Below are 70,867 nucleotides of genomic sequence, written 5' to 3'. Positions count from 1 at the left end.
CTTCTACTCATTCCATTCTTTTCTTGATGCATAACAAGAAGAGGAGGTAGGTGAGGGGTATCAGGAAAGAAGATAAATTTGGTTTACAACTTTTACCCCTTATCCAGTGAGTTTCTGATCTTTTCTTCTCTGGTGGCTTTATTTCATTCATTGATAATATACATGGGCAATGGCAAGCTCTCTGGTACCCCATGCCATGCATCAAAATCTCAAAATACGATTTACCTGGTGTTCTGGTTTGCTAATGCGGCCTTTAAGCAAAATACCAGAAGTGGATTGGCTTTTATAAAGAGGGTTTATTTGGCTACAACAGTCTGAAGGCCATGAAAATGTCCAAATTAAGGCATTGATATGCGTATACCTGCACTGAAAGACAGCCAATGGCATATGGAAAAACCTCTGTTAGCTGGGAAGGCACGTGGCTGGCATCTACTGATCCCAGGTTGTGTTCCAGCTCCTCTCTCAGCTCTTGTGTGTTCTTCAGAATGTTGCTCGTGGGGTGTTTTGTCCTCTCTTAGCTTCTCTGGAGCAAACTCTGGGCTAGCGTCTCCAAATTTCAGCAGAAGTCTGCTTTCAGCAGTTGTCTCCAAAATGTCTCTCTCAGCTCCTCTCCAAAATGTACTTGTCAGCTTCTCTGAGCTCCTTCTGTCTATGAACTCTTCTGTAGGACTCCAGTGATTTAATTAAGACCCCACCCTGAATGGGTGAGGTAACACCTCCACAGAAATTGTCTAATCAAAGTCTTGCCCACAGTTGATTGAGTCGTATCTCCATGGAAACACTCAATCAGTAGGTTCCAACCTAATCAACACTAATACATCTGCCCCCACAAGATTGCATTAAGGAACATGGCGTTTTGGGTGACATAATACATCCAAACTGGCAAACCTGGGTATAGGAAAAACACACATGCCTCACCCTTCCTACCCTCATCCTTGTTCAGAAGGGAGACTGTAACTCTGGGTCTGGGGGTGTTTATGCTTAAGAGACAAAATTGTAACACAACTGGCTAGAAAAAGGAGAAACAAAAGGAAGCCATTATGCAAATGTCTAGCCATCCAAAGCCAGAAGAGCCCCTGAAAGACCTTGATAAATTTTTCTTATAAGTATCATCAGGCCTCTGTGTGATTATTCACATTATATCTCAACATAGGGAAACGATCAGCATTTTACCAAATTCACAAACATCAAACACACAAGACCTTCATCATAGCTCCAGAAAATCACAACTGGGCAGATTGGTGTAGACTTAAATTAATGACCACCAACTTCAACTGGGCCCTCAGCCCTGCCCCACTAGCTTCTATTCTAGTTACTAGTTTCCATGCTTTGTAATGACCCTTTCACATTTTGCCCACCTTCCTCACCCACTATTTTCCCTACCTTCAACCCCTTACCCCCTCTTTTCAGTGGACCAAAAATTCATTCTTCACAAAGAAATGTGAAGCTCTCAGAGATTTCCTTACCTTCAAGGCATCAAATCCCCAATTTACCTACCCCTACTCCTGCCTACTTCTCTCCTCATCCTTCTATCACAATGAAGGAAGCAGTAATCACTCAATCAGTGGCTTCATACACCCCACATCAGTGGCCTTCAGACTAGGGCCTGCATTCCTCTGCAGTGACATGAAGACTTTCTAGAAGGTAGGGGGTCATAGATCACTTTAAAAAAAAAAAGAAAAGCAGTTGTAGGTTTACAGAAAAAGCATGCAGAAAATACAGAGTTCCCATATACTTCTGCAACCCCCCATCCCCCAGTTTTCCCTAGTCTTACATATCGCATTAGTGTGGTACAATTGTTACAATCAATGAACCAATATTATTATATTATTAACTAAAGTCCATACTTTACATTAAGGTTCACCCTTTGTGTTGTTTATTCTATGGGTAACAGACAACACAAAATTTCCCATTTTAACTATTTTCGAATATAGAATTCAAGGGTGTTAGTTACATTCATTATGTTGTGCTACCATCAACACATTCTGTTACCAAAACTTTTCTGTCACCCCAGAAATTCTGTACCACTTAAGCCTTAACTCCCCATTCCCCACCCCCACCTTGCTCCATAACCTGTATTCTAATTTCTCACTCTGTGAATTTGCCTATTCTAATTATTTCACAGATAGCTTTAAGGGAATCAGTTTCCAGAGCTTCATTCTTCATATGCTCCCTCTCCTCCTACTGATCTGCCTAGAAGGGGTCTTAAGTCTGCCAGTTCTGCTTCCTGACCTCCAGTTTCCCAGTTGCTCCCTCCTCCTCATTTGGAATCCTACTCCGAATCCCTTGCTCTGATGTATGCAAGACAAATACAAGGACTACTTGAGGATGCCCTGCTTGAGGAAGGCCTCAAGAGAGAGAAAATCCTGGAGAGTTTCTTTCAGAAGTTTCAAAGGGGGCAGCCCTGTGGCTCAGTTCTGTGCATTCTTCATCTACAGGTCAGGCACAAAAGTGAGATGGCCAACATGGGATGCATATTAACCCCATATATTTGACTTGTAAACTGAAATCAGAGTTTTTCTAAGAGAATGTCACTCTGATTTGGCTGATGAGTTTGACAAACCGGACTAGCTTTGAATATAGGATATATGTTGAACAATTTCCAGAAGTTGAATGATCTGAATCTGCAGCTCCATAGTTTTAACAACAGTATATTTAAAACTTCCCCTTTGAGCCAAGACTGAGTAGCAGGGACCAGATTTATCCTCCTGCTTGAAACAGCCAACCAAACAAAATTATATGAAACAACAGTTTTCAAGACACTGGGCATTAGGCTGCAAAGTCCAGAAATCCCTGAGAGACAACAAACAAATGAAGTGAGCTCTGTGCTTGCCCCAGCTTTCTACCCAGGAGAGCCCTGTGGACTCCATGAGCTGAAGAGATAGCTGAGTGTCAGGGACAACCAAGGTGGCTTGAGTGCTCAGGGCAAAGCACTGGAGAACAGAAAGGAACACAGAGAGAATTCCGGAGATGCAAAGGACCCCTCAAGTATCCAGCAGAGTACTGCTCCACACATGAGTGTGAGGAAACTAATTGAGGCCAAGGAAAGGACTACTCAAAAGGATTGGAGGGAACAGTAGATTGTGTTCACACAGGGCTGGAAACAGTACCTGTTCCCATCAGCCAGACTAGTAAACCTCATAATTTACAGGGCATCAGTTAGAGTTTTGTCTCAGTAGTTGGGATTAATTGGCCCTAGACACTAATAAACTTAAATTAACTTAAAAAGTCTCTATTCCACCCAGCAGAGGAGAGATTCTCTGAAACGAAGCAACTCAATTAAAAAATGGGCAAGAGACTCAGATATTTCTCCAAAGAAAATATACAAATGGCCAAAAAAGCACATGAAAAGATACTCAGCATCATTGCCATTAGGGAAATGCAAATCAAAACCACAATGAAATACCATTTCACACCCACTAGAATGGCTACTATTTAAAAAATGGAAAAATAAGTGCTGGAGAGGATGTGGAGAAATACAGACACTTGTTCATTGTTGGAGGGAACGTAAAATGGTGCAGCTGCTGTGGAAGACAGTGGACGGTTTTCAGAAAGCTAAGTACAGAATTACCATATGACCTGGCAATCCCACTTCTAGGCCTGTACCCAAAAGAATTGAAAGCAGGGACTCAAACATATATTTGCACACTGATGTTCATAACAGCATTATTCGCAATTTCCAAAAGATGGAAGCAACCCATGTGTTCATCAACTGATTAATAGGAAAACAAGATATGTTATATACACACAATGGAATATTGTTCAGCTGAAAGAGGGAATGAAGTCCTAATGCATGTAACAACCTGAATGAACCCTGAGGACATTATGCTGAGTGAAATAAGCCAGACACAAAAGGACAAATACGGTATGATCTCACTAATATGAACTAAATATAATGAGCAAACTCATGGCATTAATATCTAGAATATAGGTTACCAGAAGAAGAATGAGGGTAAAAAATGGGGAACTGAAGCTTAATTTGTGCAGAATTTTTAAGTAAGTTTGACTGTAAATATTCTGAAATGGATAGTGGTGATGTTCATATATTGTCATCTGTGTAATTAACAGTGCCAAATCATACATGTGAGTGTGGTTGAAATGGGAAGTTTAGGGTTGTGTATATCACTAGAAGGAAAGCTAGAAAATGAAACAAGGGACTTTATAACATAGTGAACCCTGTTGTGGATGATGACGGTGGTTAAAAGTACAAATATAAGAATGTTCTTCCATGAACTAGAACAAATGTAAGTCACTATATTACAAGGTGTTAATAGGGTGGTATATGGGGGAAAATAACCTAATGCAAACTATGGACCATGCTAACAGTAATATCTTAATGTTCTTCCATCAAAGGTAACAAATGTACCACATTGATGCTAAGTGTCAATAAGAGAGCTATTAGGGATATGGGGTTTTTCATTTTTGGAGCTATGAAAGTGTTCTAAAATTTATTATAGTTATGAATGCATTGTACTTATGTGCAATGATTGTACACTTTGGATGGATTGTATGGTGGGTGAGTAAAACTGGTTTTTTTTAAAGTAGTATATATACATAGAATAGAATATTTTTCAGCCCTAAAAAGGAATGAAGTTCTGATATGTGTCAACATGGATGAACCTTGAAGAAATCATGTTGAGTGAAACAAGTCAGACACAAAAAGACACAAGTCATGTGGAGTGAAACAAGTCAGACACAAAAAGACACAAAAAGACACATCGTATGATCTCACTGATATGAAATAATTAGAATAAGCAAACTCATAGAGTCGGAATCTAAATTATAGGTTACCAGGGGCCAGGTTGGGGGTAGGGAATGGGGATAATGCTTAAATTTTACAGAGTCTCTATTTGAGCTGATTGTAAAGTTTTGTAAATGGATGGATGGTGGTGATGGTAGCACAACATTGTGACTGTAATAAACAGCACTGAATTATATATGTGAATGTGATTAAAGAGTGGAATTTTAGGTTGTATGTTACTAGAATAAAAAATTTTTTTAAAAAACATAGATCTGTACAACATAAATAGAGAACCCTATTGTAAATGATGGATTCTAGTTAATAGTACAATTATAAAAATCTCTTTTCATGAATTGTAAAAAATGTACCTCATTAATGCAAGGTGTTAATTAATAGTGTGGTTTGGGGGGAACTTTGTATTTTATGTATTTTAGGCATGATTTTTCTGTAAACTTACAACTTCTCTAATTTTAAAAAAAAAGGGTGAGCACATACACTGTTTTTAAAATTATATTGTAGGGAGGCGGGGCAAGATGGCAGACTGGTGAGCTGTATGTTTTAGTTACTCCTCCAGGAAAGTAGGTAAAAAGCCAGGAACTGCGTGGACTGGACACCACAGAGCAATCTGTCTTTGGGCATACTTCATACAACACTCATGAAAACGTGGAACTGCTGAGATCACCGAAATCTGTAAGTTTTTGCGGCCAGGGGACCCGCGCCCCTCCCTGCCAGGCTCAGTCCCGGGGGAGGAGGGGCTGTCAGCTCCAGGAAGGAGAAGGGAGAATTGCAGTGGCTGCTCTCATCGGAAACTCATTCTACTGATTCAAACTCCAACCATAGATAGACTGAGGCCAGACACCAGAGACTCTGAGAGCAGCCAGCCCAGCAGAGAGGAGACGGGCATAGAAGGAAAACAACACGAGAAGCTCCAAAGTAAAAGCAGAGGATTTTTGGAGTTCTGGTGAACACAGAAAGGGGAAGGGCGGAGATCAGGCCTTGAGGCGCATATGCAAATCCCGAAGCAAGGCTGATCTCTCTGCCCAGGGCACCTTTCCTTAATGGCCCTGGTTGCTTTGTCTATTAGCATTTCAATAACCCATTAGATCTCTGAGGAGGGCCGTTTTTTTTTTTTTTTTTTTTTTTTTTTTTTAAATCCTTTTTGCTTTTTCTAAAACAATTACTCTAAGAAGCTCAATACAGAAACCTTCAAAGAATTGAAATTTGGGCACGTCAAGTCAAGAGCAGAAATAAGAGAGCTCTGAGACAAAAGGCAATAATCCAGTGGCTGAGAAAATTCACTAAACAACACAACTTCCCAAGAAAAGGGGGGTGTCCGCTCACAGCCACCATCCTGGTGGACAGGAAACACTCCTGCCCATCGCCAGCCCCATAGCCCAGAGCTGCCCCAGACAACCCAGTGTGACGGAAGTGCTTCAAATAACAGGCACACACCACAAAACTGGGCGTGGACATTAGCCTTCCCTGCAACCTCAGCTGAATGTCCCAGAGCTGGGAAGGGGGAGCAGTGTGAATTAACAGAGCCCCATTCAGCCATCATTTGAGCAGACTGGGAGCCTCCCAACACAGCCCAGCAGCCCAGAACTGCCCTGGGGGGACGGCACTCACCTGTGACATAGCACAGTCATCCCTCAACAGAGGACCCGGGGTGCACAGCCTGGAAGAGGGGCCCACTTGCAAGTCTCAGGAGCCATACGCCAATACCAAAGACTTGTGGGTCAGTGGCAGAGACAAACTGTGGCAGGACTGAACTGAAGGATTAGACTATTGCAGTAGCTTTAAAACTCTAGGATCATCAGGGAGATTTGATTGTTAGGGCCACCCCCCCTCCCCGACTGCCCAGAAACACGCCCCACATACAGGGCAGGCAACACCAACTACACACGCAAGCTTGGGACACCAATTGGGCCCCACAAGACTCACTCCCCCACTCACCAAAAAGGCTAAGCAGGGGAGATCTGGCTTGTGGAGAACAGGTGGCTCGTGGACGCCACCTGCTGGTTAGTTAGAGAAAGTGTACTCCACGAAGCTGTAGATCTGATAAATTAGAGATAAGGACTTCAACTGGTCTACAAACCCTAAAAGAACCCTATCAAGGACAGCAAATGCCACGAGGCCAAAAACAACAGAAAATTATAAAGCATATGAAAAAACCAGACGATATGGATAACCCAAGCCCAAGCACCCAAATCAAAAGACCAGAAGAGACACACCTAGAGCAGCTACTCAAAGAACTAAAGATGAACAATGAGACCCTAGTACGGGATATGAAGGAAATCAAGAAGACCCTAGAAGAGCATAAAGAAGACATTGCAAGACTAAATAAAAAAATGGATGATCTTATGGAAATTAAAGAAACTGTTGACCAAATTAAAAAGATTCTGGACACTCATAGTACAAGACTAGAGGAAGTTGAACAACGAATCAGTGACCTGGAAGATGACAGAATGGAAAATGAAAGCATAAAAGAAAGAATGGGGAAAAAAATTGAAAAACTCGAAATGGACCTCAGGGATATGATAGATAATATGAAGCGTCCGAATATAAGACTCATTGGTGTCCCAGAAGGGGAAGAAAAGGGTAAAGGTCTAGGAAGAGTATTCAAAGAAATTGTTGGGGGAAAACTTCCCAAATCTTCTAAACAACATAAATACACAAATCATAAATGCTCAGCGAACTCCAAATAGAATAAATCCAAAAAAACCCACTCCGAGACATATACTGATCACACTGTCAAACATAGAAGAGAAGGAGCAAGTTCTGAAAGCAGCAAGAGAAAAGCAATTCACCACATACAAAGGAAACAGCATAAGACTAAGTAGTGACTACTCAGCAGCCACCATGGAGGCGAGAAGGCAATGGCACGATATATTTAAAATTCTGAGTGAGAGGAATTTCCAGCCAAGAATACTTTATCCAGCAAAGCTCTCCTTCAAATTTGAGGGAGAGCTTAAATTTTTCACAGACAAAGAAATGCTGAGAGAATTTGCTAACAAGAGACCTGCCCTACTGGAGATACTAAAGGGAGCCCTACAGACAGAGAAACAAAGACAGGACAGAGAGACTTGGAGAAAGGTTCAGTACTAAAGAGATTCGGTATGGGTACAATAAAGGATATTAATAGAGAGAGGGAAAAATATGGCAAACATAATCCAAAGGATAAGATGGCCGATTCAAGAAATGCCTTCACGGTTTTAACGTTGAATGTAAATGGATTAAACTCCCCAATTAAAAGATATAGATTCGCAGAATGGATCAAAAAAAATGAACCATCAATATGTTGCATACAAGAGACTCATCTTAGACACAGGGACACAAAGAAATTGAAAGTGAAAGGATGGAAAAAAATATTTCATGCAAGCTACAGCCAAAAGAAAGCAGGTGTAGCAATATTAATCTCAGATAAAATAGACTTCAAATGCAGGGATGTTTTGAGAGACAAAGAAGGCCACTACATACTAATAAAAGGGGCAATTCAGCAAGAAGAAATAACAATCGTAAATGTCTATGCACCCAATCAAGGTGCCACAAAATACATGAGAGAAACATTGGCAAAACTAAAGGAAGCAATTGATGTTTCCACAATAATTGTGGGAGACTTCAACACATCACTCTCTCCTATAGATAGATCAACCAGACAGAAGACCAATAAGGAAATTGAAAACCTAAACAATCTGATAAATGAATTAGATTTAACAGACATCTACAGGACATTACATCCCAAATCACCAGGATACACATACTTTTCTAGTGCTCACGGAACTTTCTCCAGAATAGATCATATGCTGGGACATAAAACAAGCCTCAATAAATTTAAAAAGATTGAAATCATTCAAAGCACATTCTCTGACCACAATGGAATACAATTAGAAGTCAATAACCATCAGAGACTTAGAAAATTCACAAATACCTGGAGGTTAAACAACACACTCCTAAACAATCAGTGGGTTAAAGAAGAAATAGCAAGAGAAATTGCTAAATATATAGAGACGAACGAAAATGAGAACACATCATACCAAAACCTATGGGATGCAGCAAAAGCAGTGCTAAGGGGGAAATTTATAGCACTAAATGCATATATTAAAAAGGAAGAAAGAGCCAAAATCAAAGAACTAATGGATCAACTGAAGAAGCTAGAAAATGAACAGCAAACCAATCCTAAACCAAGTAGAAGAAAAGAAATAACAAGGATTAAAGCAGAAATAAATGACATAGAGAACAAAAAAACAATAGAAAGGATAAATATCACCAAAAGTTGGTTCTTTGAGAAGATCAACAAGATTGACAAGCCCCTAGCTAGACTGACAAAATCAAAAAGAGAGAAGACCCATATAAACAAAATAATGAATGAAAAAGGTGACATAACTGCAGATCCTGAAGAAATTAAAAAAATTATAAGAGGATATTATGAACAACTGTATGGCAACAAACTGGATAATGTAGAAGAAATGGACAATTTCCTGGAAACATATGAACAACCTAGACTGACCAGAGAAGAAATAGAAGACCTCAACCAACCCATCACAAGCAAAGAGATCCAATCAGTCATCAAAAATCTTCCCACAAATAAATGCCCAGGGCCAGATGGCTTCACAGGGGAATTCTACCAAACTTTCCAGAAAGAACTGACACCAATCTTACTCAAACTCTTTCAAAACATTGAAAAAAATGGAACACTACCTAACTCATTTTATGAAGCTAACATCAATCTAATACCAAAACCAGGCAAAGATGCTACAAAAAAGGAAAACTACCGGCCAATCTCCCTAATGAATATAGATGCAAAAATCCTCAACAAAATACTTGCAAATCGAATCCAAAGACACATTAAAAAAATCATACACCATGACCAAGTGGGGTTCATTCCAGGCATGCAAGGATGGTTCAACATCAGAAAAACAATCAATGTATTACAACACATTAAAAACTCGAAAGGGAAAAATCAATTGATCATCTCAATAGATGCTGAAAAAGCATTTGACAAAATCCAACATCCCTTTTTGATAAAAACACTTCAAAAGGTAGGAATTGAAGGAAACTTCCTCAACATGATAAAGAGCATATATGAAAAACCCACAGCCAGCATAGTACTCAATGGTGAGAGACTGAAAGCCTTCCCTCTAGGATCAGGAACAAGACAAGGATGCCCGCTGTCACCACTGTTATTCAACATTGTGATGGAAGTGCTAGCCAGGGCAATCCGGCAAGACAAAGAAATAAAAGGCATCCAAATTGGAAAAGAAGAAGTAAAACTCTCATTGTTTGCAGATGATATGATCTTATATCTAGAAAACCCTGAGAAATCAACGATACACCTACTAGAGCTAATAAACAAATTTAGCAAAGTAGCGGGATACAAGATTAATGCACATAAGTCAGTAATGTTTCTATATGCTAGAAATGAACAAACTGAAGAGACACTCAAGAAAAAGATACCATTTTCAATAGCAACTAAAAAAATCAAGTACCTAGGAATCAACTTAACCAAAGATGTAAAAGACCTATACAAAGAAAACTACATAACTCTACTAAAAGAAATAGAAGGGGACCTGAAAAGATGGAAAAATATTCCATGTTCATGGATAGGAAGGCTAAATGTCATTAAGATGTCAATTCTACCCAAACTCATCTACAGATTCAATGCAATCCCAATCAAAATTCCAACAACCTACTTTGCAGACTTGGAAAAGCTAGTTATCAAATTTATTTGGAAAGGGAAGATGCCTCGAATTGCTAAAGACACTCTAAAAAAGAAAAACGAAGTGGGAGGACTTACACTCCCTGACTTTGAAGCTTATTATAAAGCCACAGTTGCCAAGACAGCATGGTACTGGCACAAAGATAGACATATAGATCAATGGAATCGAATTGAGAATTCAGAGATAGACCCTCAGATCTATGGCCGACTGATCTTTGATAAGGCCCCCAAAGTCACCGAACTGAGCCATAATGGTCTTTTCAACAAATGGGGCTGGGAGAGTTGGATATCCATATCCAAAAGAATGAAAGAGGACCCCCACCTCACCCCCTACACAAAAATTAACTCAAAATGGACCAAAGATCTCAATATAAAAGAAAGTACCATAAAACTCCTAGAAGATAATGTAGGAAAACATCTTCAAGACCTTGTATTAGGAGGCCACTTCCTAGACTTTACACCCAAAGCACAAGCAACAAAAGAGAAAATAGATAAATGGGAACTCCTCAAGCTTAGAAGTTTCTGCACCTCAAAGGAATTTCTCAAAAAGGTAAAGAGGCAGCCAACTCAATGGGAAAAAATTTTTGGAAACCATGTATCTGACAAAAGACTGATATCTTGCATATACAAAGAAATCCTACAACTCAATGACAATAGTACAGACAGCCCAATTATAAAATGGGCAAAAGATATGAAAAGACAGTTCTCTGAAGAGGAAATACAAATGACCAAGAAACACATGAAAAAATGTTCAGCTTCACTAGCTATTAGAGAGATGCAAATTAAGACCACAATGAGATACCATCTAACACCGGTTAGAATGGCTGCCATTAAACAAACAGGAAACTACAAATGCTGGAGGGGATGTGGAGAAATTGGAACTCTTATTCATTGTTGGTGGGACTGTATAATGGTTCAGCCACTCTGGAAGTCAGTCTGGCAGTTCCTTAGAAAACTAGATATAGAGCTACCATTCGATCCAGCGATTGCACTCCTCGGTATATACCCGGAAGATCGGAAAGCAGTGACACGAACAGATATCTGCACGCCAATGTTCATAGCAGCATTATTCACAATTGCCAAGAGATGGAAACAACCCAAATGTCCTTCAACAGATGAGTGGATAAATAAAATGTGGTATATACACACGATGGAATACTACGCGGCAGTAAGAAGGAACGATCTGGTGAAACATATGACAACATGGATGAACCTTGAAGACATAATGCTGAGCGAAATAAGCCAGGCACAAAAAGAGAAATATTATATGCTACCACTAATGTGAATTTTTGTGTGTGTGCTAATGAAGGTGTCAGGGATTGATTTAGGTGATGAATGTACAACTATGTAATGGTACTGTAAACAATCGAAAGTACAATTTGTTTTGTATGACTGCGTGGTATGTGAATATATCTCAATAAAATGATGATTTAAAAAAAAAAAAAAATTATATTGTAGGGGTACATGTACAAAAGAGTTTGAAGATGCTTCTCTAGATCCTCTTTCCCTCTTTTTCCAGGACTTTGCTCCTTTGTTCATCCCCTCTCCCTCCAGAAGCACAGTTTTCTTCCTCTCAGCTAGCTCATTCCCATCAGAACAGGTGTCCAACAATATCTCCATCTTCAAGACAACCCTTCCTTGACCCCCACAACCCACCTCCAATTATTGCCCAGTTGTTCTACTCTGTTCACAGACACTCTGTAGGGTCTACACCTATCTTCTCTACTTCATCTCTTACATAATCTTCAACCCATGTGTTCCGGTTTGCTAATGCTGCCATTATGCAAAATACCAGAAATGGATTGGCTTTTATAAAGGGGGTTTATTTGGTTACAAGTTACAATCTTAAGGCCATAAAATGTCCAAAATAAGGCATCAACAATAGGGAACCTTCACTGGAGAAAGACCATTGGCATCCAGAAAATCTCTGTTAGCTAGGAATGGCACGTGGTGGCTTCTGCTTGCTCCCAGGTTGTGTTTCAAAATGGCATTCTCCAAAATGTTGCTTTTGGGGCATTTTGTCCTCTCTTAGCTTCTCCAGAGCAAACTCTGGGTTAACATAAGTCTGTTTTCAATGACTGTCTTCAAAGTGTCTCTCTAAGCTGCAGCTGCGTCTGGGCCCGTGTGGCTCTTTTTAAAGTACTCCAGTGATCCAATAAAGACCCACCCTGAATGGGTGGGGCAACACCTCCATGGAAATTATCCAATCAAAGGTCTTGCCCACAGCTGATTGAGTCACATCTCCGTGGAAACACTCAAAGGATTCCAAACTAATCAACACTAATACGTCTGCCCCCACAAGATTGCATCAAAGAACATGGCATTTTGGGGGACATAATACATCCAAACTGGTACACCATGCTAATGTGGCTTTCATTCCAACCCCTCCACCAGAATTCCTCATGCTATACCATGACTACTGCGTTGCTAAATTAAATAGATGCCTTTTAACCTCATCTTGCTTGTCATTACCTCCTTCTTGAGTTCTGGGACACCACCTGTTTCAGTTTCCCTGGTGCTAAAACAAAGTACCATAGGATGGATTGGCTTAACAACAGGAATTTATTCACAAGGGGTTTCAGAGGCTAGAAGGCTTGCGTCCTCCCCAGGCCAGTATCTTCTGGCTGACTGGCAATTTTGGGGGTTCCTTGGCTTTTCTGTCATGTGGCAGCATCTTCTCCATTTTCCTACAGGTTCTGTTGAGTTCCAGCTTCTTGCTTCTCCTGTGGCTTTTCTTTCTGTGTCCAATTTCCTTTGCTTATCAGGACTGTATTGGATTAAGGCCCACCCTCATTCAGTCGGGGTACACCTTAACTAATAACATCTTCAAAAGTCCTATTTACAAATGGATTCACCCTCACAGGACCAGAGTTTGGGACCTGAATATGCCTTTTTTGGGGACATGATCCAATCCCCAATACTACCCTTTCTTTGTTTTCTTTGTTTTCTCAGATTTCTTGGCAGGCACCACCTTATCATTGCAACTTCTAAATGCTGGGTGTCCCTGTCCTTGATTCTAAGTATTTCATCCAATATCATGGTTTTAAATACATCTGTATACCAATGACTCCCAAGAGCATATGTCCAACTCAGGCTCTCTCTGGGCTCAAGACCGGTATTTACGATTGTCTACTTGACAGCTCTAATTGATTGTCTCAATGGCATTTCAAGTTTACCACATTCAAAACTGAACTATCTCCTCCCAACCCAACCTGTTGACTCCTGCTCCTGTGATTCCATCTCTACCCACACAATTACTCAAGCCTGGAAGACATCTCCCTCTCCTTCACCCCCTACTGTCTCCTACATCCAATCTATGAGCAAATTCTGAGATTCTACCTCCCAAAGTATCTTAAATGTGTCTGCTTCTCTCCATTGCCACTACTTACCACCCCCATCAAGACCCAGCCACCATCATCTCTCACGTGAATTATTGCAATAGCCTCCCAAATGCCTCCCAGGTTTCACTCTTGCTGCCTTTAGTCCATTCTCAAGGGAGTACCCAGAGTGAGCTTTTTAAAATATAAATTGGATGATACTCTCCTGCTGTAATGCTTCAATGGCTTCCCATTACTCTTAAGATAAAATCTAATCTCTTTACCAAGGCCTGCAATGCCTTCAAGGTTTGACTCTTTTTATCTCCAGCTTTATTCGTACCGCTCTCTTCCCATCTTCCTGTTTCTGCAAGAAAAAAAGCCCATTCCGGCCTTGCGGCTTACATCTCTTTCCCTCTGGTTAACTCCTACCCATCCTTCCTGAATTAAACATCAGAAAGGTTTTCCCTGGCCTGCCAATTTAAACTAGTTTCTCCTGCTATTCTCTCATAGCTCTTTGTACTTTTCCTTCATAGTTTTAGCACAGTTGGTAAGTATATATTTATGTGTGATTCTTTGTTTACTGTTTCCTGCACTAGGTTGTCATCTCAAGGAGACAGAGGCAAGATCGGTATTGATCTTTGTTGTCCTCCATCCTGCACTTTGTATAGTGTCTGGCACGTAGCAGGTGTTTAATGAATATTTATTGGATGAAATGTATGAGAGCATTAAGTGCTTGAAAACTCTGCCCTGTTCATTGAATCTCTGCTTAAAATTTGTATAAATGCTATTAAAGTTAGAACTGCCAGTAGGTGCCTTAAGTATTTCAGCCCACAGGTCCCCTTCTCCAAGCCCCACCCACCACAATTCAACCTGTTACGTGTTCTTTTCTGCCCATTCACATAATCTGTGTCCAGGCAATCGGGTGTCATGCAACACCCCTAACATCCACAGGCCAAATAAAGAGGATTGTGACAACCTTGATTCTGAACGTCCACATTTGCATCTCGAGCCCGGAATATGAGTTGGAATATGATAAACCTGTTGCTCCATTCCTGCCCGCAAAGTGCAGCCCGCCCGCTCCTGCAGGCTCTAACACCCACAGCTGGGAACCTCAGGTTTCCACCCCCAGCCGTACAACATGGCAACTCCTGAGGTCATCGCCCAGGCCGAGTCTTCCGTACAACATGGCTGCCTACGGAAGGCGAACCTCCACCCCGCCCAGCCACCGGAAGTTTCCATTTGAAACGGAGGCGGCAGACGCGGCTCGCGGCGCGGAGCGGCGCGGCGGTTGCTGCAGATTATCTTTTAAAGGAGACCGACGAGGACCGCGGGCTGGAACAGACGGCGTTTGGGTTCGACTCTTCGGGGGCTCGGGACTGGGCTGGATGTGGAGGGAGGACGGGCTGGGATGGAAATGGAAAATTTTCTCTTTCCCCATCCTTCCCCCGAGCCGGAGGAGTTCGGGTCGCGCCCTTCGCGTGTTCTCCGCCTGCTGGCCTTGGGTGGCGTCACATTAACCTTGCCCCCTCCAGGGTCCAGCCGCGCCGCCTCGTTACGATGACCGGCGTAGTGAAGACAGTGCACACTCTACAGCCCCCCTCTGTGCTGAGCGACGGCCTGCCTGCTGGTGGGTGGACCGGGCAATGTGGACCGGCCTGGCGTGGCGAGGCCGCGGAGTGGGGCGGGGATCAGATTAGTGGCCCGGAATAGGGGGCGCCGGGCAGAAGAGGGCATTCCGTGGGCTCTGGCAACCTGCTAGCTTCCTTTGAACCAGGCTGTCTAGGTTTGTGGTGGGAGTTAGGGGAAAGACCAACGGAGGGCCTTTAGACCTTCCTTGCAGCCCCCTCACACCCAAAAAGACAGCATTCCACCAATTAGATTAAAGATGTTGGTTCTACAATTATCCCTCTAAAATAGGGGATAACCAGTTATGGGTTTTATTTCCAGACCTGGGGCCACCTTGAGGATCTGGGTTTGTTGTCAGGGAGGAGACAGGTGTGTCATTTGGAAAGTGGGATACTTAGGGGGAAGGCACTAGGTTGTTTGCACCATGTCTTGTTCATGTTTATATCTGCACGATGTCTCATATAGGACCCCTCAATGAATGTTTTGTTGCATGAACTAGGAGAGAGGTCAGGCCTAGCACCGGAGTATTTTGAAAGCTTTAGGAGAAGAGACATGATTAAAAAGATCAATTTTAATTGCATTGCCATGTTCTGTCTTGCTCGTGGTTGAAAGTCATTGCATAGGATTTGCAGCTGTGGAGCTGCCTCATCTAGTGATTAAAGCACAGAATAAGCTTCAGACACCAGAAAACTATTGTGGTGGATTAGGAAGCAGCTATTTATGATCCTTTCCCAGATGACCCAGTGCAGGTGGTTGATGAGCAGTAGTACGATCTGTGAAGTAAATAGGTTTTTCTCCAAAGGTTTAAAGAATCATTCCGTTTGTTCCACCTTGCCTCAGAACCCCTCCATGTTAACCTTGGCATCAGCAGGATGAGGCTGCTCCACAGCTGCAAATCCTATGCAATAACTTTCAGCCACGAGCAAGACAGAACATGGCAATGCAATTAAAATTGATCTTTTCAATCATGTCTCTTTCTTCTCCTAAAGCTTTCAAAATACTCCGGGGCTAGGCCTGACTTCTCTCCTAGTTCGAGCAACGAAACATTCATTGAGAGTGTCCTATATGAGACATCATACAGATATAAACATGAACAAGACATGGTGCAAACAACCTAGTGCCCTCCCCCTAAGTATCCCACTTTCCAAATGACACCCCTGTCTCCTCCCTGACAACAAACCCAGATCCTCAAGGTGGCCCCAGGTCTGGAAATAAAACCCATAACTGGTTATCCCCAATGGAGGTCTCCGTATGCAATCTGCTGTCTTTCCTCTGGAGAGCACTGTGCCCGCTTCAGCAGCCAGTGACTGACTTCTCAAACCAAGGCCAAAGTTTCATTTCTTTGCTTTCCATCCCTGTCTGAGCTACACCGTCAGACATAACCTTGATAGTTTAAAATTCTAAGTTCTCTCCCAGTTTTTTTGTTTCAATGTTGAGCATGTGTTGGTTGGTTTTTAAGTTTTTCATATATGTATGTACGTGGTAAAAGAAAAGTTAGAAAGCATTATATATGTGAAAATCGGTCTCTTTCCTTTCGCTAACACCAGCCATCCAATTCCCCTCCTAGTGTCTCCCATTTTAAAGTCACAGTCTTTAGTCCTGCTAATTTTTGTCCTACTATGCAATTCTTAGGTTCTATCAAATTTGGGTTATTGAAACTGATTCCAATCAATGAAAGGTGTTAATTTTAATCAATTTACTGTTGACATCTTTTTACATGGGGTAGATTTGTTGTTGTGTATAACTTACTAATACTTGAGCATGGAAATTACCTTTTACCACAGACAGAGCCCTCAAAAATAACCCTTTTAACATTTGCTTTGTGGATAAGAGTATCTAAACTAGAGAGTGAAGGTGCCGAGTAAGTGTACCTAGAAATGAAAGTATCTGCTAACCTGAAAAATCATATTTGTCCCAATCCTTTTCTTCCGGTGCTTTGTACCTTGTTTCTGCAACTTGCTTGATTTCATCGTTATGGTTCTTAACAGGTCTAGTTTAAGGGAGTCATTGTACAGTGAACAAAGTGAAACTATAAGCTACAAAAGCCTCTGTGCTGTATGTTGTATGTAGGGGTGGGGAGGAGGGGAATGCTTAACTCCAGAATAAGTTACTTGAATTGGCTGCGAAAAATATGTAATAGACCATTTATGGTGGAAGACTGGCACATAGGCTAGAGGAGAAATGTTCTCTTTTGGGGGGAGAAGAGTGGCATGACAGGGCCACAGCCTAGCAAGAAGATCAGAATCGAATGCCAGCTGGGAAACTTCTAAACTTAATGAAGGATGAGCAGATAAGACGGATTCGTGGTAGAGCCAGTCAGCATGGAAGATCAGAGAGGAGAGACTTAGAGTTTAGAGGTGAAGTTCTGGGAAACAGCCCATGAAGCTGTGAAATTTATTCAGCAAACAGGTATTAAACATCTAGTAATATGCCAGATATGCTGCTAGGTGCTGGAGGAATACAGATATCTCTTAGAGTAGTCAGAAAGACAGTCTGGTAAAAACAACTACGGTAACACTTGAAACCTCCAAAGCATCCTGAGTGTTGAGCTAGGAAAGTGTGCAGAGTTCTTTGGTAGCTTTGGGAGTTTTAGAAGATGGTACAATTCCAGGGATGCCTAATGAAAGACTGCTGTGTTTTGCCCTGCTGCTCTCCGCACTGCCTCTCTTTTAGTTCTTTGATAGTATCAACCTCTAAGTTCACATCTATACACTCCAGCCATTCAGTATGGTGTATCATCAAACTTTTGGCTATCCTCAAACATACTGCATGGTCACATTTTGAACAAGAATTCTAATTTCTCTCTCCTATTAGTCTATAGGAGTCTTATTCTTCTGAACTAATCTTCAGAAATTGAGATTGGCCAGAATAGTGATAAAGGTTTATAACAACTTATGTTTGTTACAGGGTTGCGACTGTTGAGTCTTGCCTCTTGGGGTTCTACCCTCTTATTTTCCTTTGCAGACACTCAAACTCAAGCCATTTCTAAGAGTCTGTTACCAGTTAAGTCCAAAGAAGTAGACGTTTCCAAACTTCTTCATTCAGGAAGTTCAGAGAACGATGTTATGAAAAACATCAAACCAAGACGGGAGAATGGGTAAGAGTCAGATCGATAATACACAGTTAAAACATCTTGTTAAAAATTGCTTGGTACCAAGAATTAGAAAATAGGATTCGGACTCTATGAGGCAGCAGAATAATTGGCCTGTGGTTGGTGGCCCAGAGCAGTGCAGTGTTGGCCAAGCTGTGTGTCAGAACCCTCTAAGTTCAGCTCTTCTGAAGAGACATAGCAAGGGGTATGACACAAAGTGTTCTTGTCTCTCACACTGCTTGCTCTGAGTATGCAGACGGCAGTGCTCAAACACCAGCCCTAAGTGCAGTGGTCATGGGGGTGGGGACCTGTTATTAGCCCAGGTTGCTGGTCTCAGCTCAGTCCAGCTCCAGTGTCATGTGGATGCTTTCAGTTCCCCATGTAAGAAAGGTTGACTTGAGATGGCATCTTGAGCAGGAGCAGGTTGGTCAAGTTGTTGGGGTGGTCAGGGAAGGGGAGCCCATTCCTTCTTGATAAGCCTTTTTCAATAGTCTGCTAAAACAAAAGGGCATGGGCCCTCAGGGCTTAACAAGAACTTAGACTTTTTGTTCTGCCTTGTTCACAGCACTCTTTGTTTTTGCTTCTTTAGGCAGACAAAAACTGCAGACACTGCCATCAGGAAGAACATTAGAAAAAGGTGAACTTCAGGGTAAATGAAACTCGGCCATTGTTTTAGAGTAGCAGGTCTCTGATTCACAGCACATGGTTGTGTTGTGTTTGGGCACCATTCCAGAAACCTGAGCTTATTGGACCACTGCTGATGGGAATCAAGCCCAGCTATGGCCCACGAACAGGAGTGTGAAGCTGAGCGTGGGAGGGGCTGATCTTGAGATGAATGTTTGCTGGGGGGTAGCGGGTGAAATCCTCGAGAGGAATCCTCTCTCTGTTTGAAGCCAGCTTGGAAGTTTTGCAGCCCTGAAGACAGAAATAATATAATCTGAAAAGTCTGTAGAAATAGGTTTTAATTCCAAGACTTTTATGTCTTTTACTTTGGCATGTCTTAAAAGTTCTGAAGACAAAATAGTAGCAAGGAGGGCTCCAAGAACTTTGAAAAGGAGTTTCAATATTGATGATAATGGCTGTTATTTATAAAATACCATTCTTAGCTGTGCTAAGAATTGTACATGTATTATTCATACTAATAATATTATGAGATGTAGGTATTACTCTAATTCCAGAAATGAGGAAACAGCCTCAGAGAGGTTATGCAGCTCACTGAAGGTCATATACCACTATATGATAAAGCCAGGATTTGAATCCCTTTTTTGTGACTCTAGAACCCATGCATTTAACCCTCCACTTCTTCATGTAAATACACTTATTACAGCTATAAACCACTCAGTAAGCAGAAATCAGAGGAAGAACTCAAGGATAAGAACCAGCTCTTAGAGGCCGTCAACAAGCAGTTGCACCTGAAGTTGACTGAAACTCAGGTAAGAGACCCACCAGACCTCTGCCATCAGCTGCCCCAAGAGAGATACATTTGGAATCCTGAGGAATGGCCCCTTGGGTGGGAGCAAGCTTGTAAAGCCCAGGACCCAAGGCGGGGCAGAAATAGAAGATGCCAGGCTTGTGCTTTGGCTATGCAAAAGTATGGCCAGCAAAGACCACCCCTGTGGAGTGAGCAAGACCTGATGTGTCTGCATGGCACCCCAATAGGGAGAGCTGAAGAATCTAACCCAGAAGGTGGAACTGCTGGAGAAGTTTCAAGACAACTGTTTGGCAATTTTGGAGAGCAAGGGGATCAGCCCAGGTGAGAGACCACACACAGCTGCCTTCAAAGGAATCAGGGCACCGTGCCCTTTCCTGGGTCAACTCTGGTCCATCCAGAGTCCACTGTGGCGTTAACTGTCCCAGTCAGTGCTAATGTGGCTTAACTAAGCCTTAAAGATTTTAGAACTTCTTTTTGTTCTGCTGCTTTCTCCTTCATGTGATATTGATTTTGCTTGATAACAGAGCTCCAGATGGTTGTGGAGAGAGAGGCTTATCTCTTCCTTTTGGGAACACTGTGTGCCATTCATTTGATGCCAAAATATGACTTTGCAGATACCCCAGAAAACATTTTGTTTCTTTTAAGAGATAGTGCATCCTGATACCTTTCACAGGTGGGAACCGAGACATAAAACCATTTTCAAGTGTTCCTAAACCTGACTATTCATCAGAATCACTGTGGTTTAAAATGTGGCTCCTGTTCTGATCCTGTCCCTGGAGAACAAGGTCTGTAGCCAAGAAGAGTATGAAAGAAGGACTTTCCCAGAGTCCAAGGCAGGGCTCAGACTGAGTTAACAAACCTGGGAAGGCCCAAGGAAAGGGCACAGGCTTCTTTGAGTTAAATACTGATTTTGAATGGTACTAATCAACTTTCAGATCGCAATTTAGGATTTATTCTTTAGTCACCATATATGCTTTTACGTTACCATGTGCATGCACTACTTTTACCCTGAAATATATATATATATTATAAACCAAACAAAAAGATCCAACCTATACCATTCCTTTGGGAAAATTCCAGCGTATTTCACTAAGGTAAGGAGAAAGCAGAGTAAATTTTTGTCTATATGCAAACCTGGACAGGAAGGGGATGGATTTGTAGCTCTAGAGGTAAGGTGTGAGTGACCCTGTCAAGGTGAAAACTCAGGGGAGAGAGTCAGAGACCAGATGTTTTCTCATGAATATTCCTGTACTTGCCTGTGGAGGGTTTTTGTTTCTTTTTGTTTAAGGTGCAATTCCCTAAATGAGGCTGATTTTATTGTATCCATCAGTTTTAGGCAGTGAAACCCTGGCATCACAGCAAGAATCCACCAAGGATCACACAGACTCTATGGTGAGGGCATGAGTGTAAATAGTGGTCAAGTGACCGTGGGGCTCTGTAAATCTAAGATGGTTTCTGCTATGTGCTCAGTAAACCCCAAGAAGTGGCCTTTGGTTATCCATGATAGTGTAAGAGAACAGTGGGATGCGAAGTCTCCAAACAGTATGTTCGGTAGCTTTGAGTTTGAATTGAAAATATACTGCCTTAAAACAGATAATTAGACGGACCTGTATAGATCGCTTTCTAGTGTCTCCATTCTATATACATCACTAAATTTCTCCCTTTATTCCCTTGCCTGGAACTATATGATGCAATGTTCCAGGCGGAGTTAAATTTGGGTTCTTGGCTTCTTTTTGATTCCTTCCCTGAAGTAGGAAGGTAATTGTTTGGGCTTAAAGTCTTCCCAGCGTCTATGATATCTGCCCCCAGGATGGTCAATTGTCTTAGAATCATATAATACTAGCTATGACAGCCTTCCCCAGCTCTCCTAGGCTTCTGTGGCAACTACATTTTGATCATATTGTCTGTGTAGTACAAAACACATGTGCAGTAAGCCGGCTCTTCCTGTCAACTGGGTTCCTCAAAGGCACCTAATATAGTGCCAGGCAGGTGGGGTACACAAGTATTGAATGAATGGAAGGGACTTTACAGATCATCTAAGTCAACTCCCATTTTTATATGAAAAGATTAGGTAAACGTTTTCATATCCCAATAAAAGATTTGTTACTACCTTGTACTTTCCTCTTAGTTACTGTTGGAAACTTTGCAAGATGAGCTGCAGCTTTTTAATGAAACAGCCAAAAAGCAGATGGAGGAGTTACAGGTAAGAGGCAGACATGACCCTCAGAGATATAATTACTGTTTTCTACCACAGTGTGTAAATTTATAGAGGATTCTGTTGATTTTTAATAAAAACTTTTTAATTTGGAATAATTTTAGATTTACAGAAGTGTTGCAAAAATAGGGCAGAGAAGCAGTTCCCCTATGTTAACATCTTACATTATCAAGGTATATTTGTCAAAACTAAGAAACCAACAGTGGTGCTATGTTACTATTAACTAAATTACAGACTTTATTTGAATTTTACCAGTTTTTCCACTAATTTTCTTTTTCTTTTCTGGTGGACTGTTTCTTAAGAGATGTTCACCTCTCTGGGGCTTGAGGCATTATGCAACACACTCGGTTGCTCAAAGTTGAGAATTGGGTCCTATGTGAAACCTGTACTGGGGAAACACAATAGTATTTTTCTCGAGGAGGGTCCTGTATTCAGAAACCCAGAATCTTGGTGTGGGCTGCTTTGGATTGTATGGGAATCATTGGCTATTTAGCCTCCATATGTTTGTGAATTTTATGACCTTCTGCCTTTTATTTATTTCCAACTTCATTCCATTGTGGTATGAGAAAGTGTTTTGTATGATATCAATATTTTTAAATTTGTTGAGACTTGCTTTGTGACCCAACATGTGGTCTATCCTAGAGAATGTTCCATGAGCACTTGAGAAAAAAGTGTATCCTGCTGTTGTTGGATGTAGTGTTCTATAAATGTCTGTCAAGTCTAGTTCATTTATCATACAATTCAACATCTCTGTTTCTTTAGTGATCCTATGTCTAGATGTTCTATCCATTGATGAGAGTGGTGTATTGAAGTCTCCAACTATTATTGTAGAGATATCTATTTCTCCTTTCAGTGATCGCAGTGTTTGCCTCATGAATTTTGGGGCATTCTGGTTTGGTGCATAAATATTTATGACTGTTATGTTTTCTTGATGAATTGACCCTTTTATTAATATATAGTGTCCTTCTTTGTCTCTTTTAATTGTTTTGCTTTTGAAGTCTAACTTGTCTGATATTAATATAGCTACTCCCGCTTTTTTCTGGTTGTTGTTTGCATGAAATATCTTTTTCCAACCTTTCACTTTCAGTCTATGTTTGTCCTTGGGTCTAAAGTGAGTTTCTTGTAGACAGCATATAGATGGGTCCTGTTTTTTAATCCATTCTGCCAGTCTGTGTCTTTTTATTGGGGAGTTTAATCCATTTACATTTAGTGTTATTACTGTAAGGGCAGTACTTTCTACTACCATTTTGTTTTTTGGAATTTATATGTCATATCTTATTTTTTCCTCTCCTTTTACCTTTCCTGATAATCTTCATTTCTGCACTCTTCTCCAACTCTCTCTCTCCTGTCTTTTCCTATCAGCCTGTAGCACTCCCTTTAGTATTTCTTGTAGTGCCGGTCTCTTATTCACAAACTCTCTCAGTGTCTGTTTGTCCGAAAATGTTTTAATCTCTCCCTCATTTTTGAAGGAAAGTTTTGCTGGATATAGAATTCTTGGTTGGCAGTTTTTCTCTTTCAGTATCTTAAATATATCATGCCACTGTCTTCTTGCCTCCATTGTTTCTGCAGAGAAATCTGTACATAGTCTTATTGACTTTCCCTTGTACGTGATGTATGGCTTTTCTCTTGCTGCTTTCAGAATCCTCTCTTTGTCTTTAACATTGGACAATCTGACCAGTAAGTGTCTTGGAGTAGGTCTATTGGGATCTATTCTATTTGGGGTACGTTGTACTTCTTGAATCTCTAATTTTCTGTCTTTTATAAGAGTTGGGAAATTTTCAGTGAATATGTCTTCTATTACTCTTTCTGCCCCTTTTCCCCTCTCTTCTCCTTCTGGGATACCCATAACACGTATATTTGTGCGTTTCATGTTGTCACTCAGCTCCCTAAGACCCTGCTCATATTTTTCCATTTTTTCACCATCTGTTCTTTTGTGTGTATGAATTCTAATGACCTGTCTTCCAGTTCACTGATCCTTTCTTCTGCCTGTTCAAATCTACTGTTGTGTCCCTCCATTGTGTTTTTCATCTCCTCCATTGTGGCCTTCATTCCCATGAGTTCTGCCATTTGTTTTTTTAAGTTTATGAATTCTTCTTATGGTCAGCCAGTGTCTTCTTTATATCCTTCAGCTCTTTTGCTATATCTTCCTTCATTTCATCAAATTTATTTAGCATTAGTTGCCTCCACTCCTGTGTCTCAGCTGAGCTATTAGTTTGTTCCTTTGGCTGGTCCATGTTTTCGTGTTTCCTAGTATGGCTTGTTATCTTAAGTTGTCTAGGCATCTGGTTCTCTTGATTAGTTTATTTTGGAGCTTGTTTTCTGTCTTTTACTTAGTGGTTTTCTTGTTGGTTGGCTTTGTTTTCTGGCCTCTGTTATTCAGTTCAGCTTATTCTAGACCTCTAACTTAGGTTCTATTTAGTATTTAGTTGATCGAATTTTTCCCCTCTTATTTTTTCTGTTTCTTGCTCTGCCTCTATGTAACCTTTTTGTGAGTGGGTCTCCTCAGATATGGTCGACCCTAGTCAGATTTTCCCGGTCTAGTGAGGCCCAGGTCTCATTGGGAGGGTATGGAGTTTTCCTGAGAATGAGACCCTCCTATGAGGACTTTAGAATTGGTGCTTTTCCACTCCTGTCCAGCAGGTGGCGCTGGCCAGCCCGCAGCTCCCCCACCAGTGTAAGGAGGTGTGGAGCCTTTAGTTCTCTGGTGACTCTGATCCTGTCAGGGGCGTGGCTGACTGAAGCTGGAATCTGAATTCCAGCCCCTGGGGTCTGAATTCCCAGAAGGAGGACTGCTAGTTGAGCTGGGCCTCCCTCCACTCTCCTATTCTCAGAATTCCAGTTGTCTCTCAGGGGCACTATTCCCTTCTCCTCTCTCCTCTTTGGGGCCTCTCCAGGTAGATTCCTTGGTCAGCCTGAGTTGCCAATTAAAGACGGGGGTGGAGGCCTTCAGTAGTGAATACGGAATTCAAAGACACTGTGGGTACTCTGTCTCCCCTCAAGCCCAGCCTAGTCCCTCAACCTGGACTTTCCGATAGAAAATAACCACATATATCACTTTTAGATTTAAAAAAAAAAAAAAAAAAAGTAGAAAAGAAAAGAAAAAAGGAAAAAAAAAGAGTCTCTTTTAAACGTTTTTTCCCCAGCCTGGAAGTTTTGTCAGTGTCAGAATAGAGCATTTAAAGATATGCTTTGGGCTATTGTCTGATAATTACTCTCCAACCCCTTCAGTTCCACCCCTGCCGGGGGGCTATTGAAATGCAAAAAAGATAAGAGATCAGCGAGAAGCCAGAAGGGACAAAATGTAAGGGAAAAAGAAATGGCTTTTTGGAGTCTGGGAATGGGTGCCGGCTTTTACGTGCCCCCACTTCTTGGAGCCCAGCCCTTCTTTAGCACCCCAGCTCCCAAAGTTAGTTAATTAATTTGTTAATTAATTCTGCAGTTGAGGCTGGTTTGAGCCTCCCTTCTTGCCCTCAGCAGATTGCTGTTTTTTGGTTTTTTTTTTCCCCCCTTTCAGGGAGCCGGCAGCAAGACAGTCTGTGAGGTCTGGGTGGGGAGGGGCGCCAGACCCCTGGTCTGGGAAACTTACAATGTTCGCTGCGATCTCAGCTTTTCCTCCAATTCCAAACTTGTGTCCAATGTGTGACTGGTTACTGGAGACCCCGAAAACACTGTTTCATATAGTTCTTGGGTAATTGCCAGCTGCTCTAGGGGAAAGACGAAATTCTGCTCCTCACCACTCCGCCATCTTGCCCCGCCTAATCATTGGCTATTGTGTTGAACCCTGGTAGATTGCATTGCTCCAGGTTTGATATAGAAGTCTATAGTGTAGAGGGACACTTCCCAACAAGAGCATAGATAAACAAATCTAAGATAGAAAATACATTGTCTGTTGATATTCCAGTGGTCTTCCTCAATGGAATAGAGGCATAATGTTCTGGTGTGGTTAGTGTCTTTCCTGTGAGTCAAGAGCTGTTTTTTTGTTTTGTTTTTTTTCCCTCTTTGAATGTCTTTCCATGCAGGCCTTAAAAGTAAAGTTGAAGTTGAAAGATGAAGAAAGGATCCGGTTCCTAGAACAGCAAACAATATGTAACAGTCAAGTAAATGATTTTACAACAGCCCTTGAGGAAATGGAGAAGCTATTAGAAATGTGATTAAAAAGGAAGTAGCCAGGTGGTTCCCTCTTGGGGATAAACTCTCAGAGGCAGTCCCTTAGGACATCATCTTCATGGCTGTGATCTTCTAGGACTCACCACCTCCTGAAGAAAACAGCTTCTGCAGTAGGATTAAGGACAGCTTTGTGGTAGAATGGAGGCTTTTCTTTTCAACAAGTGTTCCCAACCTTCAGATTGGTCAGCTCTCCAGAGGCTCACACATAAATAATGGAGGCCTACCAAAGAGGGACCTGGAGGCTTGGATCAACCTCCTAGACAACAGAGCAACACACCTTTAGGATCAGGAGCTAAACCAGGCACAGCTGGAGGATCTAAAAGATCACATTCAGATTTGCAGGAAGAAAACCTGAATTGTACAGTGGAGCCCAGATGTTCTGCAGGAGACACCACTGAGGAGCCACGCTGGCCCCATCCAACTTGGAACACATTCTGACCCATCCCATTGAGCTTCTATACCTCATTGTGAACTTACGAACCTGATGTTGCTTGAAATGGTTTGGCTTAATAAATGAGTTGAAGGTATGTAATAATACCTGTAATATACCTTGGAGCTTTTAATCTAAATCACTTCTGGTTTTTTTTTTAAGTGCTACTTTAAAATAAATATTTCTGTAAATATTCTGACTGTAATATTAAGAAAGAAAATAGACTTAACCTAAATATGACCAGTGAACCCCACTGAACTAGTTAACAAGTTCAAGGCTCTGATTTAACCCAGAATAATTTTCTTCTGATTATTAAGTGCCCTGTGAGTGAGATCCCTGTCTTCAGGAATCACAGCAGTCCTCTGAGGGTCTTCCCTATTTGTAAAAGTGGGTGCCAGACTCCGTTCACCAGGTGTGTGGTTATTAGCTGCCTGTGTCCTCGCCTGTGTTCTCCCTGTACTCCTAAGCATGGTTAGGCCCCTGCTGTTTGCTTTGTGCACAGAGTTAATCCTGGGCCAGCTCCAGGATCTTTTAGTCAAATGAAGTCCATGGAAGACCTCTTCCTGGTTTACCAAAGGCACAATTATGCTTCATCTCTTAGGCAAACTGGCTTTGGCCATCTCCTAGCTTTTCTGTACCTCCCAATTCTGCCCCCTCCCACCCCCCACCACCCTTCAGCATAGTTATTTTCTAAGGCAGCTCAGAGCCATCCAAGCAAAACAAGTAACACCCCCCCACACCCTAATTCAAAGGACTAAAATGCTTTACCCTCACACAAACATTCCTACAGTTGGTTATGTGTCAAGTATTTGAAAGGTAAACCCAGTTAAATGATTCTCACTAGTGAGAAGGGCTGAATGTTTTCTTCTATCCACATTCTGGGACATAAAATATACCTTAAATTTAAAAGGATAGAAATGCTATAAAATACACCCTCAGACTACGGTGGAATTTAAACTAAAGCTAGTAACAGAAAGAGCTGGATTCAAAATATTTTTAACTAAATGAAAATAAATACTAAAATTTATGAGATGCATCTCAATAACATTGCATTAAAAATATGTGTGGGATGCAGCAAAAGCTGTGCCTAGAGGGAAATTTATAGCATGGAATGCATATTTTAGAAAAGAAGAAAGATCTAAAATAATCTAAGTATCTACCTTAGGAAACTAGAACATGGAGAGCAATATATGTTACCAAAGCAAGGAGGGAGAAAATGATAGAGCAGAAATCAATGAAATTGAACACAAGGAAACAATTGAGAAAAATCAATGAAACCAAAAATTGGTTTTTGAAAAGATGAATAAAAGTGTTACACGTTTAGGCAGGTTAATCAAGAAAAAAAGAGCAGATGCGATTACTAATATCGAAATGAAAGAAGAGTGAATACTACTGATCCCATCAACATTAAAAGAATAAAACATCTCAGTATCTGGTAGTTTAAGTCCTCCAGCTTCTTCAAGATTGCCTTTGCTATCCTAGGCCTTTTGCATTTCCATGATGGTTTTTAAATCAACTTTTCTAATTTCTATTAGCCTGCTGGAATGTTGCTGAGGATTATATTGCATCTATAGATCAATCTGTGAAGAACTGACATCTTAATACCAAGTCTTCCAACCCATGACGATAAACTCTTCACTTACTTAGATCGTCTTTAATTTCCCTCAGTGATGTTTCTGTAATTTTTAGAGGCCTTGCATATCTTCTAGTTTTATTCTTATGTATTTGATTTTTATTACTGCTTTTGTGTTTTTAAAGTCTCATTTTCTAATTTTTGCTAGTTTATACCCTTTATATATTGACCTTGCATCCAATTACCTTGCTAAATGCATTTATGAATTGCAGTAGTTTATAATGGATTCTTTTGGATTTTCTATATACACAATCATGTCATCTGCAAATAATGACAGTTCTATTTCTTTCCAGTCTCAATACCTTTTCTGTATTTATCTGCCTAATTGCTGTCTAGAATCTCCAATGCAATGTTGAAAAGAAGAGGCTTATTACCAACCTCAAGGGAAAATTGTTCAATATTTCAGCATTAACTATCATATTAGCTGTGATTTTTGTGTACATATCCTTTATTAGACTAAGGAAGTTCCCTTCTATATCATTTGCTGAGAGTTTTTATCATGAAAAGATGTTGAATTTTATCAAATGCTTTTTCAGTATCTCTTGACATGCTCATATGGTTTTTATCCCTTATTGTTAATGTGGTGAATTACATTGAGTTTCAGTATGTTAAACCAGCCTTTCATAACTGGAATAAGCTCCACTTGGTCATAAGGTATTTTCTTTTTATGTAACATTGGATTCCATTTTTTATATATTTTTAGTGTTTTTGTGTTTATGTTCATGAGAGATATCTATCTGTAATTTTATTTTATTTTATTGTAATGTTTCTTTTCATGTTTTGGTATCAGGGTTATATTGACCACCTAAAATGAGATTAGGTTTGGTATTATTTCTTCTTTAAGTGTTTGGAAGAATTCACTAATGTGAGCCCATCTGGGCTTGGAGTTTTCTTCATGGTAAGGTTTTTTTGTGTTGTTGTTTTTTTGAATTCAGTTTTATTGAGATATATTCACCTACCATACAGTCATCCATGGTGTACAATCTGCTGTTCACAGTACCATCATATAGTTGTACATTCATCATCCCAATCCATTTTTGAACATTTTCTTTACACCAGAAAGAATAAAAATAAGAATAAAAAATAGAAGTAAAAAAGAACACCCAAACCATCCCCCCATCCCACCCTATTTTTCATTTAGTTTTTGTCCCCATTTTTATACTCATTTGTCCATACAGTGGATAGAGTGAATGTGAGCCACAAGACTCTCACAATCACACAGTCACATCATGTAAGCTACCTAGTTATACAATTGTCTTCAAGAATCAAGGCTCCTGGGTTGCAGTTTGATAGTTTCAGGTATTTACGTCTCAGTATTCCAATACATTAAAACTGAAAAACGGATATCTATATAGTGCATAAGAATGCTTTCCAGAGTGACCTCTCTACTCCATTTGAAATCTCTCAGCCACTGAAACTTTATTTTTTCATTTTGCTTCCCCCTTTTGGTCAAGAAGATTTTCTCAATCCATGGGAAGGTTTTTAATTGTGGATCTCAATTTCTTTATCAGTTACAGGACTATTCTGATTTTCTATTTTTATTGTGTCGTTGGGTAAATTTGGTAAATTGTTTTCCAAGGAATTTTACGATTTCAACTACATTGTCAAATGTATTAGCATAAGTTAATCAAAATATCCTCTTTTTCATATCTGTAAGATCTGAGGGCTATCCCTTCTGTCACTCTTGATATCAGTAATTTGTGATTCATTTTTTCTAGATCAGCCTTGTTAGTGGTTTATTAATTTTATTAATCTTTTTAAAGGTGCAATTCTTGGTTTTGTTCATTTTCTTTGTTGTACATCTGCTATTTCATAATTTCTGCTTTTATGTTTATTATTTGTTTCTACCTATAATTAGGGTTTTAATTTGCACTTCTTTTTCTAGCTTCTTAAAATAGAAGAGCACATCTTTTCAATTTTTCTTCTTTTCTAGTATATGCATTTACAACTATAAATTTCCTTCTAAGCGTCATATAGCTGCATCCCATAAATTTTGCTATGTCGTATTTTCATTATCCTTCAGTTCAAAGTATTTTCTGATTTCCACTGTGATTTCTTCTTTGATCTATGGATAATCTGACTTCTTGTCAGATTACTCCACCAAACAGCTCTTGCTAAGGTCACCAATGACCTGTTTTGTAGGTAAATCCAATCTTCATTTTGGCCTGTAAGCAGTTGAAGGCATGGTTAACTACTTCCTTAAAATACCTTTTTCCATTACCTCCCATGACACAACAGTCATGTTTTTTTTTTCCTATCCAACTTGTTGCTCTTTTTTTCCCTCTATTCTACAGGTTCATCCTTTTCTACCATTAAATGTTGGTGCTCATCAAGATTCAGAACTAAGCCCTGCTCTTATTTCTCTCCCTAGGCCCTCTCATCCGCACCTTCGATCACCTCCTATTACACTTTTATGTTTCCAGCACAGACTTCTTTATGCCTAAGAGTCATACATGCTCAGGTCTCTTCTTAGGTGACTCAAAAGCACCTCAAACACAGTTATGTCCAAAACAAGCTCAAGGTCTCCCTTCTCAGACCTGTACTCTTCCAATGAAGTCTACATTTACTAATATCAAAGTTATAAATGCCTTTACCATTTGACTCAGCAATCCTATTTCTGGTAATGTATTATTACAGGATTGCTGATATTTCAAATGTCCATATAAGGAGAATGGTTGAATAAACTGTGGTATATCCACACAGTGGAATATCCACTTAAAAAAAAAAAAAAGTTTGAGGAGCCTCTCAATGTAGTGATATGGAGAGCCTTCCAGGATGTATTGTTAAGTGTAGGAAGGGGGAGGATAAAAATACACATTCATAGCTGCTTGTATTTGCATAAAACACTGGAATACACAAGAAAGTAATAAAGGAGGTTACTTTCAGAAAGCAAAAGGAAGACAGGATGGAAAGGGACAAGGATGGAAGTAAGACTTCTTAACATCTTTTTCTGTTTTGATTTTTGAACCACATGAATGCATTATCAATTTTTAAAAATGAAAAAACGTTTTTAAATGGGCTAGTGGTGTAGAAGCTAGCAAATTGGTGTATTGGCCTGGATGCTTATCTGCTATTAACAAATTTTATTGATATTTAAGCTTCTCATCCCAATTTCCTACAAAGTAACACATCACATTGTGCAGGGACCAGCAGCAAAGACTCAAGGTTTACTAATTTTATGTTGAGGGAAATCTTAGGAAAAATAGCAGAGACTTAATTATACAATCATAGCCTTTATACACACACTCCATAGGCTCTCAAGACATCAAGGACAATCTTAAAGCATCTAAAATATTCATTTCAACCAGATTTGAAAAAAGAAGCAGTGCTCTGCTTAGGTTCTCCTCAAGAGGAAAGACCCAGTATTTAGGACTTCAAATTGTGGGGAGGAGGTGAGTTAGACACCCAGAGTCAATGCTGGGGAAGAGTTAGGAGGAAGTGGGATATGCTAAGAGTGATCTAAAATGAAAACAATGTGCCAAATACTGTGATGAGTCATTAATTATGCTGTCTCCTTTTTGCCTCATAATAGTCCTGAAGTAGTTGGTGAAATTTATAGATGATGAAATAGAGACCACACTGGTCTAAGAATCTTGCCTGAGGTCACACAGGCAGGTAGTAGTGAAGGAGGGGAGGGGTCAGCTCTCTGCTCCAGGACCTCAGGCCAAGCTTCCCTGGCCCAGGTCAATGGTTTCAGACCTTATCATTCCCCCAAAAGGTACCCCTTCCATGTTTGAGGGCATTTCTCTTTGTCCTCCAAAGCTAAGACCTGGGCATAAGCTTTGAAAGCTCTGAACCAGGGTTGGGGAGGGCAGAGGACTGCGATGGCATTTCTGAAAGATCAGAGGTTTCTCCTCTAAACCCCAAATGGAGGTCCCCCTTCTAGACCCCAAATATGGTCTTGCCTCCCATCTCAGCCTGTTTTGAGGGGCCATAGCTCAGCAAAGGGGTATGGTGTCTCACCCCAAGATCCCACTGCTGCCACCCCTGAGAACTCAGCACAGTGAGAGCCTGAACTCCTGCACCTGTACCCACAGCCCTGCACAATCCAGCTGCAGCCTGACTTCCTGCATGCCGGTCCCGCCCTCCCTGAACTACCCCCTCCCCATCCATCCACCTGCCCTTTGGGCTGTCACACAGACTCCAAGTGAGCTCCCACCTCCAAGCCTAAGCACCCAACCCTCCCCTGCCTGAAATACCACTCAAGGACCAGCCCAAGTCTCTCCTCTTCTGACAGCTTTCCTTGAAATAGGCTGTAACAGTTGGGGTAGAGCCTGGTTCACAGATCCCAGAAGGCCAATGGGGAAATGTCCAGGGACCCACGGTCTCTAGGGAAGCAGCCTGTGCTAGACCATGAGCTTGGTGCTCCATGTCTGCCGAATGAATGAATGAATGAATGAATGAACTCCCTAAATTCCTGTTCCATTCCCAAAGCACATAATGCTACCTTCTATTTTAGTGGGACTAGAATACAGGCCTCTCTTCCCCTGCACACTGCACCCTCAGTCACAATCAAGAAAGGCGGAAGGATTTACAACAGTGAGTCCAAGAAAGCCTGGCATGGCATCAGCTCAAAGCATCACCAGGAGGACAACTGCACAGGTTTCTTGGGGTTAAAGTTTTCCTTTGCTTCTTTCTATTTAGGGGAGACTGGTGATTGAAGAGGCAGTAGGGTGAAGCAGAAAGCATTTCAGTCTGGACAAGCGGTCAGAGCTTGGCTTTTGTGTTAGCTGTGTTGTGAGACCTTGTGTGCAGTGAGTTGTTAACCAGTGCATGGTGGGAACACAGGCTCAGGCACTACAGAAACTTTCAGCAAATGACTGCTTTATTACTTACATAGCACAGAGGGTCCAAAAGAGTGGGGGAAGAGATCACATCATGGCCGGTCTCCCAGGAAGTCCAGATTGCTTGTGTCAGAGTCAGGGGATGGCAGATCCACATGCCCCACCCCCCGTTAGAAGGGAGAGACACTGGCACCACCTGAGGATGGGGTATTTATGCACCCCAGGTGGAGGGGGCCTTGCCACTGAGTTTCCTGCCCTGATAAGTGTCTGGGGCTGCTTGTTCCCAGTTTCCATATTGTAGAATCTGCCTAAGTGAGAGAGGAATGTGCCCACAGCCTGCCAGCCCAGCTCCCCAGCTAGTCACCACTGCCAGTGGCCACTCCCTTGGAATAGGAGCTCCTGTCCAAAGCAGGGAGGGTAGGATAAACCTGCTCAGATGTGTCTCCCTCACCCTGAGATGAGAAGCAAAATTAGCTTGTTGAACCACCCATGGGGCCCCTTTCTAATAAAATCATCAATGTCCTGCTGCAAAATGAGAATCTGGTGAGGGGCTAAATCCCTCTGATGGTGGTAGAATATCCATGTGCTAACAGCCAGTTGTTGCAGCATGACCATGGCTTCTTCCTTGTTACTCCAAGGCTTAATAGGAATTCAGGGGAGGTCACTTGAAGTGGAATATGCTTGTCTGACCCCCTTTAGGACCCAGTCAAACAATGGTTGCATTTGCATGATCAGTCTGCCCTCCCCCATCCCCCTCTTCCTCTCTTAACTCCAATTGTCTGACAGACTCTTGGAGGGCAGGATTGAGTGTGAGGCCACTGAGACCCTTCTACTCAGCCTGGTTGATCAGAGTGGTCACTGTACCCTCATAAAGTTGGGACAGTTGTGAAGGAGATCTTCTCTCGGTTTCTGCCCATATCTATCTTCCATATCCAGTATCTCCTTCTCCATAAAAGCTCACACTTTTGTTTTCATCTCTGGTTTCCCATCTTCGGTTCTAACAGTCTCCTGAATAAGAACCAGCTTCACGCTAACCTCAAGATAAGTCTGGGTGCCCTGAGTAAGGTGTCCCTGATTCCAGAGTGAGAGCAGATATAAGAAGCCATGAGCCAGGGGATTGCATGGAGGGGGATGGTAGCCCCAGTCTCATTGATCTCAACGTGAAGCCAACTAGTCAACTCCCTGGCATTCGTAGGGGGGAGTTTTGAAATCCCATTTAACTCTCCCTTTCCCCCAGACGATGGAGGCAGCACACCCAGTTACCCCAGTCGTGGGTTGGTAGCTCAGCAGTTTAGCACATGAAGTCCTAAGTCCTATGTTGCCAAGACACTCCTGTTCAAAAAGAATGCAGAGAAATGAAAAGAACAGCCAAAAAAAAATCAAAGCCCTCTATATTTTCCTGTGCACCTTGCTTGCTGCACCAAAGTCCACAGAGAAAGGTGCTACATGGTGAGGAGTGAGAACACAGGCTCAGACAGAACAGAAACTTTCAGCAAATGAGCACTTTATTACACAGCACAAAGGATCTAAAAGAGCCGGGGAAGAGATCCCATAGTGGCCAGTCACCCAGGGAGGTCAATCTGCTTGGGTCAGAGGGATGGATGGCAGTTCTGCAATGTCCCACTTTGCGGTAACAGAGAGACAAATTTGTACTACCTGGGGGGTGGGGATGAGGTGGTATTTATCCACCCCAGGGCTAGGGGTCCTGACACTGGGTTTCCTGCCCTGATAAGCATCTTGGACTGCTTGTTCCGGGAATAAAAACATACTTTAAAAATGGAAAAGGGGGCGGGGGGTAGGCAAGGGCTGGCAGATGACCGCTGAGTGTCTCTGTGACTTCCCCACCACTTTGGGCCACTGGGTTGCTGTAAGAAGGAGGGGAAAGGGTTGTCATTAAGTATGCGATCTTCATTATTCATAACAGCCTTGAAGTGGGTGATGTTGCTTTCATTTTACAAACCATAAAATAGAGACCGAAAAAGATCCAAGAAAATTGCCCAAAGTCCCACGGCTATGTCATGGCACTGCAACACCCCATTTCTGGACTCTGGCAGGACGCTAAATCACCCGAGATGAGCGGTTCACGAACAGAAGGAAAAACAGAGCAAACGAGGAAACGGAATAGAGGTTGAATTCCACCAGCTCTCTTTCCCCTCACAATACCACTCATCCTTTCTTGCTTCCCTGGCCCCACCCCATGGTTCAAAAAATCCTGACCGCTTTTCTTATTGTACGTTAAATAATTTGGAAGACAGCAACTCCTTAACAACTTCGCGATAAAACACGAATCGACATCAGCAAGCCCTATTGTATAATAAAGCAAATATTACTGAGTAACGATCAGTGTGCACACTAGAACAAGCGCTATTTTCCCAATCATAGCCATCCCATTTATTCCCACATACCGGGCATTTGGGGAGTTTTCCGTTTGCTGTTTTAACACTTTGCTGTCCCACGGAGAGAGACATCTGCAGTTAGGGGCTGCTATTTCAACGCATCAGAAAAACACAACCTCTCCTTGCTTTTCGACGCAAAAATAGACTCAAACTTCAGCCCCGGCATCACGCCCTCCCGGAGGCGGGGAAACCGGCGTGAGCCCCTGGCTTTGCGGGTACTGCTGATTGGCTCGCGCTGTGCCAAGGGCAGCACGCCCCCCAGAGAGCAGCCGGGCGATGATAGGCTGCTGGAGACCCGCCCCCTCACGATTGGGCCGCGTCGGCGAAGCCGGTGATTGGTGGAGCCGCGTGAGGCCCTCTCAGTAGTTGTTACTGCTGCGGCTGGCGCCGCTAGGTAGAGATGGCGAACGCAGCTTGGCTGCTGGGGCGGCGGGAGATAAGCCGGAGGCTGCGGTGGTGGGTACCGCCGCTCGCGGGCCTAGTTTCCCGACGGGCCCACTCGCTATTGCCCGTGGACGATGCGATCAACGGGCTGAACGACGAGCAGAAGCAGGTAGGGAGACGGACTCCCCTCCCGGCCCGCGGGCCTCCTGCCCGGTGATCGCCTCGGCGCTCGTTTACCCAGCGCCGGCTGCCCGTGGGACCGTGTGAGCGCGGGGATGGCCCGCTGGTCCTCACTCTTTGTCGTGGACGGAAGATCGAGCCTACAAGGCAAGACCACCGAAGTAGGAGGCGGCTAGGAACGCTCCCGGAGGGGGTGTTTTCGGTGAAGGACGCGCAGGGGCTCGCGACACCGGCTTGTGGCAAAAAGGGCCATCAATCTGTATGCAATCCACTTATAACTGGGCACTGCCTAAGACTATGGTTCATACACACCTCCGGGGTTCGGAAATGCGGTGTGATCTGCCATCATTCTCCGACCCATTGCCTCAAAACTCAAAGTTGAACTAGAGCTTGATGGCCTTACCGATGGAACTGAACCAGATCCCTCCACGGAGAGGGGAGATGTGTGTTCACCCAGAGGCTGGATGTCTGCGGTTCAATCTGCCTCTCAGACCTTCTTGCCCAGCGGGGTTTCTAATCTGTTTGAGTAATCCTTTTTAGCAAAAAGCTAGAGGGTGGAAGGGGAAAGGTGGGGAGGGAAATGAAAAGAGCTGGACTTGTGCCAAGCACTGAGAAAGGCGTGTGGAGGGAACACAGGGAGTGAGGGGTGACAAAGGTACTGAGGAAGGCTGGAAGTGTCAGCAGGGATCAGCTCATGCAGGGCTTGGTAAACCTGGGTAAGGGCTTGTGCTTTATTGTAAGTACAATGGGAAGCCATTGAATGATTTTATGTAGATGAGTAGCATTTAAAAAATAATCTTCAAGCTATCTAGACTGAGGACCTTAAGAGAAAGGGATGAAGATAATCTCTGAGGAAGCATAAATTATTGGGGCCTCCCAGTTTTAGTCTGATGCGGTTTGGTGAGGTTACTTGTGCCCAGCAGCAACAAAATGGTCTGTTTTCCCCAATGTGTACCCAGTAGTGGAGATGCTGTCCTCAGTAGCAATAATGTACTGGTTTCAGTGACATCTGTCTACCTCTCCACCTCTAGCTTCGACAGACCATGGTTAAGTTTCTTCAGGAAAACTTGGCCCCCAAGGCCCAGGAGATTGATCAGAGCAACGAGTTCAAGAACCTGCGCGTGAGTCGTGAGGCCCAGGGCAGGAGGTGGGAGGTTAGTGGGCAGCAGGTTGCTGGGCTGAGCTGGGCTGGGAGTTGCAATGCTGCCTGGAAGGGCTCATTCAGTCTTCTGGTAAAATGCAGCCCCTCTCTCTGAAGCATTTGGCTCTCATGGTCCAAATGTGCCAGGCACTTGTGACTGACTGCCTTCTTCTCACGGCTCTCTCTATTCATTCCATTCTGTTGGCAGGAGTTTTGGAAGCAACTGGGGAGCCTGGGAGTATTGGGCATCACAGCCCCTGGTAAGTATAGTTCCTTTAACACTGGAGAAGTTCCCAGAAGAATCAGGAAAGGAGGAGAAAGATCATGCTCAAAGAAACCCAGAACTTTCTCTTTCTTGGAGTTGAAAAACCTGTAGCTGGTTGTCAGCCCAGAGAAGAGCACACTCTTCTATTTCTTTAGGCAGCAATGTCAAGAAGGCAAAGGAATTAGGCCAGTGTGGTTCACTTGGACCCTTGAACTCTGTATGCTTCATAGCTCCCCCATGGGATTTGAGGAGTTTAGAAAACTCTGGATCAAGCAGTTGTCTTTGCACCTTGGTCTCACTGCCTCCCCTAAGTGACTTCTGCCTATAACTAGCCCTGGAGCTCATTTGGCAGCAGATGGTGGGGAAGTTTGTCTGGACTTCCAGGAGAGATAGCCAGACGATATGTTTAATAGGTCCTCCCTGGACCTACCCAGTGTCCCCTGTGGGTCTTGCCACTTGTTTCCAGGGGGGGAAGGTGGGTTTTGGTCCGGATGTTAGCCTCTGAAGCAGATGCCCAGCTGGGCTTGCAGTGCCCAGTGAGTAGATAAGGCTGAGGCTTCACTGGCCAAGGCCCGGACTGGAGAACCAGCCTCTATTCACTGGAGATCAGAGAACACAATACACTTCTCCTCACATCCTCCCACTCACCACTTGAAGGACAGTTCCTTGGATTTGAGCAGATCATAGAAAGTTATGCCATGAGTAATGATAAAATGAAACCATTTAAAATCAATTTAGACCTTAATGTGAAATAGTGGGGGGCAAGAATGCTCCTGGGACCTCCTAAACCAGACTCTCTCTCCCATTGTGTCCTGGTGGGTTATGAGTTCCCCACAGAGAATATGCTTCTGAGTCAGATCATATTTAATGGAAGAAATAGATAGAAATCAGATAAAAAGCCTTTCAAAGGAGAACCTTGAAAAGAAAGCTGGATGCGAGTTCTGGTTTCTGCATGATGTCCTGGTGGTTGTGTGTAACACTGATTGTCTGTGAGCTCCCTGGAGTAGTGGGGGTCTGCTAAGCTTTCCCTAGAATCCTAGGACCAGCCTGATTTCTTGGTCAGAGTTAATACGTGCAGAAAGCCTTGCCAAGATTTACCCAAGGAGCAGGGCTGGAGGATAGTACCAGATCACCCAGCCACCTTGTTTTGGATCTGCTGCCAAGGAAAAAATTTCACCTTTATTGGGGAGTTCTGAAATTTTCTACTGGCATCTCTTCTGCTCTCTGCTGTGCAGCCCTGTGCTCCCACATTTTGTTTCAGGATGTGGCTTCCCTGTTCCTTGTCACCAGCCCTGCTTGTTTGGGTCCGAACCTATGCTTTGAAAATCTCATAACCCCCTTTGCTTTGGATCCATCCCTGGTGCTTTGAATCCTCCCTTGTGTTTCCCTGTTAAATTCCAAGTTCTCTTTCTTTGTTTGTTTATCTGCCTCTGCACTTCTGTAACTTTCTGAATCATGCATGCTCAGATTGTTCTCCTTTTTATTAAGAAATATATCTGAGAGAAAACAAAAGTTGCAATGATAGTTTTCTGAACCACACCTTAGCCTGCAAGGAGCAGCCAGGCAAAACCAGTTCTGTGAGCTTTTTTTTTTTTTTCCCTTTTTTGAAGTTTGCGTACATTTAGTTAAACTTGTATTCATCTCATTTTGGTGGCAGCATTCTTTTCAGATTTTGGTGCCTCCATTTTTTTTTTTTTTTTAAAGAAGTTGTAGATTTACAGAAAAAATCATGCAGAAAGTACAGCATTCCCATGTACCCCCTTCATACACAGTTTTCCCTATTATTAACACTTTGCATTAGTGTGGTACACTTGCTACAATGAATGAAACTATATTATTATAATTATAATATTATCTATAGCCCATGGTCTACATTAAGGTTCACTGTTTTGCGGTACAGTACTATGGTTTTTTAACATTTTTATTCTAACAATATGTATACAACCTAAAATTTCCCATTTTAACCACTTTCAAATATACAATTCAGTGGTGTTAATTACATTCACTGTGTGATGCCACCATCACCACAGTGCCTCCATTTTTTAAAATTTATTTTTGTATTTTTTAAAGGGGTTTCATTCATACACCATACACACCATGCAACATGTACAATCAGTGGCTCTCAGTGCAGTCACAGAGCTGTGCTTTCATCACCACAATCAATTTTAGAATATATTCATTACTCCAAAAAGAAAAACCTCATACCCCTTTCACCCCACTCCCCCAATATTGACACTTAGCATTGGTGTGGTATGTTTATAACAACTGATGCAACGCTATTATAATATTTCCATTAACTATAGTCCATAGTTTACATTAGGTGTATTTTTCCCCATATATCAGCCTATTATTAACACCTTGTAATAGTGACATACCTTTGTTCTAGTTCATGGAAGAACATTCATATATTTGTACTTTTAGCCATCTTCATCATCCACAGGGTTCACTGTGTTATACCGTCCCATGTTTCATCCTTTAGCTTCTCTTCTGTGACATACACTGCCCTAAACTGTCCCTTTCAACCGCATTTACACACATGATTCAGCAATGTTAATTACACTCATAATAACATGCTACCATCACCTCTATCCATTTCCAAATATTTACGGTCAACCTTATTAAAAATTCTGCACAAATTAAGCTTCTTTTTGTCTATCAATATGTCATTGTTACGTTTATAGTATCCTCTTATCTTTTTGATTTCTGTGGGATCAGTAGTAATAGTAATGTCCCCCTTCTCATTTCTGAATTTTTTTTTATTTGCATCTTCTTTTTCCTTTGTCAGTCTAGCTAAGGGTTTGTCAATTTTCTTGATCTTCTCAAAGAACCAACTTTTGGTTTTGTTGATTCCTCAATTTCATTTATTTCTGCTCTAATCTTTGTTATGTCTTTACTTCTTGCTTTGGTATTCGTTCACTGTTTTTTTTCTAGTTTCTCCAGGTGTGCAGTTAGGTCTTTGATTTTAGCCCTTCCTTCATTCTTTTAACATAGGCATTTAGGGCTGTAAATTTCTCTCTCAGCACTGCCTTTTCTGCATCCCATGAGTTTTGATATGTTTTGTTCTCGTTTTCATTTGTCTCAAGACATTTACTGATTTTCCTTGCAATTTCTTTTTTGACCCACTGATTGGTTAAAAATATGTTGTTTAGCCTCCATGTATTTGTGAATTTTCCAGTTTTCCACCTATTAGTATTTCCAGCTTCATTCCATTATGATGAGAGAGAGTGCTGTGTATAATTTCAGTCTTTTTAAATTTACTGAGACCTGTTTTGTGACCCAGGATGTGATCTATTCTTGAGAATGATCGGTGAGCACTTGAGAAGAATGTATATCTTGCTGTTTTGGGGTGCAGTGTTCTGTACATGTCTGTTAGGTCTAGTTCATTTATCATATTATTTAAGTTCTCTGTTTCCTTATAGATCCTAGATGTCTAGATGTTCTATCTATTGAGAGTAGTGTATTAAAGTCTTCAGCTATTATTGTAGAGACGTCTATTATTCCCTTCAGTTTTGCCAGTGTTTGCCTCATGTATTTTGGGGCACCCTGATTAGTTGCATAAATACTGTTATTTCTTCTTGGCAGATTGCCTTTTATTAATATATATTGTCCTTCTTTGTCTCTTGTAACATTTTTGCATTTGAAGTCTATTTTGTCTGCCGTTAGTATAGCTACCCAGCTCTTTTTTGTTTACTGTTTGTGTGGAATATCTTCTCTAGCCTTTCACTTTCAACCCATTTCTATCCTTGGGTCTAAGGAGAGTCCCTTGTAGGTAGGGCATATAGATGGATCATAGTTTTTTATCCATTCTGCCAATCTGTGTCTTTTGATTGGGGAGTTTAATCCATTAACATTCAGTGTTATTACTGTAAAGGCAATACTTTTTTTTAACCATTTTATCCTTTGGCTTTTTAAGGCTATGTCCTTAAAATAAGGACATATGCTGTATCTTGTTGCATCTTGTTTTTGTCTCTCTTTTTACCTTTTTAGTTACCCTTTCTGATGATCTTCATTTCTACATACTTCTCCAAGCCTCTCTCTCCTGTCTTTTCTTTTCCGCCTGCCTGCAGAACTCCCATTAGTATTTCTTGAAGGTCAGGTCTCTTGTTAATGTAGTCTCTCAGCTTCTGTTTATCTGTGAATATTTTAAACTCCCTTGTTTTTGAGGACAATTTTTTTCTGGATAAAGAATTCTTGGCTGCAGTTTTTCTCTTTCAGTATCTTAATATATCATACCACTGCTTCTCACCTCCATTTCTGATGAGAAATCAGCACTTAGTCTTATTGAGCTTCCCTTGTATGTGATGGATCGCTTTTTTTTTTTTTTTTTTTTTTACTGCTCTCTGAATTCTCTCTCTATCGTTGGCAGTTAAGTCTGATTAATATGTCTTGGAGTGGGTCTATTTGGATTTATTCTGTTTGGAGTACATTGCCCTTCTTGGATATGTATATTTATGTCTTTCATAAGAGTTGGGAAGTTTTCAGCCATTATTTCCTCAAATATTCTTTCTGCCCCTTTTCTCTTCTCCTGAGACAGCCTTGATGTGTATATTTGTACACTTCATGCTGTCATTCAATTCCCTGAGAACCTGCTCAATTTATTCCATTATTTTCTCTGTGTTTTGTCTGTTTGATTTTGGATGTCCTGTCTTCTAGGGTACAGATCCTTTCTTCTGCCTATTTAAATCTGCTATTTTGTGCCTCTAGCATATATATTGTGCCATTCATTCCCATAAGTTGTTATTTTTCTTTGCATGCTTTCAAATTCTTCTTGATGCTCACCCAGTGTCTTCTTAATGTCCTTTATCTCTTTAGCCATATTTTCCTTCATCTCCTTGAACTGATATAGGAGATTTGTTTGAACATCTTTGATTAGTTGTTCCAAATTCTGTGTTTCCTCTGACTTTTTCATTTATTTCTTTGACTGGGCCGTATCTTCCTGTTTCTTAGTATATCTTGTAATTTTTGGCTGATATCTGAGCATCTGGTTATCTTGATGAGATTATCCTGAAGGTCAGTTTCTCATCAAAGATTTTGTTATTGATTGGGTTTGTGTTAAGGCTCTTCTTTGACACTTGGTTCATTAGTATTTCCCTACTAAAACAGGACCAGGGACCCACACTGGGGGCATATACCAGTTCCAAAGGGTCCTAAGGAGAGGGTCAGGAAAGATGCCAAGAAGCCTTTTTTTCAGCTCCCCAAAACTGTACTTTCCTGGCCTGCTTAGCAGATGCGGTTCTTCAGTAACAGATTCCTGCAGCCCTACGAAGATGGTATTTTTAGCCCTCTCATGGCTCTGCCTCTGACACAGGTCAAAACAATGGCATGGCAACACCTGTCTGGAATGGGCTAAAGCAGCAAGATCCAGCAGTCTAAATTCACCAGCCAATAGCTAGATTGGTACTGAGTCATGTTCCCCTCTGTTGTTGGGGAACAGGGTTTTCATGGCCATTCCAGTCCACAACAGGCCACTAGGCCGGGACCAGGCTGGCCTGAAGCTGCTTACCTCAAGGGTGGGGGTGGGCACCAGGAGCTGTGGCTGAGCAAATTATTCACAGTTTTTCACCGTGGTTCTCTGTCAATCCATCCCACTCTTCCCTGGATGCTTTGTAGTATTCCTCTGGTCTTTGGAGCCCCTGAACAGTTGTTTCAGACAGTTTCTTCCTGTCCACTAGCTGTTTTTGGAGAAGGAGTAAATCCTGCAACTCCCTATTCTGTCATCTTCCTGAAAGTCTCCTTTCTCTGTGAGCTTTTACAAGAAGAGTGCATGGCATCAGCCTGTGGCCTTGCTAGGGAAAACTTGGGACAGGTCCTACAAGGATGTTTATTTAATAAATGTCAGATTCCTGTCAATGTCCCAAATAATCTGTGCTATTTTTCCCTCTCCCCTGCACCAACCCTACTCCCAGTTCAGTATGGTGGCTCAGGACTGGGCTACCTGGAACATGTTCTAGTGATGGAGGAGATCTCCCGAGCTTCTGGAGCAGTAGGACTCAGTTACGGTGCCCACTCCAACCTCTGCATCAACCAAATTGTGCGCAATGGGAATGAGGCCCAGAAGGAGAAATACCTCCCCAAGGTGAGGGAAGGGGCATGGAGAACCATATGCCAATCTCATGGTGCAACCATCAGCTGCTAGGCACCCTCCCCCCTCCTGTTGTTGTGCACTGGTCAGACTTGGTTTCTGTGGCATGCTACTCTGAACCAAATATCGTTGGACCAGAGATTTGCTCTAAAATATTTCTGTCAAAAAAATTAAAAATAGGGCCAGAACCCCTGAATCAATCAACAGACAGCATTTGAAGAGCACGTTAAGAAATGAAAGAATAGGATTAGCTTCTTTTGCAAAGGAAAGGAGAAAGGGAGAAGCATTTTGAGCCTTGTAGATGACTGGGCTTCTCTTCTAGGACTTCACCAATGCCTCGGTCTGGAAGAGAAGTTGAGGGGGTATAGTGTGGACAGGGAAGCAGTATCACAGTGAGCTCCCATAAGGTACTTTTGGAGTCATAACAAGAACCTTTGGGGTTTTCCTTGCAGCTGATCAGCGGTGAGTTCATTGGAGCCTTGGCCATGAGTGAGCCCAATGCTGGCTCTGATGTTGTCTCCATGAAGCTCAAAGCAGAAAAGAAAGGTGAGGCTACTCTTGACCTGGGAGCCAAAGTGGGCAGAGAGATAGACTATCAGGGTCTATAGAGTAACTGTTGGGAGTGGCTCTCCTGGCGTCCAGAATTGTTTCCCAGCTGGACAGCTTCTTGCTCAGCAAAGGTCTGTGGGTTGACTGCCTGAGGCAAACCAAGATGGCTTGAGCAAATAGCCAAATTGTCCTTAGGAGATGACTACATCCTCAATGGCAACAAGTTCTGGATTACTAATGGCCCTGATGCTGACGTCCTTGTTGTCTATGCCAAGACAGATCTGGCTGCTGTGCCAGCTTCTCGGGGTATCACAGCCTTCATCGTGGAGAAGGTGAGTATGGATGGGTGCGTGGTCGGGGGTGCTTTTTTCTCCTGGCAGTGGTTCCGGAGATGGCTGCCTTCAACTGATCACGAATATGATAAATGTGTGTTCTGCCAGGGTTCCTTGGGTGCGGGCGAGAATGAAAAGGAGACTCTTGAGGAGTCCGATGGGAGATTAGCTAAAAAGCAGTCTGGGGAAGATGGGTCAAGTCCAAAGATGGTGGAGCTGTCTACAGAGCCAGGAGATCCAGAGAGGTCCAGGAAGATGAGGACTGAAAAGAGGCCACTGGATTTGGCAACCAGGACATCGTTGGTGAACTTGGTGAGGGCAGCTGTGGAGAACTGTGGTGTGAATGGGAACGGAGATGGAGATGCTGAAGGAAGTCGGCAACTTCAAAAATTTTGACAATAAAAGCAAGAGGGAAATAGAGCAAGTTTGGAGTTCGGGTTGTTTTAATGAGTGTTGTAAAGGTTTGCAATACCCTCCGTAGGGAGTGGGAAAAGTAGCTGACTCGGATTGGAGGAAAAGAAAGTTGAATAGGCAGAAGGGTGTGCCTGGCAACTAAAGGGACAATAACAAATGCAGTACATGATCCAGGACTGGAACTGACATTGGGACATATGAAAAAAATTGAAATATAGACTGTAAGCTTTTTATCAATGTTAAAATTCCTGAACTTGATAACTGCACTTAAGGTGGTTACGTAAGTGAATATCCTTATTTCTTATGAAATATACATGGGAGTATTATGTGTTCAAGGAGTATGATGTATACAACCTACTCGAATGTTCAGAAAATAGAGAATAGATTGATAGATAAGTAGATGGGTAGATAGAATGATAGATTGATGATAGATAGAATGATACAGCAAATGTGGTAAAATGCTAAAAGTTGGTGGATCTGGGTGTCTGGGGGTGGGGGTGGAATGTTGGTGTTCTCTGGAAAGGTTTGGCATTATTGCAACTGTCAAGAAGTTTAAGGAAAAAAAAATTGTGTGGCTGAGATTGGAAATGTCAAGATTGTATAACACCATTCTCTAGCCTGGAGGGGAAGAGGAGCAACATATGCAGGTAGTTTCTGGGCTTGCCAACACATAGTGCGTCTACTTAGCCCAGGTCATAACCAGCTGAACTGATCCTGGATGGAACGCAGTTAAGTACAAAGGGCAGAGGAGCAAAAGGGCAAAGGCATTTAGTGGGCTGATGGAGTATCTCAGGGGTGATTTCCCTTGAAGGAAGGAAACAAAGCCAGGAGGGTAAGGAGGACTCAGGGGACTGGGTGTGTTGGTGAAAAAGAGCTGCTCCCCTGAGCACTGGGGAGAATGGAAGCTTCCAGGGGAGAGGCTGGGATCAGAGGGAGGGCAGGAGGTTCCAGGAGTGGGACAGTCTCATGATCAGAGTGGGGCTGTGGAAGTAGGATGGTGGTGCACTGTGCAAGTGCAGGAACATGATGTTCTGGAAGATGGGCACCTACTTCCTAGGGGCCTTTCCTTTACTTGGCACCCTTAGCCAGACTGGTCTGTAATCAGGGCCGCCTTCTGTTTCCTGAAAAGGGCATGCCTGGCTTCAGCACCTCCAAGAAGCTGGACAAGCTGGGGATGAGGGGCTCTAACACCTGTGAGCTAATCTTTGAAGACTGCCAAGTTCCTGGTGAGTTTCGATGAAAATGGGGGCGCCCCAGTCCCGATCCCTTCATGTGCTGATATGGTGATTCTTAAGCCAAGAAGGCCCATCTCTTGGTTAGAGAGGCCTGTCGGCTCCCCAGTGTTGTAGTGGGACTACAGACCTGCCTCCTGCCCCCCTCTGAGTGTGGTACTCCTGGGACTGCTGGACAGCTGTCCCTGCCAGAGCTCCTGACCAGGATCAAGATTCAAAGTGGTGTTTCCTAGGTGAATAACACACAGTGCCTAGGGCTTGTATTCCAGCATCTGAAGTAGAGATACAAGATTTACCACAGGTCACAAATGTCCTTTAGACTTTCTTGTTTGCATATTTGTTTGTACAGCCTGTGGGTTATTCATTAATGATACTGAAAAGACTCTGAATAAACTCACGGAAGCTGGACTCAGTAAAGGGAAGAAATTCAGTTTAAGTGTGAGTATTTTTCCCCCTGAAGTGTAACTGAAAATTTGGTACAACATGGTATTGTGGGAGAACCAGCACCCCAATTGTGTACTAATGAGACCAGGGGCATAAAATTTGATTGCCTCAGCCTCAGACCTACCTTTCTTCTACCACCTGCTCTCAGAGAAAAGTGTGCTTTGGTTATGAGGAGCGTCTAGGGAGGGTGATCTGTACAATCCTGCTTTCTCCACAGGGAAAAAAAAGTCATCTGGCATTAAAAGCAGGTCGGTGATGTCAGCTTTTTGTACTTAGTTTCCTGCCCACACCTCCCAAGGCCAGCCAGTGTCCTGGCTTACAGGCAGAGAGGTGCTCAGCAGTTTCTGTCGTTAGCCATGTAACATATGAATGGACATGCAGTGATGGTTTCACGACATTCTGAATATACTTTATGCCACTGAATTGTACACTTAAAACTGGTTAAAATGGTCAATTTTCTGTTATGCATATTGTACCACAGTTAAAATTTAACTGTGTGCACAGTTCTCTTCCCACTGACCAGTGCTTTCCCTGACAGCTACCAACATCCTGGGCTGTTTGAGTAAGGGTGTCTACGTGCTGATGAGCGGGCTGGACCTGGAGCGGCTGGTGCTGGCCGGCGGGCCCCTTGGGTGAGTGGGAGGCCTGGGTGGGGAGCCGGGCTCTCAGCGTCCTTCCCCTGGGGCAGCCAAAGGGAGCTGCCTCTTGGCCACTGCATTTTCTCTCCTGGGAAGAAAAGTACCTCCTCCTCCCATGTTTCATTTCTTCACTCAGAGAGAAAGATCTTCAGGTGATAGAACAAAGGCCTGAAGAGCAACATAGCTGAGTTATTCCGGGCTCTAACGCCCTTCTGCCACTGAGGTGCAGCCACCCCCGCATCTGGTCTCAGGAGGAAGGGGCACGAGTGCCGGGCAATCAGAGCAATTCCAGGGCAGTGGTGACAAGAGTTTCTCACACTCCCTTTCTCCTCCATGGGACTCCACTTCCTTATCTTGCTGAGTTTTCCCCACAGGCCCTTCCACACTGGCATTTACTGCCCAAATTTGGCAGTGGTGGGGGAATGAGGCGCCTCCCCCAGAGTCTTTCTCCTTTCTCGCAGGCTCATGCAAGCCGTCCTCGACCACACCATTCCCTACTTGCACATGAGGGAAGCCTTTGGCCAGAAGATTGGCCACTTCCAAGTGAGTGGAATATTTTCATTGAAGTGTACTCTTCCATTGGGTGAAAATTTTCAGTGAATGAATGAGGAAGTGGGTCATGCACTGAGGGACATTTTCTATCCTTCTCCGGCAAAATTAGCTTGAATGCTTGAAATGCACCCTTCTTCAGCATGCTACCTGGCTTTGGAATTTTTTAGGCGATTCATTATAACGTCAACTCAGTTCCTGTTTGAGATTAATGAACTAGCCTTGTGGGGCAGTGGGGAGTGAACTATGCAGGTTGTGAGGAGGCATAAGGGAAAGGGAACAGCGTTTTTAGTCAGACCTCTGGCCTGAAGAAGCTGCCAAAAGCTAATGAGGATTGTGGTAGAGGGTGCCTTGAGGGCAGTGCCTTTCAGAGGCAGCAAGGGCCATTTCAGGGTGCCGGGTCCACAGTGGCCGTAACTCCCAGACCCGCTACCACCTCTGTCACTGCAGGCAAGTGCCCTCTCCTCACCGTGCCCTGGATTCCCCATTCCTAGCCCTCAGGTTGCTTGTGCTGACCTGCTTTTGGTAACTAGAAAGAATGTTCTGCAAGGCTAGCAGCTCCAGCATGTTGACTTGTGACCTCCCTTTGTTCCAGCTGATGCAGGGGAAGATGGCCGACATGTACACCCGCCTCATGGCATGTCGGCAGTATGTCTACAATGTCGCCAAGGCATGCGACGAAGGCCACTGCACTGCCAAGGTAAGGGCCATCCCGCACGGGGAAAGACTGGAGCAGTGGGCTGGCGCTGGACTTGAGTTTGCCTGGCCTGGCAGGGCCCTGCTGACCCCGAGTCTCCTCCCCCAGGACTGCGCGGGGGTGATTCTTTACACAGCTGAATGCGCCACACAGGTAGCCCTGGACGGCATCCAGTGTTTCGGTGAGTGGCCCCCCACCCCAGCTTCCAGGGCTGCTCTCACTCCTAGAGTGTGTAGCTTTCTCCTGAAAGAGGTTTCTTCTCCTCACTCCTCACTCTGCTCAAGCCAGCCACCGCTGGGCTGGACCCTGAAGCTCCTTCTGCCCCAGTTACTAGGAAGACATGAGAAAACAAACCGCTAGAGGCCACAAGTTTCCTCTTCTGCAGTGCCTCTCTCTCATCCCCTCCTCCTGGTCCTGTGGACCCCAGGAAATGGGAAAGGAGACATGCCTCAGAGGTGAGACAGCTTGGTTTCAGGTCTGCACACTGGTTAGGAGCATAGACTCGAGCCACGCGGCCTAGGTTTAAAGCCTAGTGGCTTTACCACTTACTTGTTTGTGAATTGGGCAAATTACTTAACTTCTGTGCCTGGCACCTAGTAAGTGCTACACGAGTATCTTCTCGTCCCCCTTTCCATGTCTGCCAGTGGTTCTCCTCTCTCTGCCCAGGTGGCCTTCCAGGCCCTTGCCCACCCTTCCTCCTAACTGGGTATTCCCCAGACACCTACCCCTCACCAGCTCTTGTTGCTGCCCTTCACCCCCACACCACCCCACCCCTTGCTTAAACTTTTTATTTGAAAGAATTTCAAACTTGCAGGGCAGTTGCAAAAATAATTCAAATCCCATACAGAGGACTCCAACACACCCTTATCCCCCCCAACACCCAGATCCACTAGTTAGTTTTATCATTTTGCCACATTTGCCATATCATTCTATCTATCCATCCATCCATCCATCCATCTATTTTCTGAACATTTAAGAGGAACATTACCTCCTGTTTTCTTTGTATGTTTTATAATCTTTTGTTGCAACCTGGACATTCTGACATTTCAATGTGTTATCTCTGGGATTAGGCTCTGAGGAGGAGTCTGCTCCTTAAGCTTGTATTAGCTAGCATTAGGACAGAGCTTTCCTTGAATGCCAGGAGCTAGAAAAAAAAAAAAAAAAGGAAGAAAAAGAAAACACCTTTTCCAATCCTTGCAGTGCCAGTGCTCTCCCTCAGAGCTCAACCATGCAGTGAGTTTAGAGACCAACTAAAACAAAAGCACAGGAATATCCTCCCCCCCCCCCCATCGTTTCTGCACATGCAACTCGTCCTGGGCAGGCACACGTGGCCCTAGGAATTTTCTCATTTACATGGATCCAAATGTATTTCAGTGGGGTCCCCAGCTTGGAGGGTTGGCCTTAAAGTTTATGCCCCGACATCTGTGGTCCACTCATTCCCCTTGCAGCATTGCTAAACGTTGCTACTGATTACACCTTCTGCAGCCTCTTTTGCGATGCTGCTCGCTTCATCGGCAACAAACGCGGTCGCCTCGGCAGCCTGGTAATCTCCCACCTTTCCTCCTGTGTCATAGCCTCCACCTTCCTAGAGTCTTTCCTACTGTATTTAAGTTGGCTTTTTCTTGATTCAGTGCCCACCCTGTTACTGCAACCCTTTAACTGATTTCTGGAGCTTTAAGAAAGCTGGTTGTTCAAAGCTTCTATGGGGGGATGGAGCCATCTTGGGTCGGTGGGTGGCTGGGTAGTTTGTTTGTTTGTTTTTTCAGGGTTTGGCTGAAAACACAAAGGCAGCTGTGGTAATGGGGTGGGATACACAAAAGCAGAAATTGCATTTCACATGTTTAGGCCACATGTAGACAATGAAGAGGCAAGGCCCCGCGACCTGCCCACCCCTCCCCTGCTTTAGCAGTGGCTGCAGCAATAACCTCTCTAATCTCAGCTCAGAGAGCAGAGGGAGTGACACCCCTACCCTAGGAGTCCCTGCTTTGCCTCCAGTGGCCCAGGTCCCACCGCCATTCACTCCTTTGTTCCATCCCCCCACCCGTGTAAGCAGAGCTTGGAGCTGAGTTTAAAAAGTTGCCTCCCTGCTCTAAGAAGGCAAATGGGGCCTCCCTTGACGGCAAAGGGAATTGCTTTGATTTTTACTTTGGTCCCAGAACAAGAAACAGCATTGCTTCTCAGATCTCTGGCTGGTAAATGCCACACCAATCTGCAAAGCTGCGAAAGCTTCCCTACCTCTTCCTCCTCAGCCACAGATAGAGAAATGATAGCCCCAGAGACAAGACGTGGCACAGACCATAATAAGGGTGATTGGTTTTGCCCCAGCCCCAGGAGGCTAGAGGCTGGCCCACCACCTGCTGGCATGTACACAGATTTTTGGCAATGTTGTGGGACTGGGAAGGAGTGAAACCCCAGCCCCACAGAACAAGGAAGGCACTGGGGAGATCAGGTGGGGGCAGAGGCTCCCCACACACATACAAGCACAGGTTTTCCATTGCTAAGGCACTGAGAACAGATCCAGAGAGTTTTGTGAAGAGTGGGGGTCTCTGTATCCCTTCTAAGAGTCGTGACCTGGGGGGTAGGTCTGATTCCTCCCCGTGTTCTAAGAGGCAAGCTTGGTTACGAATAGCAGAAAACCTGGAGGTGGAAGAAGCCCAATTGTGCCTGAGAAGTTGGGAACAGAGGAAGAGGTGGGCGCCTGTCAGCCCAGACTAGAGGGACTCTAGGGAGTGACAGGGACATCCTGCACTCACCCTGATGGGCCCCCATATCCTGAGCGGACCTTTCAACTCTTTGGGGAGGTGATGGGCAGGGGTGGGAGGGGAGAAGAGGCAGAGGTAGAAGCACACAGAACAGAATGGGGAAGGATTGGCAAACCTTGGCACAAAAGCAGCACGGCCTGCCTCTGACGCTCCCTGTCCCCTTGGCAGGGCCAGACATTCAAGTGGTCACTTCCCAACCTCTTGAGAGGTCACAGAGAGGGGAGGGGGCAGCCCTGACCAAAATGAAAGAACAGGGCAGGGAAGAGGCCATTACCGCAGAAACCCTGGAGGGAGAAATGTCAGAGCATTACACTAGAGGATGAAAGGTGAAACTCTGGTGGGCAGCAGAACGCAGCTTCCCAGCTTCTCCCTTCCTGGGGTCCCAGTGTCCCAGATCCCCTCGCCCTAGCTCCTTCTCTGGCCCAGGCAGCAGGAGGACCTTGTCCACAGCCCTCTTTGCCTGCGTCTGTGGCACAGCATTGGCCCCTTCTCAAAGAGCCAGACCAAGCAGTGTGGGGTTCAACGTGGCCCTGGTTGTGCAGAGCCAGTTGACAGGTCACCATGCTACTAACCAGCGCCACCTCACCCTCCAGGTGGCCCAGGTGGAAGCCACACAGCCCACAGGCCTGCAGAGCCATCATGGTGAACTGAACACCACGTGTGGGCCAGGGCCGTTAGGTTCCGCTTGGGGCCTGTCCGCAGGTTGGCCATCCATAGGTGACAACTGTGCCCACGGGTTTGAGGAGGTCGTAGCCCGTGTCAGTAGCCAACCTGCCCAGGGGTTCCATAACAATTTCTGCTCCATTGGGGGAGCGCTTCTTGATCTCATCCATGTAGTCAGTTGTCTGGTAGGCAATGGGGTATGTGACCCCATTCTCCCTCAGCACCTCACGCTTGCTGGCCGAGGCTGTCCCAAACTGTCACATTCTCCACTGTGCAGCACGGCTGCCATACCCATCCCCCTGCAGCCATGCGTCCTAAGACACTATGACCAGGCCAAAGTCAAAGAGAATCATGTAGGCTCTGATATAATTGACCAGAAGGCGGCAGCTTCCGGAAGGTCTGGGCTGTGGGAACAGTCACCTCCTCTTGCCACAGGCCCAACTGGTCCAGCACCATCACCCACTCCCCTTCCTTGCAGCAGTCACAACACCCTCACCTTCCATGCCCAGGGTGAGGGGCAGCAGCAGCACTGGTCATACAGCCTCTGCCAGGCCATGAGGTTGGCAAAGTTGAGCCCACAGGCTTGTAAGTGCAGCGTCGGCTGGCTGGCCTGGGGGTCGGGGGCACAGCCGGCCGGGTCTGCAGCTTCCCTTTGTAGCTGCTAAAGCCAGTGAGAACCAGGCAACAAAGCAGGGCAGCAAGGGGGCGGAGGCTGGGAGTTGCCAGCTGCCTCGGCTCTTAGGGGCTGCAGAGAGGTGTTTTCTCCAGCTGCCGCCACCACAGCAGCCGCCTCAGCTGCCTCTTTTGGCAGACATGGCTGGGACTCCTGACTTGCACACACAGCTCTGTGTGGTTTTTCTTGGTGCTTCATTTTAATCACTCTCCTGCTGCAAACTATTTGTTTGCTTTCTTTGCTTTGGCCCACTGCCCATCACTTCTATTGTCCCCTCTTTGCCCAAACCCTGGCTGCAGGTGGCAATGGCTACATCAACGACTTCCCCATGGGCCGTTTCCTGCGAGATGCCAAGCTGTACGAGATTGGGGCTGGAACCAGTGAAGTGAGGCGACTGGTCATTGGCAGAGCCTTCAACGCAGACTTCCACTAGCCCCAAGACTCTTCAGCCCTTTTCCCAACACCTAGATGCCTTTCTTTGGAAGTAGAGACCTGGCAGCTCTCCTGCCCTGCCCAAGGCAGCAAGCGCTGCTCCTGCTCAGCTGCCTGTCTCGCCTCGGCCCTCCAGCCTCTGCACTAAGCCCTGTGGGCCTCACCGCCGGGGCCAGTCAACCAGCCAGGAACAGTGTCCGGTGGCTTAAAAGCATATTGGCTTTTCTGGGGTTTGCTGGGATGGGCTTTGGCGACTGTGCTCCTGCTCTCCAGTTTCTGAACCTAATGCTCCCACCTCCCAGGGTGGGCATCTGGGAACAGCCGGGTGGCCACCTTTCTTTTGGGTGCGTCTTTGGCCGGGAGCCTTCTCAAGTAAACCAGAAGCCTCATGCCTGGCACAGGGTCCTCCCTAGGACAATCAGAGCATGATTGCCATTGTGGATGGGAGCAAGGAGCCAACCACTTGCTGAGTTCATGTTAGATTTTCTCACTCACCTAACTGCCCTCTGAATCGTGTTGTAAATCATGTCAGTGGTCTGACTTCCTTGTGGTTGGATTATGTATATTTGAAATTTTCCAGTCTGCACTGGATTTTGCATCGGAATTTCAGGCTGACTGTTCCCTTCTCATTCTCTCTATTTTGGGGAAAGAAAAGTTTCAGTATTGCCATCTCTATTTACTCACATTTTGTAGTCTTTTCTTTCTTGGGAAGAGGGGTGGAAATCCCAAAAACCTAGCCCTCATCTTGCCCCATTCCTCCAGGGCTTCATTCTTTAGGGCTGAAATTCCACCACTCTGGGATAGAGCTCTGGGAATCTTAGAATCTTAAAACATCTGAAATACCTGTGCCACTGGGTGTCCGTGGTAGGCAGAGATGGGAGTGCTTGTGGAGGATCCCTTCCATGCCGAGCCCTTCTGTGAGGTTCTGCCACGGACACCGCGGCATCCTGGCCGTGAGACCGCCCACAGCTGGCTCTGGCAGCAGGCACAGGCCCTGCCAGCGCAGGCCCGGGTTAGCTGGCTCCACTCCAGCCGAGGATGCCTGTGCACATTTCTCCGGACACCCTATGGCTAATTTTGTTACAACTGCACAGCGGCTGCTGCCATTTTGTGTTAAACATACTGTGAAGCAAATCCATCTGCTTCTAAATCGGGGTTTGGGGAGAGAAACGATCTACTTGCTACTGTCTCCTGTCAGCTTCAGCCCTGTGTCCTTGGAGAGTGGCTGCACCAGGTCCTGTTCTCAACTTTCCAGCCTGCTCCTTGGTAACAAGGGTGAGGAGATGGAATCTACGCTTAGGATAGAGAAGGTCTTAGCCTCCCTTTCCCAGAGTTCCCAGGGATTTTGGAGGAATAAGGGGATTCAGAATGGCAATCTTGGAGCTGGAAGGAAACTCAAAAGTTTCTGGAAACCATTCCCAAGTTTTTTAAAAGATCAAGATAATTTTTACTTTCCCAAGGTCACAACTAGAGCTAGAATCCAGATCTGCTCATGGCCAAAATGGGAGTGTTCTGAGAATGCCAGCCTGGGGCCCACAGCACGGTAGCCTGCATGGAGCATAGTCTGTAGGTGGAAGGCTGGAGGCAGTGAGTCTGGGCTGTTCCACCCCATCTGGGTTCCTAAGAACTGATTTGCTCAGCTCCCAGCCCAGTGGCACCTCTTCCTGGCTTCTTTACCTGGTCTGTTGCCAAGTGCTGATCCCAGCCTGGGGCTCGAAGTGGGAAGGATTAGTTCCTCACCAATCCCAGTCCAGTTCCACCCCCAGGTGAAGACCCAGGGCTCATGATGCTGTCCCTCCACTTCCTGTCCTGTCACCTGCTAGGTTGGAGTCAAATGTGATTTAAATAGTGGCCTTGCTGGATTAATATATAGCTAGAACAGTCAGCCTGGAGACATTTGGAATGTGACAGAATAGAAGGTTCTGTCCGGTCAGGGCCTGCCAACTTGGGGAGGATGTGATGGCTTTGATGCTATATGTGAAGTAGAAGAGAAATGTTTAAAAAATATAATAAAACCAAACACATACACACAAAACATGCATGTCACCTGAGCCATGAACAGAAGGGCAGGGACACCTCCGCTCTGGTTCTGGTGGGTTTTCTGTTTCCATACATGTGCAACTTGCTCCTTACAGGACCAGCTGTGAGCACTATTTCGCGGGGCTGCCTCTAATTTCACTCATTTTAGGCTATTCATACTCTCACCCCAGCTTCTCTGTTGACTACCCTACCATTCTTTGTTTTCCTACCCTCTGTCCTGTGGGATTGCAGCAGAGGCTGGTAGGCTCTCTCCCAGTGTGGTCTTATCAATATTCCATGTAGATTCCTGGATCCTGCCCCAGATCTAATGAAATCACGTCTCCAGTGACCATAACCTTTTAGAACTGGTTTGGGACCTAGAAGAAACATCCCTAGAGGCCTGAGTCCTAATTCTAAAGCCGTATAGTCTTGTGATAACAATCCCTTACACATTAGCTCCTTGATTCTCGCGACAATCCGGTGCAGACCCCCTTTCCTAAGACCAGAAAGGTGAGTGGGCCACCAACGAGCCGGGGTGAGGAGGTGCAGCCGGGGCCCACGACCCGCCCAGCAGACCCTGAACCCAAGATTGGGGTTATCTGTCGGGACCCTCAGCCTAGGGCAGATCCAGGGTCCTCCCCCGTCCCTTCCCTCGAGGGACCGCGCGCTGCAGGGCGCTGTCCCCACTTTCCGGGCGGGGCTCCGGCGCGGCGCCTCGAGCAGTGCGTGGAGCTCGCCTGACCCCTGCCGGCCGCCCGCGGAGTCGCAGGCGCGCAGAGCGCACCGCTTTCTGGCCTTCGCCTGCCCAGGGTCGCCGCTCCCAGGCTCGGATTTCCCGAGGCAAAGTGGTCAACGTTTTATTTTACCAAATGGGGACATTAAAAAACAGACGCCCCCCCCCTCCCCGCTGCGCGCAGCTGTAGTCAACCCCACCGTATTCTTTCACGTCGTCCTCCAAGGGCAAGCCCTTGGGCCGTATCTCTTTCCAGCTGTGCAGAGAAAGCTCCAAAGACGGCAGAAAATTTTCGCGCTGTGAGCACTGGGGGGAAAGGATTTGTTTCTGGCGGCTCCTGCTTTCACAGAATTATTCCTGGGTTTACGTGCCAGGGTGGTGACCTCACACGCCGTAAGGCGCTGCTGGTGGCACGTCCATTTACCCGGAGACTGACGATGAGAGCTTCATCCTGAAGGCTGGGGTCCTGGCGTTTGTCTATGGCCGATGCTGGACCCTATTCGAATAGTTCCCAGGTTTTCTTCTGAGCCGCTAAGACTGAGAGGTCGGGTGGCAAGCACGTGGGCTTTGGCAAGGTGAAAGAGGGCATGCATATTGTGGGAATGACAAGACCCCAAGATCACCACTGCTGACTGTGCACAAAGTCTAATAAATTTGCTTTGACTTTTATCTTAAAACACACACACACATACAACCAGCTATCATACAAGAAAGGACAATTTAACAATTAAAAAATGATAAACTCAGAACAAACACTGGTCTTTTTTTTTCCTTGAAAAATGTTGGATATGTTATATGTTCAACATTTTAGAAATGTGATATTTTAAATGGCTCATTATTTTAAAAACAACCCTTCTCTGTCCCACCCCACCCCCATTCTCACTCTCAAGACACAAACACTTGTGTCTGAAGCTATTTTTGTGCAGTAACTGACTTCATATCTCTAAACGATATGCTTATTTAATGATTTAATTGTAGACATTTAACTTCTAAAGGCAATTCTTTAAAGTGCATACATTTGATTCATGAAAAGCTCATTACACCCTCAGACCAGCCTTGGGCCACAGACCAGCATTTGGGAGCCCCAGGATCAGACAGTGCCATGCACACTCCTGGCTGTCCCCTGCCCACTCCTTAGTGCTCCTTAGTGCTCCTCAGTGCTCCTCAGTGCCCAAAGGCCCCAGTGAGACGGGAGCAGGGTAAGAGTGCCTCCTCTCCCTGTGTGCTCCCCCGGCAGGGAGCCCTTCCTGACTCTGGCTTCTGCATCGCCTCCCGCACTCCCTGCCCAAATACTCAAACAGAGGTTGGCCCGGCATCTCCTTACTAGTTCTTGGATCCCCAATAATCTGCTGACGTGCATCCTTCCTTCCAGTCCACCCCCCTCAACGGTTCCTCTATACTGAGCCAGAGTGAACTCTCAAGCTCCCCCTATATCCTTCGGGGGTTCCTCAGCACCTATAAGAGCTCGGACTTTGCAAAGCAAATATGTCTCCAATCTACCTTGGCTTTCCCCTCCCGCTCCCTGCCGAGAGTACCTGGCATTCCTGCCGGCTGTGACTCTCCCTCCTGCGCCTTCACTCCAGCCGCTCCCTCCGGTGGGAAGGCCCCTTCGGCCCTGCACCTCACTCTGGCTGCCTCATGCCTAAAGCCTCAGGAAGCTCTTCCCTCCCCAGACTTTCCTCCTTCCTCTATCCACACCCCATCCTGGGTGAGGTCCCTTCCTCCTCCCCTGGAGTAGCAGCATCCGTGTGTTTGCCACACTATTGACTTTACCTCTTATGTGCCTATTTCCCTGCCCCGGGCTGTGATCCCTCTGTCTTTCTATGCTCACTGCTCGGCACACCCCCTGGCACATCATAGGTGCTCAGCAAATATTTATTGAAAGAGCAGGTGGGTTGTCATGCTGCTGGTACCACCGTTACTTGTTGATGTGACCACCTCTGAGTAGAGTGTAAGGTCTTTGAGGTCAAAGACCATTTATCCCGTATCTGAATCCTCCCAACAGCATCCAGTAAGTGCTCAGTAGCTATGTTCATGCTCAATGAGTGAAACAACAGGTGGGCAGGAGCCCCGGCCTAATCCGCAGCGTTGGCAGAGACCCTGGGGCCAGCTGGCATGGACTGGCCCTGCTTCCCAGGGGCCTTCCCAGGCCCCTCCACCCTGGAGGAGCCAGGGCCCAGCTGGAGAGGGGAGGCCCCTACCCCATGTAATCCTGCTCTGACCCACTCGGAAACAGAAGACACGGGTTGTGGTGGGGACCCTGGCCCCTCCTCTGCTAGCTGAGGACCAGAGAGGGGGCTGAGATGGAGAAAGGTGACAGTCACGGCACGTGCCATCCTTTTCTTTTTTTTCTAGTGTAAAATGTATGGCATATACAGAAGAGGATGTAGCATGCATCTATGTATGTAAATAATAATAAAGTAAACTCCTGTACATCTAGCACCCAAGGCAATAAAGGGAACATGCCAAGTAGCTTGGAAGCCTGTGTGCCCCTCCATTAGGCACCACCATCCTGAGCTTAGGAATAACCCCCTCTTCCTTTTCTACATGGTTTCTTCCCTCTGTATATATCCCTAAACAATATTGTTTAGGTTGCCTGTTTTTGTTTGTTTGTTTTTGTCTTGTTTTGTTTTGTGTTTTGTTTTTATAAAGGGGATTCGTTAGGTTACAAATTTGCAGTTCTAGGCCATAAAAGTGTCCAAAGTAAGGCATCAACAAGAGGATACCTTCACTGAAGAAAGGCTGATGGTGCCTAGAACACCTCTGTCAGCTGGGAAGCCACGTGGTGCCATCTGCTCATCCTTTGCTCTGGTTCTCGTTTCAAAATGCAGGTTGCCTGTTTTTAAACTTTCTACAATTGGAATCGCACTGTTATATATTCTTTGGTGTCTTGCTTCTTTTGCTCATCATTGTATAGCTTTTAAAGAGTCATTCATGTTACTGAGCTGTAATTTGTTCATTTTTTTCCTTGCATAGTATCCTATTGTGTGAAAATACTACAATTTAATTATCCATTCTATTATCGATGGACATTTGGGCTGTTTCCAGTCTGGGGCTCTTCTAACACATTCCTGTATGTTTCTGGTGCATGTGCGAGAGTTTCCCTGGGTACATTCCCGGGAATGGAATCCACATGATTGACTTTGCTGGGTAATTCCAAACTGTTCTCCAAAGTGGTTGTGCTTCTGGATTTTTTAGAACAATGCCACCAGAGGTACCTGAGGCAGAGTATGGTATGCCAGCCCCAGGGCCAGCCCCATGAGCTTACTTTCAGCAAGCGGGAAAAGTCAGATAGGAAAAGAGTGGGCATCACTGCTTCCCTGGCCAGCCCATAAACCATGGAAGTTACTAAGGACCACGCCCTGGGCCAGAGACTGGGGAGACCGTGATGTGTGAGTGCAGATCTCCCCCAGAGAGGGGCGGTGATGTTTCCCCTTGCCCTTCCGACACAGCTTTGCCCCAGAAGAGATGGGAGATGAGAGCTTGTCAGGTGAATGGAAATTCTCTTGATGAGAGAAAAGATATTTCGGGACCAGGGAGCAGCCCAGGCAGTATCCCCCATCTTCAGATGGGGACCGTGGGTCCTTGGAGGAAGTGCAGAGGGCTGCCTTTGCTGCCAGTGGAAGGAAAGAAGGAAGAGAGAAGGCTAGGAGTATGGCCACACACACAGAGGCAGACCCACCCAAACACGCCTCATGATCTTGTGCCCACGGAGAGGCAAACAGGGCTGGGGGGACACACACACGGACACCCTCACCCTCACACACGCCAAGAGACAGGCCGGCAGACGCGCTGCAGGAGCAGGGGCGAGGAGTGGGAGCAGGTGGCTGCCCCTAGGAGGTGAACCCAGTGCCGGGGGCCGCCTGCCCGACCTGCCTGCAGAGTCTGCCTTCGCATCTGCCTGGGCGCAGCCTCTGCAAAGCGGTAGGGTCTCAGGACCATATGGGGACCCCCTCCCCAAATGCTTGTTCTATTTCTGGAAATGGAGAGGCACAGTCTTTTAGTCCACCTTTGAGCCCTGATGGATGCTCCCAGGCTGGAGCTGGGTTGGGTATCTGGTAGGCCTCAGGAAATGTTGATTGTTGAAGTAAAATGGTTTAATTAAATTCTCTATAAGATTTATGTTGTACATCTGTTATCACAATAATTTTTTTTAATTCACTATGAGATGAATTAAGATTTAAACTAGAAGGAAGGCATGAGGGAGAAGGGGGGAATCTGAAATAAGAAAGGCTAATGAGGGGAGACTTGATGACCTTCCTATAGTCTGACCAGTCCCCCCTTTCTCTCCATGTTGACCAAGAGCAGACAGGGCCATTGCAAAGTTGCTAATTAAGGCTGGACATACATGAATGTTATAAGACAGTGAATTTCTAGGAGAGGGGGGATCTGCTCCCTAATCCTGAGGCTGCTCCCAAGGTCCTGAATGGGTAACAGCTGAGCCTAAAGAATCACCACCTGGGTATTCAGACCCAGCTCTGCAAGCTCCCAGCCCCTCTCAGCACCCCCACCCTCACCACCCCAGTGTACGCCCAGTGTTCCTTCAAAGCTGGAGAAGGGGGTGGGGATGGGAAACAGGTCAGTCTTTTTGATCTGCATCTCCCCCGAGGTATCCTCCCTCCCCATGGAGGCTGCCTGGCTCCAGAGTAAAGACAGGTGAAGTCAGGGAGTCCTCGCTGGAAAGCATGTGGGCCCTCCTTAGTCTTCTCCTTCTGCTGTTGGGGAACCCTTGTTACACTCACCCCTGTGCCCCACTGACCAACCCATAGGGGCCTGTTGGAGACCTTCATGGCAGAGTCTTTCTGCTCTCCCCACTTGACGGCCCACACCCCTGAACCTTGGAGTGGCTGTCGGGGTGGTGCCGGAGCCTGGAGGTGCCTCAGAGTGTGGCTCCTGTCACCGAGAGGCCACAAGACCAGCTCTCCAGAGGAGAGGCTGTTAGCCCTCCCCAAGGAAGGGCCAGACAGAGGAGCAAAGGCTCCTGAGCCCTGCCTTGCACCTAGACAGCCCCTCAGAGCTAACTCAACAGCGTCTCCCTCACTGATGGGTACCCCTTCCAGATCCCACATCCTGCATTCCCAAGAGAACAGCCACGTTTCCCTCTGCCCCAACGCTGAAAACCCCAAGTGGCCACTCCTGTGGGCTCAGCCATCAGACGGTTCCCCGCAAGGTCCTCTGCTCAGCCCCCTCCCTCCACCCAACCTCAATCCCCCTTCCCCGGCCCCTGCTGCGGCCTGCCCATGCTCCCCAGGAAGAATAGCCACCAGCTCCTTTCCCTTCATCTCTCTGCCCCTCACAGGTCTGCAGGGGCTTCCTGTGGCCCACCATACCAGCACCCCTGGCAGGGGAGGCACCTGCTTGTCCAGCCACCTCATGCGGGGCTTCCTGCCCCCCGCCCCCAGCCAGCACACCCCAGCCCCAGCCCCCTTGAATGCCCGCCTCCCCTCCTCTGCTCAGCAATCCCCAGCTCCGTTAAGAACAGCCAGCATTTAATGAGTAGCCACTTTGTGTCCCGGGTGCTGAGGATTCAAAGACAAGTAACATTTTATAGGCCAAAGGAGCTTATCATTTGGTTGAGGAGATGGCCATAGAAATGAATCATTTTGATCTTTCCAATCCAGTCTATTGCTATCTATTTTTTAAGACCCAGCATGAGCACCATCTATCGAAAACCCATGTCTCTCTGGTTTGCTGCTGTGTCCCCAGCACCTTGCACCTGGCTTAGAGGAGGTACCCAGTAAACACTTGCAGAATGAATGCCTGCCCCGGGTGGGATGTGGGAGGAGCCCACCTCTCTTCCTGCCCACCCCTCATCCCCAAGCTTATCTAAATAAAATCAGTCTTAACAGAAACCTCAAGGGCAGCCTTGGGTGAGAGACAGGAATGGGCAGGGGAAATCCCAAGCCCAGGCCTTGAACTAATTTCTTAGATCTTTTCAGCAGCAGCTAAAAGAGCAGGGCTCTGAGGCCACAGCCCCTAGCGTCTTGGAGAAGCCATCTGGAGAGCCAAAGCCAGAACTATAACTTTTATGTCTGCAGATTTCAAAGAGTCTGCGTCGTCAAACCCATAACCACTGTAATTCTAGTCATTGAACGAATCAAGTCAGTAAATTTTATCGTAAAAATATGCACAAATCACAAAAACCATGTTGGAGACTCAGTGACCAAGGTAATGTCACCATCACTCCTGGAAAAGAAGGCAAACCCGGCTGGAAGGAGTGAGGTGGGGGGCAGCGGGCAGGGCCTGGCACACAGGGTGGCTGCGGAAGGTAGTCTTCTAAGCTGATATCGAAGTCCAGCACTGTGGCCTCCTGGCAAAGCAGTCAGATGGTAGAACCACTGTGGTCTGGCAAAGCCCCGTCTCTCCGCAGTCATTCATTTATTCGTTCATCATTCAGTAGTTACTTCTGAGGACCTCCCCTGCCAGGCCGCAGGGAAGCAGCAGACCCCGCGGCAGACGTGGCTCTCAGCCCCGCGTGGTGGGAACCAGCCCAGCTTGCACGGGAGGGTGCCTCACACCGGCAGGGCGTGACCGAGCCCAGGGGTGAGTCAGTGATTCTCAGAGCTGGGGCAAACTCAAAGGTCAGTTCTAGATTTGGGTCTTTAACCTGAGAGCGAGAAGGAGCCACGGAAGGGGTTTGTTTTTGTTTTTAATTAAAAAAAAAAAAAAAAAAAAACACTTGTTTTTTTAAAAAAACACTTATTTTTTGTTCACAGAAGGGTTTTAAGCGGGAGAGTGATATGATGGGATCTGTGTTTTGGAAAGATGCCTCTGGCTGCCGTGTGGAGGACAGGCTGGGATGGGGTGGGGCAGAGCGGATGAGGGAGAAGGAGACAGGGGCTGGGTACAGGGTCGCTGGGGCCAGGCCAGGTCGGGGGCGAGGAGGAGGTCCCAGGCATTTCGGAGATAAGTGGTGGTGGATGGGGAGGAAGAGGGAGGGGACAAGGATGACTCCGCAGGTTCCAGCTTTCAAAACTAGGTGGGAGGCGGTGCCTTTACCCCCAACTGGAAACACTGAGGCAGGGCTGGGTTTGCCTCTAGTCGGAAGTCGGTTGAAGTGTATCTGATGTTCCTGAAAGACCACATTGTTATTTCAGTGTCATTGTGAGTGCAGAGGGCAGGGAAAGGGTACTTTTGATGAGGCTTTGCAAAAAGGAATACTCTTTTTATAAAGAAATACGACGATCCACTGGCAACATTTTGCCCCCAACCTAGGAGTGGGGCTCCCAGATTAGGGCTCACAGTGACTTCATGTGTAAAACCCAAATAAGTTACTAACAGGTGTCTGGAAAACATAAGAATAGAGAATTGTTTGTGGAAGAAAGTGCCCAAGGAACAATTCAAGTGACAAGGTTGTGTGATCTGAATCCCGGATCTGACACTTATCAGCTGTGTGACTCTGGGCAAATTACCTCATTGCTTTATGCTTCAGTTTCCTCACCAGTAAAAAGCGAATAACAATGGTACCCACGTCAGACAACTGGTTGGGGGTTAAAAGAGAGTGTATACAGGACTTAACATGGTGCTGAGCTCATAGAATCTCTCCAGAAATGTTACCCATTGCTATAAAATACACCCGACAGAGAGAAACAGCGAAGACGGCAAGTGCTGACTGCGTCCCCACAATTCTTTCCAATAAAGGAGAATTGTCACCCATAGAACTAAGTATGATTTTCACAAATCACCTTGTAAGATTTTAAAAATAGAATAATATTCACAAATCAGGGGGAAAAAATTGTCATACTGCATACCTGAGTCTGTATGTCACCTGCCCAGATATCCATTGTCTAGCCCAGTTTTGCTTGGGTCATACATTCTTATTTCTTTTTCCCTTTTTTTTCTCTAGTCATTCACTTATCCATTTATGTATTTGTTCATTTTTAAAAATTTTTTATTTTAGTAACATATACAACCTAAAATTTCCCCTTTTAACCACATTCAAATATGTTAGTGCTGCTAATTACGTTCACCACATTGTGCTAGTATCACCACCATCCAATACCAAAACTTCACCACCCCAAACAGAAACTCTACCAAATAAGCATTAACTCCCCATTCCCTACCCTTACCCCAGTCCCTGAAAATCCGTATTCCAGTTTCTGACTCTACGATTTTGCCTATTCTAATTATTTCATATCAGTGAGATCATACAATATTTTGTCTTTTTGCATCTGGCTTATTTCAGGTAACATGATGTCTTCAAGGTTCTTCCGTGTTGTCACATGTATCAGAACTTTGCTTCTTTTCACAGCTGAGTAATATTCCATTCTTTATATACAGAATATACATGTTTTGCTTATCTACTTATCAGTTAATGGACACTTGGGTTGCTTCTACCTTTTGACAGTTTTGCTTATCCACTTATCAGTTAATGGACACTTGGGTTGCTTCCACCCTGCCTTCAATTCTTTTGGGTAAATGCCTAGAAATGGGATTGCCGGGTCATATAATAATTCTGTACTTAGCTTTCTGAAGAACCGTCCGCTGTCTTCCACAGCAGCTGCACCATTTTACGTTCCCATCAACACTGAACAAGTGTCCCTATTTCTCCACATCCTCTCCAATACTTATTTTCCATTTTTGTAATAGTAGCCATTCTAGTGTGAGTGACGTGGTATCTCACTGTGGTTTTGACTTGCATTTCCCTAATAGTTAATGACGTTGAGCATCTTTTTATGTGTTTTTTGGTCATTTGTATATTTTCTTTGGAGAAAAGTCTATTCTAGTCTTTTGCCCATTTTTTAACTGAGTTGCTTCATTTTGGAAGGTCCCTCCTCTGCTGAGTGGAGTGGGAGCTTTGGAAGTTCAGAAGCAATGCTATCTCCATCACCTTCTGGGTTCCCTCAGTGCCTCAACACTGCTGAGCATGAGTGGCATGTGGTTGGTTAGCACAGCATTTGGGGCCCAGACTGCTGTTTGGGGACGGCCCCAGGGTTGTCTCTGCTGGGAGGGGATGGTCCTGGCTCTTGCTATGGGTTCAGTGAGATTAAGGAAAGACGGCAACGGGCCATGGAAGACTCTCTCCCTCTGCTCTTGGTTTCAGAAAACGAAAGAGTTCCATAGGTTCATGGCTGTGCTTGGAAGGCTGTGGCAGATGGAGCCACTTCACCATGGGCAATGGGTTTAGGAACACCACTGAACATCTTTCCCCTGGCATTGGGAGGATGAGGTAGAGTTCTACAGAGTGAGGAAGGCACGAGGAAAGAGGCTGGTCTCTGTCACTTCCCCCAGGCCCAGCAAAGGGAGGCCTGAGCAGACCATGCTGCCAATGAGTAGACAGACTAGAGCCACAGGCACCACGGCAGTCACGGCTCTAGATGGGAGATGGGGGCTGCAAAAAGGGCTGCAGGGCTGGATTCCCAGTATGGAAATGGAGCAGACTGCAGACATGGCAGGACCCCAGCATGATGTAGTAGATGCATAATTGCTAATGCTTTGGGGGCACTCACTATGGGTCAGCCACTGTTCTAGGAACTTTAGATGGTCTAAGAATCTGTAGTGCCAGGACTCCGATCCAAGACGTCTGGCTTCAGAGCTTGCATTCTTAACCACTATTCTATGGGAAATATAGAAAGAGTAAAGGTTTTAGACCTACAAAGGGTTAGACCTCTGCTTAACCTTTATGCTAAATGCCATATTAAAAAAAGTCAAAGGTTTTGGAGCCACACCAAGCCTGGCTCTGCTGCTTTCTAGTTGTGTGATCTTGGGCAGTTACTTAGACTCTCTAGGTCTCAGTTTCCTCATTCATTAGTAAATTTGAGAACAATATTTACCTCACAAGATTGTTGAAGATTAAATAAGCAAATGTAAGTTGAATGCCTGCCCCCCCCCACTCCCACCCCCTGCCCATTCCAGACTTGGATTTCCTTATCACCCAGGGGTTAGCAGGTCTGGGTTCAAGGACCCTGCCCCTCCCCTTAGTGGGTGCACGCCTGGATTTCCAGTTCCACTGAACATGACCCAGTTTGATATCTGGGTAGACATGTGTCCTGACCCCCAAGGAAGCTGAGGTCCCAAGCAACCCTCACCCAGATCACTGCAGACATTTCCTGCTTTTTGGAACAGCTCTTCCCTCTCCATTAATTTATTCATTCATTCACCATCTACCAATCATTTACTATTCAATTCACCAAACATCAATAAGCATTGTGCAGGTTCTCATGAGTGGTCACAGTTCTCACCTAGAAGAGTCTATAGACTCACTCTGGAGCATGTTTAACTTCCCTTTTCATCTCCAGCCTGTGTCCAGGTATCATAGCGTGTGCTCAGTAAACATCTGCTCCTGGGAGAATAACGCAGGTACTATCAGAGATGGGCCATGAGAATGCGACAAGGCTCCCCAGGTAGGTCCAACAGAGGCGTGCACTCCAAAGCCCTGCCCATGATACCCATTGGTGTCTCTGTAGCCACAATGCCTGACCTTCAGGGGTCAGGCAGGTCTCGTAAGTGCCCAAAGTGGGCAAGGTGGGGACCATGGCAAACTGGAGCATGCCTGCCCCATAAAGTTGGTGTTTGTTCCTTGGCTCCAGCTTATTGTTACCAAGTCGAAATGAGGGCCAAGGGTAGCCAGGTCTTCTGATTTTTCAAGACGAACTGGAAATATGGATTTTCATTTTAAATCTCCAAATTTTTCAGCATTGGATCCCGATTTTAATTTTTTTGAAAGCCCTGTAACAGCCAAACAGAACCACATCTGCCTGCTAAATTCTGTTCAGAAGTTGCCAGTTTAGGACCCCCAGGTGGGTCTGTGGATGGGGAAAGGTGGTGGGCTGGGAGTCCTGGGGTGAGGTTCTGAGGGATGTGGAATGCTGTCCTTCCTTGGGTTCAGGGTTGTGCTAGACATACAGGAAGCCATAAAGAGGAAGTTGAAAACAGTCCTGCCCTCCAGGGGTTTCTAGTCTCATTACAGAGACCTTGGCAAAGCAGCAGGCAGTCAGGAAGTCTAGCCCAGGAGACTAGGGAGCCACCGGAGTTCAGGGCAGTGGGGAGCAAAGTGGCTGTGAACCTGAGGAGACTTACCTCATCTTCTAAAAGGCTTTCCAGGCAGTCAGATTTAAGAGGATGAGGGTGAAGATTCTGGAGACAGAGGGTCTAGAGAGCTGCAGCATCAGACGTGAATGGCCAAGACCTATGCTGGGGACCCCAATGAAAATCCCAGAAGAATTTGCTTCTAGATGTGTGGCAAAGGCTAATTGGAAAGGGGGAGCACTACAGATGAGGCTTCACTGACACCCCCACATCCTGACCCACTCAACCTGGCAATCCCGGAACCTGACTGGAAGGGAAGTCAAGTAGGACAAGACCTTCCAGGCTTGGGGAGGGCAGCACTGTCCCCACCCTCAGTGGGATGCCTTGGTTTGAGGGCTAAGAGCTCTAACTTGGAAGTCAGGCAGGCTGGGATACAAGCCCCAGCTGTGTGACTTGGAATAGGCTTGCAACTGCTCTAAGCCTCAACTTCCTAATCTGTGAAATGGGGACCGTAAGTGTGCCTACTTCCTGGGATTGAGATGAGGATGCAAGGAACTCCCAAAGGTCAAGTGGTCAGTCCCCGGACGTTTACCTGTGTCTCTACATGGTTTTAATCAGCAATGTCCACCTCCCGGGAGTTCTAATCCAAATTCCCAAAGAGGACGGGGAAAGAGCACCTGCTACTCCCCATGTTTGCTGGGCGTCTTTCTTTTAGCTGCTCCATGAAATGGCACTGGTTCTGGGAGAGCAGTAACTGCCTTTTTGGGGGGGGCGGGGGAGGAGGTGTAGGCATCCCCTCCCCCCCAATCCCTTTCCCAGGGAGGCAGAAGGTACAGCCCCTGCTCCGTGGTAGGCGGTCGCGGCTGGGATGCGAGTGGCGCTTAGAGAGTACTCTTCCCCAGGCTGGACTTTTCCGTCCAATCCCCACCTGGAAGGGAGGGTGGAGACCCAAACATTCCCAGGGGAAGCGAGCGCAGGGAGGAAATCGGAGAAACCGAGGTCCGACCCTCCTCTTCCCTCCGTTGCGCTCACGGTTCCTGGCGGGGATCTCTGTGAGATGCAACCTGACCAGGACCTTCTTTCACTTACAATCCTCCAGTGGCTCCCATCGCCTTTGCGAGAAAGCCTGGGTGGTCCCGGCCACCTCTCCAGCCTCATCTCCCGCCTCACCCCCTGACTATTTCACAGCTCTGCGCCTTTGATAAAGCGGGTACCCCTGCCTGGAGTGTCTGCCCCTTCCGCCGCATCAGTGGTCCATCTGCCTGAAGAACGCCTGCTCCTCCTTAAAGGCTCTGCTCCGGCTTAGCCCCTTCTCAGAACGTTCCTGCAACTCACCCCGGCTCCAACCCTGGGGCGGAACTTGGCACCTTTCCCCTTGCTTCCTCAGCAGCCATTCCGTGTCGCTGTCACGAAGTTATCACACTGTTTGCTGTCTACGAGTCTCCCCACCCCCACCCCATCCCTGCCCCGGATTGGAAGCTTCTTGAGAGCAGGAAAACAGTCTTGTCCATCTTGGAAACCCTCGGGCTAGCCCCTTGCCTGGGGGCATTCTGGCCACCCCACGCGGGAAGGATAGCTGGGCGGGCAACTGGGTGAGCGGACGGCTGGAGGGAAGCACTCGAGCAGGGATTGGGGCTGCCTTTTTAAAACCGGTGGGGATGGGGGTGGGGGGGGCTGCGGAACACAGCCCACCCGCGCCGCTCCCCCAAGCCTGTGACCATCGGGCCAGGTGATCTCGAACCTTCTCCCTCTCACACCCCAACAACAAACAACCCTCGGCGCGCTCCCTCCGGAGAAAGGAGGTGGAGCCTGACCTCAGCCGGAGGCTGCCGCAGCTGCCCGAGGTGCGGGGTGGGGGGAAGGGGCGGGGAAAGGGCCCGGAGCTCCAGGCCTTAGGGGAGCTTCTCCTCTAGGGAGTGGCAGGGGTGGGGGCCTTGGCAAGCTCCCAAAGCCTGGGAAACCCTCGCCCGGCAGCCTTGACCCTTCGTGGGCGTGGGGAAGAGAGGCAGAAGGGGGGTGGCTTCAGTGAGTGCCTGCCTCCCGCTCTCCCTCTCTCAAGCTGGAGTGGCCCTTGGACACCCTCCCCACTCATACCCACACCTCCTGGCACCCCGAAGCCCCGCGGGCAGGCTGAGACTAGGTGCAAAGTAAGCAAGAGGGAGAGGATGCAGCTCTACCTGGGCTCCGGAGTTGAAGGGTGCCCCCCCCCCACCTCTTGCTGGGGTGGTGGTGGTGGTGGCATGTGACATGGGACACCGGGGGCAAGACGACTAAGACAAGGAAGAGCCTGAAATGGGGTGTGGTCTGCAGCTGTTGGGGGCTGCAGTTGGAGCAAGTTGGATGAGGGGCAGTGAGCCCACCCCAAGGAGCAGCACTGGGCCCCCCCAAAAGGGTAAGAGTTCTGAGTTGGAAGGGAGGGAAGGAGAATGCAGGAGCAGTTTTTGTAGAGAGAGGCAGCCTGCAAAGACTTCCCCTGGCCAGCAATCTGGAGGCTAGCGCTGGACAGATGGGGGTTTTGGACACGGCGCCATGGACATGTGTTCCCCAAAGTCTGAGCACATGTAGCCCCCCTTGTTCTTTCTGGGTCCCAAGCAGCCCCCCTCCCTAAACTGTGGCAGTGGGGTGTCCCCTTCGGCAGTTAGGGGAGGAAGAGGTCCTCCCTTCCTTGCTGGGAACTCAACAGCTGGCTGTTTGGAGGTGGAGGGGGCTGTGCCCCTCCAGCTCAGAATCACAGGCGGAGGAGCTCTTCTGCCTTCCACATCCTTAAAAAAGGAGGTCCCAGCAGGCAATAACCAACAGCCTATTGCACTTGGATTTGCCTGGGGGCAAATAATTTTTGGAGATCCCTTTAAGGAGGGGGTTTCCGATCCCTTTAAGAGGGAGTGGGTCAGAGCAAAAGGACTATAAAAGTCCAGCTTTCTTTATTCCCCCACCCCCGGGGGCTTCCTATGATGGGGGAGGGGGGAGGAGTGCTGTAGCCTCATTTCATTGGTCTGTGGTGTCCCTCCCCCAGGGAGCTGTGCCCTTCAGTTGGTCCAGTGGTAAGGGGCCGGGTGGCTCAGTGGCTGTTCCTTGAGACCTAGAGTTCAGGCACTCTCGGAAAGGAGGTGGGACCTGGGTGTGAAATGGAGGGGGTGGGAGTGGTCATTGCTACCACCACAGAGACGGCGCTGCCCGCTGGGGTGCCCTGCCCGGGTGCCAGGTGGCTGGAACGGAGGGCAGGCGGTCTGCAGGGACTGCGGCGGGCAGTGGGGGGAGGTGCCTGGCGGCTGGACTGGAGATGACGGAGCAGCCAGTCTGTCCCGGCTGTCAGTCGGGTTGTACGCGGTGGGGGAGGGGTGTGCGGCATGTTCTCTCGGCCCTGGATGTTTTCCTCTCTGCATCTCTCTCTCTCCCTGCTTCCAGCTCTGAGGCTGTTAACCCTTCCAGATGGGTCTGGAAGCGCCAGAGTAGAGAGAGCCCCCTACCCAGCGGCAGGGAGGGGGTGGCTATGGGCGATCTGCTGGATCCATTCCTCCCCCCAGACCAAGCACCAAACCTTTGCTGTGGTGGAGCTCAGGGCTGCTGGGTGTGCCAGGGTGAGGAAAGGTGACGGTCCCCAGGCGTTGGCTGCTCCAGTGGGGTGGGGTGGGGTGGGGTGGGGGAAGCACACACTCAGGAAAGGTTAGAGGAGCTGAAGGCAGGAGGAAAACGTGGACCCTTTGCGAACTGTGGAGGGGCTCTGGGTTTGGAAGGAAGGAGGCCCATTGCAAAGGTCCCTGGAACTGGGGTGAGGAGGAAAAGAGAGCAGAAAAGTCCCTCTGGGGGACAGGCAGGTTGTGCAGCCCCTAGCCTCTTCTTTGCTGGCTTGTTGACCAGTTTCAACAAGCAGCACTGGGGTTGGGGAGGGAAGGACAGGGCAGTGGTCAAGTGAACCCTAGGCTGGCAGGGGAGGAACGCCAAATGCCTTTAGCCAGCCTGTGGCTCCAAACCATAACCCAATAAGTCAGGGCTTCGTGGGGCAAAGGAGACAGCTGCCCACATGGGGAAGACTCAGGCTGGCAGGCTAGGCAGCCTGCAGTGGGCTCTCATGACTGACCACTCTGCCTTCCCTCCAGCCAGTATTCCTTCTCTTCCCTCCCACGAGGGCCCCAGTTAAAAGATAGCTCTTTTCCCTCCACCC

The 70,867-nt window shown here is 45.8% G+C and overlaps 2 protein-coding genes and 1 long non-coding RNA gene across 4 annotated transcripts; 2 read left to right on the top strand and 1 right to left on the bottom strand.

Moving 5' to 3' along the window:
* The first annotated feature begins 14,912 nt into the window (after positions 1–14,912).
* Positions 14,913–26,832, top strand: KNSTRN (kinetochore localized astrin (SPAG5) binding protein). Its single transcript, XM_037834314.1, is given in 12 exon segments — positions 14,913–14,937; positions 14,940–14,981; positions 14,984–15,042; positions 15,044–15,126; positions 15,307–15,401; positions 18,365–18,497; positions 19,081–19,128; positions 19,819–19,924; positions 20,151–20,244; positions 21,254–21,315; positions 22,052–22,126; positions 26,158–26,832. Coding segments are annotated over 12 exon segments (954 nt in total). The 3' UTR covers positions 26,290–26,832.
* Positions 26,833–34,639: 7,807 nt separating this feature from the next.
* Positions 34,640–35,727, bottom strand: LOC119533382. Its single transcript, XR_005216632.1, has 2 exons — positions 35,558–35,727; positions 34,640–35,017 (listed from the first exon to the last, which is right to left on the bottom strand). It is a non-coding gene; the product is annotated as an uncharacterized LOC119533382 (long non-coding RNA).
* Positions 35,728–35,898: 171 nt separating this feature from the next.
* IVD (isovaleryl-CoA dehydrogenase) lies at positions 35,899–53,668 on the top strand. Of its 2 annotated transcripts, XM_037834312.1 has the most exons (13): positions 35,899–36,101; positions 37,144–37,233; positions 37,462–37,513; positions 43,425–43,594; positions 44,053–44,146; positions 44,345–44,481; positions 44,590–44,793; positions 46,025–46,121; positions 47,110–47,203; positions 47,671–47,752; positions 48,354–48,458; positions 48,564–48,636; positions 52,853–53,668. In XM_037834312.1, exons 1-13 carry the CDS (start codon positions 35,949–35,951, stop codon positions 52,984–52,986), a joined length of 1,485 nt encoding a protein of 494 aa, XP_037690240.1. In that variant the 5' UTR covers positions 35,899–35,948; the 3' UTR covers positions 52,987–53,668. The 2 variants fall into 2 exon arrangements, with proteins under 2 accessions (XP_037690240.1, XP_037690241.1); XM_037834313.1 differs by lacking the exon at positions 44,590–44,793 and having other exon boundaries at positions 35,904–36,101.
* Positions 53,669–70,867: the final 17,199 nt, after the last annotated feature.

Source organism: Choloepus didactylus, chromosome 4 (assembly GCF_015220235.1).
Source record: "Choloepus didactylus isolate mChoDid1 chromosome 4, mChoDid1.pri, whole genome shotgun sequence".
In the NCBI taxonomy this organism is placed as follows: domain Eukaryota; kingdom Metazoa; phylum Chordata; class Mammalia; order Pilosa; family Megalonychidae; genus Choloepus; species Choloepus didactylus.
This window is presented reverse-complemented; position numbering and strand designations above follow the sequence as displayed.

Coding starts and splice junctions, on each gene's coding strand:
- IVD (XM_037834312.1), top strand. CDS start 35,949: ATGGCGAACGCAGCTTGGCTGCTGGGGCGGCGGGAGATAAGCCGGAGG. Junction 37,514..43,424: donor ATTGGGCATCACAGCCCCTG/GTAAGTATAGTT, acceptor CCCTACTCCCAG/TTCAGTATGGTGGCTCAGGA. Junction 48,459..48,563: donor AAGGCCACTGCACTGCCAAG/GTAAGGGCCATC, acceptor CTCCTCCCCCAG/GACTGCGCGGGGGTGATTCT.